A 71,417-nucleotide genomic window follows, 5' to 3' on the forward strand; every position below is an offset into this window, starting at 1 on the left:
ACAGACATGGACTACATGCCCCACACAACAACTCAATGTCCACTATGTGAAGCAGCCAAACACATGTCTTCTCCTCTCGTTAACAAAGATAAACTGCTGGCATATTGGTTTTACATCTATACTGTCCAGTCTCTCCTGGTGGACATGGCAACACGTTATTCATGGTTACATACAATTTTAGACTGATGTGGGCCAAAGCCTGGCACATACTTGCCAACCTTGAGACCTCAGAATTAGGGAGACATTCAAACACACACACACAAAACTTGAATTTTACAATGTTTATTTATCGGATAAAATAAGTTAAATGTCACTGTTATTATTGGCCGGGGCCAGAAACAGGCTGGGGGTGTCCAAATTCAGAGGCTGCGTCCACCTGAGAACCAGGTGTTGTGTTGTGATTGCCTGCCAAAAACTGATTGCTTGTATTTAAACTGCTATAAATAACTTGTTGGTCTATAATATGTGAAACATATGTCAAATGTATCCCTCGTGAATGATATCAAGTCATCTTGAGCAACAAACAACATTCCTGTAACAAGGTAGAACCTTCAGTCAGTTTTTGGCAGTGACTTTTATGTATCCTTTATTTAAGCAGTTAAAAAAATTCTTGTTTACTTTAAAAATGTCTCTCTTAAGAGTAATCTGGCCAAGAGGACAGCTGAAATTGCAACAAATGCAAAAATAGTTCTGTAAACATATTTTAAGTGGACAAAAGGAAGCTGATTGATTATAATGTAGGTACAATAACACGGTTACAAATATACTTGAGGAACAGGTAATTTTTTAATTTTATATATAACCCCTTTGTAATACCTGTTCACAGAAGTCTATTTAACATCATATAATATTACACATAAAAAACACACGGAAACATTGGAAATCAGTTTTTGGCACAACGCCGGCTCAGATATTTGAAGTTTACACAGCTACATTCTCGCCTGATAATATGTTAAAAGTTTATTTTGCGACCCAGAAAGAATAATAAGAGTGATATTAAAGCCATGTAGCTGCAGTAGTAGTAGCCATTGTTGGAAACTGGAATTGGCTGGGCCAATCTGGAATATGGTTTTTCAATTTTGTTGTCCGGGTGGAAAAGCGGGAGAAATTCGGGAGAATGGTGGCTCCGGGAGACTTTCGGGAGGGGCACTGAAATTCGGGATTCTCCCGGAAAAATCGGGAGTGTTAGCATGTATGGCCTAGCATAGCCTGTAACGTTATTATGACGGACGCATTTTATGAGTGAACTTGGCTTTAACTGACTCACAGGTTTATTTGAAAATTACTTTTTTTATATCCAGGTTCTTCCTCTTTGCTGCCGTCCTCCTCTCCTCCTCGCAGCGCAGGCTTGCCGCTGCTGAAACTAAACAGAGCTCCCTGAAAGGCTCAGCCAATCACATTGGCCATATTTGTCACATGGGTAGGACTCCAGTAGAGAGCGTAATTTAACTCTTTCTGCTCCGCTGGGTGAATGAGACGCTGACAGATCGTTTTTTTCTTTCTATCGGGTTTGTTTTTCTTTACTCGAAGAGATCAAATTACTGGTGGGGACAATTCAATAATTGCTGGATATTGGTGGGGACACGTCCCTTCCGTCCATGCCAAATCTACGCCCTTGTTATGACCACATTTTGAGCCCATATAATCGGCCTTAAAATGCAGCCTTTAAGGCTGCAGACCCTGAATTGGGATACAGCCAGGGTTTCAGGTGAACCCACTGTGAATCCTAGCCCCACCCTATCATGTGATTTCCTGAGGTTAGATGGCCCATGAGGTGAGTGGGCGTTAAGGCGTCTGGGAAGGCTCTCAAACTGGATTACAGATGGCAGACTTGTGTAGCAGCATGAGACGCTGCAGACGTGACCCGCGTGTGTGTGATGAGCCATTACAGCCCCTCCACAGCACACACTCACCTGCATCTTGCACAGGAGTGCCATGGTAACACTTCCTGTCAGGATTTAGACCTCAGAATGCCTGATGATTAAGGCCTGTGTCTTTAATTCAATTCAATTCAATTCAATTCAATTTTATTTATATAGCGCCAAATCACAACAAAAGTCGCCTCAAGGCGCTTCATAGATACAGAGAAAAACCCAACAATCATATGACCCCCTATGAGCAAGCACTTTGGCGACAGTGGGAAGGAAAAACTCCCTTTTAACAGGAAGAAACCTCCGGCAGAACCAGGCTCAGGGAGGGGCGGGGCCATCTGCTGCGACCGGTTGGGGTGAGAGAAGGAAGACAGGATAAAAGACATGCTGTGGAAGAGAGACAGAGGTTAATAACAGATATGATTCAATGCAGAGAGGTCTGTTAACACGTAGTGAGTGAGAAAGGTGACTGGAAAGGAAAAACTCAATGCATCATGGGAATCCCCCGGCAGCCTACGTCTATTGCAGCATAACTAAGGGAGGATTCAGGGTCACCTGGTCCAGCCCTAACTATATGCTTTAGCAAAAAGGAAAGTTTGAAGCCTAATCTTAAAAGTAGAGATAGTTTCTGTCTCCCGAATCCAAACTGGAAGCTGGTTCCACAGAAGAGGGGCCTGAAAACTGAAGGCTCTGCCTCCCATTCTACTTTTAAATACTCTAGGAACAACAAGTAGGCCTGCAGAGCGAGAGCGAAGTGCTCTGATAGGGTGATATGGTACTACAAGGTCATTAAGATAAGATGGGGCCTGATTATTTAAGACCTTGTATGTGAGGAGCAGGATTTTGAATTCAATTCTGGACTTAACAGGAAGCCAATGAAGGGAAGCCAAAACAGGAGAAATATGCTCTCTCTTTCTAGTCCCTGTCAGGACTCTTGCTGCAGCATAGTACTCTTTAACACACACACACACACACACACACACACACACACACACAAACACACTGGTAGTTATTTTTGTGACCTGAATGCTGTCACATGTGGGGCGGCAGCCTGCGACATGATACTAAACAACAAACTGACGTCATCAGCAGGCGACTCCCACCTGACAGCGCTATAGCGCTCGGAGCGCCCAGGAGGCCGACGCCGAGCCTGTGCATGTCTTCGGCCACACATCAGTGCGCGGATCTCCTGACGCCCGTGCACCGCAGCGTCTGCCGCGCGCATCTGTCCGTGCACTCCGACAGCGCGGGCCACGATGGCGGACTGCGTCGGCTTCCAAGCGCAGATCGCCTCCATCATAGAGATGCTGGCCAACTCGGCGGTGGCCGAAATTTGCAAACTGGTGGACGACGGTTACGCGGCGCTGCGCTCTCAGATGGAGCAGGAGCGGGAGAAGAGCGAGAAGGAGAACCGAGCCCTGCGGCAGAGGCTGCGAGACATGGACGTGAAGATGCGGAGCTGTGAGAGGAGGATGAGGAGACGGAGTCAGCGCGAGGAGCATCACACGGCTCATTTTAGGCCGCCCAAAGGTAGGGGAGCGGGACACCCTGCACATCCATCCATCCGTCCACCCATCCAGCTGTGAGCTCAGTAATGATTATACTGCTGCATCCAGCCCCGTGTGCTAGTCTGAGAAATTCGTCCAGTCTCCCACGAAGAGCATGGTAAAAGATGGCTCGCATGTTTTGTCCCAGCAAACCTGATTCAGGTGTCCTCAAATGCTGGTTGGTGTAACATGCACCTGCTGATCTGCTGGGCTCTTCCTGCACAGCCACCTGTGGAGTTCAGCAAAAGGCAGAATATCCCGTGAGTTCTCCGGGTGAAAAGGTGTAGTTGATGTTAGAGCAAATCAGAGCTCGTTACAACCGAGGTATGCAGAAGAGCGGGGCTGAGCGCACAGCACATCGAACAGATGTGCTACAGCAGCAGAAGAACAGGAAGCCACTGCTCACACAGGCTCGGCAAAACTGGAGAAGAGTGGAAACACTGCCAGGTGTGACGAGTTTCTGCTGCCACACGGTACAGCTCACCATGCGTCACATATGACGGCATATCATAGACATCAGATATGGGGATGTGTGGCGTGTCTGTCTGATAATGTGGCTGCGTGACACACAGCTGAAACACGTGGGGGAGCACATGTTCAATGTCCTGTGTTATTTTTCAGGACCTGATGACCATCAGCCCCTGGCACCCCCTCCTCTGGCTCTTTCTGAAGGCAAACCCTTTCATCCAGTTTCAAAGGTAAAGATGAATCGTGCACTAGGCTGCTACGTTATATAACCTCAGCTCTCTGCACTTTGTGAACCTCTAATCCAAAGATCAATCTTTTTTTGTTAATACAAGAATCCAACATTATTTTCGTCAGTGTTGATCTGTGACCGTGTGACAAAGAGAAAAGGTCCACATCCTAAGGTTAGACTCAGATATGTCTGAGTCCACCCTCTAACATATGTTTCAGATATGTTTCATATGTTATTCACTCTAAAAACATTACTTTGTTAGGTTCAGGATCTTTAAAGGGTTCTATTGGTTTAGGCCCTAAAAAAGGAACAGTTGGAGTTAGGAATACAACATAAACTGAATTAGAAAAAGTTCATGTTTGGGTTCAAATTCAGCTTTATTTATACAGCTCCAAATCACAGCAACAGTCACCTCAAGGTGCTTTATACTGTGAGGTCGACTCTACAATGATACAGAGAAATCACAACAATGAGCAAGCACTTTGGCGACAGTGGGAAGGAAAAACTCCCCTTTAACAGGCTCAGGGTGGAGCCGCCACCTGAGACCAGTTAGGGGTGAGGGGAGGAAGACAGGATAAAGACATGCTGTGGAAGAGAGACAGAGATGGATAACAACTAAGGATTCAGTGCAGAGAGGTCTATTAACACATAGTGAGTGAAGAAACACCCAATGCATCATGGGAATCCTCGACAGCCTACGTCTATTGCAGCATCACTAAGGGAGGATTCAGGGTCACCTGGTCCAGCCCTAACTATATGCTTTAGCAAAAAGGAAAGTTTGAAGCCTAATCTTGAAAGTAGAGATAGTGTCTGTCTCCTGAATCCAAACTGGAAGCTGGTTCCACTCACATTGTTGTTCTTGGTTGCTATGACAACCTATCCCCACTGTGTGCACCACAGACACAAAATCTGTTTCTACTGAAACACATTACTCCTGCTGCTGATGTCATAATTGATGTCTGCTCCACATTTTGCAGTGAGACCGTCTCTGCATCTGTGCCTGGGAGCCAGTGACACCCGAGTGTCACAGTGTGCACACGTGCAGTTATTTCTATTTTGGATGCAAAAAGTCTTGAATGTCTTCCTTCAGCGTCCGCAGCGTCTCGGCTGCTGTGTGGGACAGAAATGATTGATGCAGTAGCTGAAACTGTAGGGCTCGTTTGTCTTTTCTCAGCAGGAGGAAGCCAAGATGTTGACACTGGTGAAGCAGGAAAAAGAGGAGAGAGATGACTGCAACTTGGACCTGAAGGTGGAGGTTAACATAAGGGCGGAGTGTGGCCTCTCTGCAGGTGAGTGTGGTCCCCACACAGTTACATCAGTGTTTTGTTGGCTGCTCACATGGTTTCAATGTTACTGTCTGTCCTTCTACAGCTTTGGAGCCCAGCGAGGAAAGCCCCCCTGCTGACACTGTTCTCGACACCAGCGTCAGCAGCCTCACATCCTCCACATCACAGCTGTCCTCCTCTCCTGCTGATGCCACGATGGACCTGACCTGCAGGCCTCGAGCAAAACGTAAGGCTGCTAAGCCCGTAGGCAACACCGAGGGGGTCCTGGCCTCCGAAGCGGCTCGCAGGGACCCTTCGGGGAGCCTACCTGATATGGCTCTGAAGCCAGAGGTCCAGACAGATGAGCTCACAGAAGATGACCTTCATCCCTCTCAGCTGTCGGCCACTATAGCCTCTGATGAGTCGAGCTGCGACCGCCTCAACAGCCTGGGCCTGGATCTGGCCTGGATGCAGGAGCGTGTCAGCCATCTGGGAGCAGCCTATGCAGTAGCACAGCTGGGTTTGGGGAACACAGACAGCGGGCACCCTTCTGCCTCCTTCCCCTCACAGGGAGGTGGAGAAAGTCTCGACGGCCCCCCGACTATGCTCTTTACAGGCGGCGCTCACGAGATGGCTGCTTTTGCTGCCTCCTTCGACATGGCTGCTGCCGCCGCCGCCGTAGTAGCTGCACCCCCTCCACCTCCGCCCCCTCCCCCTCCTCCGACAGCTCCCACTGGCACTGCCAGCAGCCAGAGGCGGCCTTACAGGAGCAGCGCCGCCGCCGCAAAAGAGCCGGTGGCGTGCGCTGTGTGCGGACGTGTGTTCCCCAGCACGGCCGGCCTGGAGTTGCACCAGCGGGTGCACACCGGGGAAAGACCTTACACTTGCCCTCACTGTGGGAAGGGTTTTGCCCAGCCCAACAACCTGCGGGTTCACCTCCTCATCCACACCGGTGAGAGGCGTTATCGATGCACACTGTGCGGGAAGAGTTTCATCTCATCGAGCCATCTGAAGAGGCACCGTACGGTTCACACGCAGGAGAAACCCTACAGCTGCTCGCGCTGCGGCCAGTCCTTCAGCCAGATGTGTAGCGTCCGCAGACACCGGCAACAGTCTCAGTGTGGCCTGTAGCATGACTGCTGTAGCAGCATCTGATACACTCTGGACTCTGAATGGTGAACATTTAAAGATGGTAGCTTGAGCGTAGATGAGGTGATGTCATGATGACGTTCAGAGTAAATGTTTGTAAATGTTTGTCCTAAATCAGTTCTACGGTTGGTCTACCCCACACTGTCTTCATATTGGTGGTTTGACAGTGAGACACGGTCACACAGGTGAGTTTGTGATAGACTCTGAGACTAAACTCTGAGACTAAACTCTGAGTCTAAACTCTGAGACTAAACTCTGAGACTAAACTCTGAGTCTAAACTCTGAGTCTAAACTCTGAGACTAAACTCTGAGTCTAAACTCTGAGTCTAAACTCTGAGACTACACTCTGAGTCTAAACTCTGAGACTACACTCTGAGACTAAACTCTGAGTCTAAACTCTGAGACTACACTCTGAGACTAAACTCTGAGTCTAAACTCTGAGTCTAAACTCTGAGACTACACTCTGAGTCTAAACTCTGAGACTACACTCTGAGACTAAACTCTGAGTCTAAACTCTGAGTCTAAACTCTGAGACTACACTCTGAGTCTAAACTCTGAGACTACACTCTGAGACTAAACTCTGAGACTACACTCTGAGACTAAACTCTGAGACTAAACTCTGAGTCTAAACTCTGAGACTAAACTCTGAGACTAAACTCTGAGACTAAACTCTGAGACTAAACTCTGAGTCTAAACTCTGAGACTAAACTCTGAGTCTAAACTCTGAGTCTAAACTCTGAGACTAAACTCTGAGACTAAACTCTGAGACTAAACTCTGAGTCTAAACTCTGAGTCTAAACTCTGAGACTAAACTCTGAGTCTAAACTCTGAGACTAAACTCTGAGTCTAAACTCTGAGACTAAACTCTGAGTCTAAACTCTGAGACTAAACTCTGAGTCTAAACTCTGAGACTAAACTCTGAGACTAAACTCTGAGTCTAAACTCTGAGTCTAAACTCTGAGACTAAACTCTGAGTCTAAACTCTGAGACTAAACTCTGAGTCTAAACTCTGAGACTAAACTCTGAGACTAAACTCTGAGTCTAACAATAAACTCTGAGAACTCGTTCGAGTGAGCTGTGACGAAAACCCCTCGTTAATAAAACCGCGATGTCGAGAGCAAATAAAAGGGCAGAACCTCTATTTTAATCTCGTGGCCCAAGGAGCATGAATGTGTACCAGTGTGGCTCATGCTTTTATCAAACATCGGTGTTCATGACTAGATGAAGCTGGAAGCTGACAGTGCAGTGTAGTGGCAGCGACACAGCTGCTGATTCCAGCATGTTGTATTTCATGCTGTCAGCAGCTGTAAGTAGCAATGACAACAGAAAGTCTGACTTTTGCTGCGCAGACTCTCCACCTAACTGTTGTTACCTGGTGCTATGTACATAAAGTAGTGATGGCAAACAGCATCTGCACATCTCTTGAAGGTGATCACTCTATTTAGTAGAGTGGACTTTATTCCATCTATTAAATATTGGTTGATAAAGTTTAGGGACCTGGTTTGCAAACACAGAGCACTTTCTTTAGTCTAACATCAGAACATCGGTCATTAATGGGACTCTAAATATGCCAAATTCACGTTTGAATGTATTATTAACATAATGAACATTAGTAAATCCTCCACACAGAGAGTGTGTGCTACATGTGGCACAGTAACAGTACCTTAGTTACGTCTCAAGAACCAAGAAGAGAAATCCCAGAACGTTGTCTGTGTTTGTGTGGATGCTGCGCTTTGTTTGGGAGAAACGTTTCACGGCCCATCCAGGTCAGGCTGCAGCTTTCCCGCCGTGCACACGGTACAGCTGACACGAGCACCACTAGCTCCGTTTCATAAACATTCATATGCAAATTGTCATGAACGTTGATCGCTGACCACGAGTGCGATTCACAGAGTTGGGACTGGCAGCATTCACAGCGCTGACTCTCGTCTCGTGGATGTCCTGGAGCTTTCCTCAGGCCTGTTGGGATAATCGCGTCGATCTCTTTGACGGTCCTTTTCTGGGCTCTGCTTTCCAAAGTCGAGAGTTCCAATCAGAGGTCTTTATGGCCCGGATAAGGTGAACAGTCGAAAGGAAAAGTGGACATAGAAGGCACGTTGTAGCGGGACAGTGGGTTTCATCTTATTTTAGCTGATATGAAGAAGACGCGTGTCCTGGTTTGATGGGAGGAGCTGCGAGGGGCGGGCTGCTGCAGGAAGGCTAGGATACCACAGCTGTGCAGCGGCTAGGAGTCCATGTTGCTGCACGATCACAAAAGCTATAACAAACTGAGTAATGTTATTGTAAAAAAATTCCAGACTCTTCCGTTGAAGCACTTTAAAGGTTCCCCTTTGTTAGAAGGGAAAAACTGGAGCCGCAGTTTGATTCCATGCTCTCTGTATCAGCGTCATCGTGACAGTATCGTGGACGAGTGGCCTTCTCAGACCTGTGCAGTGACTCTGAAGTGTTGGCACTTTGTTGACGCGCATCTTGTTGCCCAAGCTCGCACCTCCTCGTTGTGCTGACTACATTTATGTGTGTGCACTCCACATTCATATTGAATTGATGGAAATGTAATAAGCTGTTGTGAAGAGAGTTCGCCTCGTGATTTGTTTCCCAGAGAGGGCATTACATTTGGATTATTGTTATTATTATTTTTGGATGCAGAGCCTGACTGGAGAAGCTTTTTCCAGGTCCAGGCCTGAAGATGAATCTTTTAATGTCAGACATTCATTGTCCACATTTCAACACATCACAGGACTGTAAAAAGATGTAAAGAAACATATATATCAGAGTCGTGTTAGTGTGTGTTGGTGTCTGGGTGTAATCGGCTGTAGCAGCTAAAACAAATACTTTGCCTTCGAGTATTCTTTCATGACATGTTTCAGTGTTGATGTCATTAAATATGTAGGAGGTTTGCAGTGAACCTCGCTATGCTGTGCTCATCATTTCTGCTGTGTGCTGTCACTTTGTCGTTTGTATGTTCCAGAGCTGTCACTTCAGAGGTGGCTACACTGACTTGACCCGAACCACTGTTTACCTGCACATCCTCTCTGTGGAGACATTCTGTTTTATGTACGAGACGACAGCAGTTAGATCTTTGTGCGTGTCTCAGTGCTCACAATTGTAATTATTACATTTGCATACACACCCAGTTCTCATTATTTTTTATAATTTAATAGATAAAAACATGACAGCAGTAGGTGTGGCTGTAGCTCAGGAGGCAGAGATCACTTACTAACAGGAAGGTTGGTGGTTTGATTCCTTGAGCAAGAAATTGAACCCCAAGTTGCTGCTGTATCTTTATGGCGTGGCTGGACAAGTTGTTTTTAAAACTATCAGCACAGCCAGATGAAATGAACTTGTGTCATACAGTACACTCATAACTGAGATTATAAAAGATATTGAGATATTGTTATCCAGCCACAGTCTGATGTTTCTCTGTTATTTTAGCCGCTGTTACAGAATTAGACAGATTCAGAGTCGTAGCTAAATCAGGTGATCTGGTGACAAACATACATCTGAACAATCTCCTCAACTCGGATTTCCAATTCAGAAAGTTGGAGCTTTAGTGCCACCGAGCTACGAGCAGCATTACATCCTCCGGAACAAAGGGTGGCGCTGTTACGGCAAACCGGCTGTGAGCCGCCGTCAAACAGGAGATGGACTTTAGCGGTGAGAGGTGCTACTGTTTACCTGCTAGCTGTGCTGCAATGGTGTGAACGACCTCCAGTAGTTTCTTAGTCCTACTCGAGAAGTGAAAGAGCAAAGACAGAGCAGCCAGCCAGCGGCTAACAGCCATGTCCAACCGCCTGGCCTTCCAGACCCAGCTGGCCTCCATCATGGAGGTCCTAGCAAACGCAGCGGTGGCGGAAATCTGTAAGCTGGTGGACGACGACTACGCGGTGGTGAGGTTGCAGATGTCTCAGTGCCAGAGAGAGAACAAGGCCCTGAAGAGGAAACTACACCTGCTGGAGCTGAAGATGGCCCGGGGAAATGCCGAGAGGAGGCTCCGGGAGAGTGCCCTGAACAGCAGCCGGCCGAGGGTGCAGATAAACGGCAGCGACAGGCTCCGAGAGCCCTCCACCCCCGCCGGTACGGTCAGCACGAATAATGCGAGCAGTAAGAAGAGTCCAGTCTGAAACCACATCAGGCTTTCTTCACTCACACGTTTATGTCATTATGTTGTAAAAGGTCTGGAACCTGGATAGAGCCGGGGCTACAGTGTGCCTAGCTCGTTTTTCCGGTGTGCAGGGAGGACACACAAAGTGGAGACACGAGCATCTCTGTTGTTCATTCATGCAAACTGTCAGAAATCTCTTCATCGAGACTCATTCGACTGTTTTTAAATGAACATCTCCGCCCATCAGCTGTTATATTGGTACATTACAGAGCACATGTAGAACCCTCCTACATTAAATCTGTATTTAAATATAATCCCATCTTCTTTTCTGATTGGCTGTTTGTGACAATGAGCCTCCCATTCTTGGCTTTGGGACAAACGCGATCTTGGTTCATGTTTGTCACCCTGCACTGTTATTTTAGACACACGTCACAGGGCTCTAGACTAAGGTTTCCCACGGTTGCACTGGTTTTCTTAGGTGCACCAGGACAAAAGATAGCTGCACCCACATTTTTCAACTGCATCACTTAACACCGCAGTTTTACATGTTGACTTAAAAAAAAATTGCTGTCCATACAGACAATATTGATTTGTAAATGATTAACGAACAATCTTGTCAACACAAAGTTCTTTATTTGGAGCTCAGTTCTACAAGAAACACAAGTTACTGACAAAGTGCTTAAAGCGCTTTACTGAGCTGAAATTTAACCTTAAAACATCTCAAGACATTCAATGAAAAGAAAATCTAAAAGGACCTCAAAGTGTCTCACGGGCTTCAAACTGAACATCTCGGTATCGGCACAGCTTGATATCTTATGGACTATCCTCCGTTGCAGTCACATGGCCCTCAGATGGCCAACTCCTGTAATTTGGCCTTTTTCTTCTTTTCATCTTTTCTCATTACCCACAGCTACATCTGCTGCTGTCAGGCCGAGGCTGCTCACCTCTCTGTATCCGCCTGCACTTTCAAACGTACACACACACATAGGCCTACAGGAATATCTGGACCATGGCCAATCAGAGAGGTCCCGCCCCTGACTATCTTTGATTGGTTAGACCATGATATGGGCATAACGTGTGTCTGTTGTTGACCACATGGAGACTTTCAGTGTTGTGGGGACTGGCTGGTCTCACCTGTGTGACCTAGGATTTTTTGTTTGAGAAATTTGGTCGCACTCTAGAGCCCTGAATCAGTTGAAAAAGAGGTGCAGGTGGGAAGAGACTAAAAACAGCAGAGGAGACGAGAAGATGGTCACACAGACGGTCATTTGGCCAGCCCTCGTTACATGGATATGACAGCAGAGGACTCTAGTGTCCCCCTGAAGTGCCTGGCATAGATGTGTGTTGTAATCTGTTGGTGCTACACAGAGCTTTGGTCCCAAGTGACACCAACACGAACCTCTGTCCTAGTGAGGACACACATGTGATCTTTGTCTTAGTGTTTAGGTCTGAGCACAGAGCAAAGATGGAAACCAGCACAGAGACTTCAAAGTGATCGTCCCAGTGATTCAGGTAGAAACGGAGGCTGACCGCTCCGATTCTACCTGGGTTGCTTGCTGTTTTGATCATGTAAACGATGTATATCTCTGCCCCCGTCCTGATCCAGTTTGAAATCGATGTGGAAGAAGTGCAAACTGAATCCCAGCCCTTCTCCATGAGCTATCAGTTAGTCAGATTTCTTTGCTCTATAAAATGACTGCTCAACATAAACCAACCATGATGTAACCGTTTTAAGCTTTCTAACCAGCTGTTTAAAGTCTCTGGTTTCCACCATTTGAATCAAATACTTGGCAAAACACTTCAGTAACCACGTCGCTCGAGTGACGCTCGGTGGGGTCATTTATTTACATTTGGGTGGCACATTAGTGGCTGCTAGTATCTCCAGCTTCATAGCCTGCACTCCACGCTGTCTTTTTGCCTCAGGTGGTTAAACAGGGCTTTGTTGTTTCCACGGTTGTGCGTGTCATGCGAAGTGCCGTCAGGAGAACGTTGACGTAGATCCTTTGAAATAAATCTGCCTCTGAGGCTGACGCATTTGTGTCATCGTTCTGTGCATTAGAGAATGTAAATGCCATTGCTACAGCAGTGATGTCACAATGTGACACTTTATTAATCACATAGTGTTGGCCGTGCTGCAGGTTAGCATCTGAAAGTGTGTTTGAGATGGAGAGGAACAGCTCAACACTTTCACTTGGATCAGGAAGTGTACGAAGTTTAAATGGCAGGAATAATCAAACACATGATTTATGCAGAACGCCAGCTGATGTTTGAGTGTGAATGCCTGGCACGTGCACAAAAATCCCCAGCAATGTACACATCACACTTTAGACAAAGTCAAACTGAAACAAATGTTTAGCAAAAAAACATAGTATTACATAATAAGACTCTTTTTTTTGTTTGTTTTTTTTCTAATTCAGTTTTATTTACACAGCGCCAAATCACAACAACAGTCGCCTCAAGGTGCTTTATATTATACAGTAGATACAGAGAAAAACCCAACAATCATGTGACCCCCTATGAGCAAGCACTTTGGCGACAGTGGGAAGGAAAAACTCCCTTTTAACAGGAAGAAACCTCCGGCAGAACCAGGCTGAGGGAGGGGCGGGGCCATCTGCTGTGATTGGTTGGGGTGAGAGAAGGAAGACAGGATAAAGACATGCTGTGGAAGAGAGACAGAGATTAATAACAGGGATGATGGGGAAACAGGAAGATGAATATTATGAATGCATGTTCTCAAAATACTTGGTTTCAACTGTAACATTGAAATATTGAATAAAATAAAGTTTCTCTGGTAAAATGCTGATGCAGCTGAACACAGTAAAATAAGTAACTTCTGCCTGTCAAACACACCGTCAGACCCACATCATGGTTAAAATAAACAGGTGGGCTCTGCCATTACTGCCCTATAGAGACGGAGGGGCGGGATCTATTTACACTGACACAGAGCCGTGTTAGCGTTCACTTACAATAGTGTAATATGTGAGCCAAACATGAGAATAACATGCATCGGCATTTGAAGACAGCTGTTTTTCTGTCGTGTAGGTGACGTGTTTGACCAGCAGAGGGAGGTGCTTCTGTGGCCCAGCGGAGACGCAACCAGTGAACTCATCCTGTCTGAAAGCATGCACAGTAAGGTAGGCACATCATCACAGGTTAGCGTATGTGCACGCTGCTGTGTGAAGCTGCTGTTGGCTGACTGAGAGATGATTCCCTGTTGCTGTGCAGTCTCCAGATGTGGAGCTGGTGGAGCCGGAGGTAGTGCTGGTGAAAGAGGAGAAGGTGCAGGCAGCCACGTCTCGAGATGAAGAAGCGGAGCAAAGTACGTCACTTATAGGAGATGATGGTGAGTACAGACAGAAACACTAAGGCTGCTGAGTGGACGAGTACTGACACTGGGACATTTCCACGCAACATGCCGTGCTACAGTTTAAAAATCTTAACACCTTCGATCAAATCGGTCGTAGTTTAAACCGCACATGCACGTGGTTGGAGGCGTCGCCTCAGAGGAACAAGGGTCGGCTTTTTTCTGTGGGTTTGCTCCTCCCACAGTCCACACACACGCATGTTAGGTTAGTTGGTAATTCTGAAGTTGACCGTGGACATAAAGCATGTGTGGTTAATGCTGTGAGTGGTCCCAACACAGACACACAGCTGAGCGTGTGGGGATTCCCACTGGGAGAGCACTCAGAGTGACTGTGATCAGATAATAACAATACTAACCGATCCAAAGAGACAACACACAGCTCTGTCATGGTGAACAAATCATCACTGTCATTTAACTGTATACAACATCTGTACAACATCTGTACAACTGAACCCTTTTATGTGTCATATTAAAATGATACTTTTTAAAGAAAACGTCCTAAATGAGTAAATAAGTGTGTTAGTGAGTGACAGAGGTGACCTGTAGGTTTAGACGCTGGTGTGCACAGACAGATCAAGTATTCAGGTTAGGATGTAGGTGTCAGTAAAATAGTTTCTTGGTGACATTTGTGTTTGGATTGAAGCACTCGAGTCCTCAGAAGGCAAAGCTTTACATTTGTAGAGTAGTTAGGCTCACATCGTACACATTTGTAACTCTGACTGTACTCGTACAGCCTAAACTCAGACATGAAGACGTTACTCTGTCCTCCTGGAGGATTTTTACATGAAGAGGAGGAACAAAGAGCGGCGACAGAGTCAGATCTGCTGCATCAGATCAGAGTGTGTGTGTGTGTGTGTGTTAGCCTCACAGAGCGAGCGTGTGGCTGCTCTCAGGTTTGCTGTGCGGTTGCGTGTTGTTGCACGCTTCTACAGCAGGTCTGCTTTTAGGCACAAATGTAAACTGGAGCTCTAAGCAGCATGCTTACAAGCTGCGCTCTGCATTAAATGCATCCAAGCAAAAACAATGCATTGAGGAGTTTTTATAATTTCTACAACAGAGAGGTTCACATATTTGAAGACATGAGTGCTGGAGGTAGAACAGAGCACAGCAGGGTTTCATATTCTCTAAAGCTGTTTGTTTGTATACGAAACATGTTTGACCATGAAAAGAGTTAAAACATTGTAGAACAGCTCATATATTAAAAACATTAAAACAATGCAAAGCCAAACAGGACACGCTGTTACAGCCATGTTGCTTCATAACAGCTGTGACTCCTCCCACACCGAGTGTGATGATGAGCAGGGCCAAGTAAAGTTCACGTGAGAGTCGGTGAACATTTCCTTGCATATTTTTCTGGATCTGCTTAGACCGTCGTGGTAAAAAAGTCCTCTCTTATTTCTGAGATTTGATGTGTCAGTGTTGTGAAACTGCAGAGAGGCTGTAAGCTCAGATGTCGATGTGGTCTTCAGGACCAGTTCTCCAGGCTCCTCTGTCAGGTTTGAGCCCACGCTGCTTCAGTAACGATGGGCGGTGTGACCGCCCAACAATCAATATGCTGCCAGTCAGACTCTGTGCAGAGCTGCTAAAATATTTTCATACAAGAATCTATTTAACATATTAGAGACCTCAGAGGAGGTTTCACAGTGTGGTGGTTAATGGAGTCACTCACAAAGTGAATGATTGCTGGTTCTTGGAGACGCAAATCAACTTTCTTTGGCCCGGTGAGGAAGGCCATCCGACAGAAAGCTTCCGTGGGACTCCTCTGTGACGGGAGCAGCCAGCAGTAGCTGTTAGAGACTTTGGAGAAACGTTGTTGTGCCTCGTTCTACATCTGTGACTCTGAAAGTCGTCTCCCTGTTTTCCCTGAGAGTGTGCAGAGCTGCGTATCCACACGTGTTACAGCCAGTACTTAAATAGCAGTTAGCATTATCGAATAGTGCTCTATTAATTGAGTGTAATGGTAAACTGTGTTTTAATTCTGTGTTTGAAGGGCTGATGGAGTGTGTCCCTCATGGAGCTGAAGGTCAGATGCCTGGCCCCGAGGACCAGGACGCCCAGTCCGTGTCTACTCGATCCCAGTCGCAGAGCCAGGCGTGCAGGACGAAGCTTACCGGCAGCAGAGGAGTGGAGGTCAGTGGCTCCTCTCCTCTTAAGTGTGAACTCACTGCTTCTGTTGAAGGCAGAGACTCGCTGCAGGAAGTGGCGATCCCACACCGGTATATCGACGATGGCAGCAGCGACTCAAAGTTTGACGTCTTGTGTGACATCGATAAAACTGGTCACTCGTTGGTCGGGGAGTTTTTTGACGAGCCCTCAAATGTTGACGTGGAAGGAACGAGTCCGTCGTGTTCGTACTCGATGGCGGCCGTCGATTTGCCATCAACTTCTTCTGGTGTTAATGGCTGGAGTCGCTATGACAACGTGTTTTCCTTGCCCCGGCCCTTCACTGACAGCAGCAAAGCGTTCCCGCGAACTGGCAGGGAAAGACTGTTTGCCTGCAGCTACTGCGGCAAAGCTTTTAACCGGCCCAAGAAAGTGGAGATCCACCAGCGTGTCCACACAGGCGAGAAGCCTTTCAGCTGCTCCACATGCGGGAAGATGTTCTCAGAGGCCGGGAACCTGAGAAAACACCAGAGAGTCCACACTGGGGAGAAACCGTACACCTGTGGGGTGTGTGGCAGGGGATTTGCCTGGATAAGAAACCTGAAAACACACCAACAAAAGAGCCACGCTGACATTTACAACGAAGAGACCTGGGAGTGTAAATGAGCTGCATTTGTGTGTGAAAGGTGCAGTGATCCAGGAGAGACACTGGAAGGCCGCTTTGCTGGACAGAATGGAAAGTAAATCTGTGGCGACTACAGTCTTTGTTTTTACACGAGTGAAATTTACACTCCTCCCACATGATACTCAACATTGGAATCAGGGCAGTGTGTCAGCTAGCCGTTACAGCAGATCTGTAAAGCAGAGTGAAGCTCTGTTTGCTTCCACATCTGTGTGTGTTTCTGTAAAAGCAGGTAGCCAGGCCACTCTCGCCTGGCCTCCTCTGATTGGTCAGGTCCAGTGTCCTACTTCTCGCTCTGCTGGTTTTGTGTATGCCCCCGTGCAGGCGTCGTCTGTAAGCCAGACGCTGTGATGTTATAGATGTATGATTTGTAAAAAAACACGTCAACATAGCATTTTGTTTCATGGCGTCTAAAATAATAACTTTATAATAAAACAAATCGTAGTTTACAAAAAGATGCTTGAAATATTTTCAGGAGGCTGAATTGAAAAGGTGGAAGTTACATCTCCAGCCGTAGAACCAAAATAAGCACCCAGGTAGGGCTGTAAGATAGGACGCTATATCTCTGATGGCGATATAAAAACGTCTGTCGTTTCATTTCACGCTATCGTTTGTTTCATGGTGTCACAAAATAAACTGTTTACAGCAACATCATGGTTCTGATGGTCACTGTAGTGGCTACATTCATTTCTTAAAGTTCTCTGTTTCTCTTATACTTAAAATAACCACACTACGGACGGACAAGCGCCTGTTTTTACATGTTGTCGTTAGCAACAACGACGGTAAACCCAGCATGAGGCTCCGCCGTCCACTTGTTTATTTTCCACATGAACCTTTCACAATAAAGCTTAAGATCCTGTTGAGATTTTTCAAAATAAACTGAAATGATGACAAACAGAAGGACCAGTCCAAACTAATCGAGGACCTTATTCGTAACCGAGGGGCTACCTCTGTAGCACGGACATGGTTTGGTTATGAAAAGTCTGACACGGACCAGAAAAATTATGGTGCAAACTGGTCTCAGACTCAAACATGACAAACCTCTTCTACCACCTACTGTTACGCCCCTGTCGAGGGGTACAGGAACGTAGCATAAGCTGAAAGAAGAGCGACCCCGCCCTGGTCCCCAAAACCATACCACAGCCGATTTAGATGTGAAAGTGGTTTATTGTGCTACCTGTGGGGTGCTACCTGAACCCTACGTGATAAAAAGAACAAACCAAAGACAAATGCTACCCCTAACTGAATAAACAGGAGAAAATAATACAGAAAATAAGAAGGCAGCTCACCCTTCGGCTTCAGTGACTGTTTACACGTGACTCTAAACTACACACTACATACAGAAGCTCAGCAATCCTCAGGAGCACACACGCGAGTAACACAGGGTTTGGAGGCCAAGGATGGGTCTGCTGCTGCTGTCACTTGCTGCCCGGGACAGCTGCTGGTGACAGATTTTCAAAGCAGCCACATGATCAGGGGGCCAATCAGCAGCCGTCAGCTTCTCCAATCAGGGACCTGCAGAGACTCTTAAAGACACGGACAGGCAGAACAAAAAACAGCCACCAAGACACATTATGGCCATTATGGCCAGGGCCGTAACACCTACACAAGAATCCCCTGACAGAGTACGGAGAGAGTTTACGGACGAGAAGCAAAAGGAGCCGTCAGGTGCTCCAAATAAACCTTAGACTCTCTACACTCTGCGTGCCGCGGGCTGTTTAATGCATCGGTCAAAACACTCGACTGCAGGTACACGACGCCCAGCTGAAAACACTTCACACAGGTCGAGTTGGCCGAGATTCACAGAATTTACAGAAAATTCACTATTTTGTGATATATATGGTTGTGATATGGGATTTTGGTCATATCGCACAGCCCCACATGTTGTTCCTGTTCAAAGGCTCAGCACTGTGCTACCTTTACCTGTGCTGCTGTGGATGAATCTGCATTAGTTTGATCAGTGAGATGTTCAGACAGCAGATTAATGTGTGTATCACTACTGTACCAGGGGACAAACTGCAGTGCGCTCTCGGTAGTGAACCAGCGTGTCAGCCAGTGCAACAACGTGACTCGACCTCACTGCGGCACAGAGGAATACGATGTGTGACGAGACCTGAAACAAACCGTGCTGCCGTCAGTACACGTAGTGACCTGCTGTCAAAGGTTTGTGGCCCACAAAAGCACATTGTTTACATCAGCTGTTACATTAAAATGTGTACAGTCACATTTACAGACTGGCTGTTTTAACCTTTGGGAGGGAGACTGTGCTAAGCATGAACACTGCTAACCTAGCACTTAGTAACAGTGATGTTTGTTACACGCTGTTGGGTTGGAATTGATTAGAAATGGCTTTGTTTGAATTGCAAAGTATTTTAGTTACCGAGTCTACGTTTATTTGTAGCTCATGTTAGCGTCAGAGCATTGCTCATTTTGGTAGGTTTATAGCTGAATATTCCACATTCTGCATGCATCATTTCATTAAGGAATAAAATGTTGTCCTTTACCTCAAATGCGTGGGTTGTTTGTTTTCAGACCCTGCAGAAACATTACAGCTGATAAATGATAAATAAAGCATCAGATGTAACCGTTGACACCTGCATGAAGGCGTCCTCGTCTGTTGTACTGCATACTAGGGCTGGGTATCGTCACTGATTTCTAGAATCGATTCGGTCCACGATTCGATTCGATTCGATTTGAATCGGGGAAATTTTGCCTCAGACAGTCAGAAATATTATAATTCAGATCATGCATCACTACATTACCATATTTTTATATCTATAAAAAGGAAGCTGACACTTGTGAGACTTTATCAAAGGTGTGAGCGTCACAGCAGATGCCTTTGTGTCAAAGTAACTGAGGATAAAACACAGAAAAACATGAAGGTGATTTTCCTGGCCTGGATTTTATACAAATATTCTGCAGTAGATCAAAAACGAAAGAAGACCATGAATCAACACATGAACATTACCTGATGCTGCTGAAGTGAAACAGCAAAGTTACAGCGGTTTTAGAGACACAGCTGAGTGTTTTGCCTTTTGCATAATTTTAAAAAGTTTAAATTTGTTCAGTATTGAACGGCAGAAATTAGGTTTTCTTTGCGGAAGTAAGTAAAAGGAAAAAAACAGCGTCCGACAGCCTGTAAACAACGTAGACTTGTGCGTAACAAGCAAGCGAATAATGCAGAAAACAGATTTTTAGACGTGTTTACATCTCTGTGCAGAATCCGTGTTCCTGCTCTCATTTACTGTTTTAGCTGTTTGGTGGTTGTTGAAATTTTGTGAGGTTTAACCTGAGATTCTGGCTTTTCGGGCAAAATAAATTTACATTTAAAAATCGATTCAGGATTTTAATGAATCGATATCAAGTTATCCAAGCCAGGATCGATTTTAATTGATAAATCGATAACCAAAACCCACCCCTACTGCAGAGGTTACTTCAGTGATAATAACACAGAAATCACATTTGTCCATTGATCCCTTTTCTAACAACTCGTGGGGGTGGCAGTCAAGCAGAAAACCCAGATCTCCTGCTGCCTGGCCATCCAGGTAGGGGCAGAGAGGTGTTCCCAAGCCACCTGAGAGAGGTTGCAGGAAGTCACAGCTCTACGCTAGTGCTTCTCTACGCTGAGCACTCAAAGATTTTTACACAGCGTCCATTCATTCAAGCATTTTTACTATACTTAAGTGCTTTGTATCTAACAATTACACTGAAGAGCAAGTTAGTATCCTGCCCAAGGATACTAACTTGGGCAGGATACCCAAGTTAGTATATTTTGTTTTGTTTTATCATGGTTCTGTATTGCTATTAATTGTTTTTGAGTGATTGTACAGTACTTTGTGACTTTGATGTCTAAATAAACTTCACTATACTTGAGTTCGTATTCTTTTTTCACAGTTTTCACTGGTATTGTGTTGTGTATTGCATCAGACAGTTCCTATGTTTTCTTTGTGTGGGCAGAAGGATGAGGAGCCAGATGTGGTGCTGGTGAAGGTGGAGGAGGTGGAGCCGATGACGAGACCTCGGAACCGGCCGTGCCTCAGCATACAGGAGGGTGAGCAGACCCGTTCACTGTGAACTGTAGATCAGTTTAGGAAGTGTTCTGACTCCGACTACAGCAGACTGATGACATCAAACGTGTCCCCTCGAGGGCAACTGTTGCTGTCATTTGGTGCTATATAAATAAAACAGAACTGAGTCGTCAGTCATCATATTGCATCATCTGATGTTTGCCCTACATCAAGGATTCTCGCTCCAGAAAACCCTGTGAGAATGTTGAGTCCATTTAACCCTACCTGGGTGAGAACATGACTCTGAATCTGTCTGTGTCCAGGGTTGGTGGAGTCCAGTACAGACGACTACAGAGGAGTGCTGTCCTTTGATGAAACCACACAGATGTCCACCAATCGGCTGTCCGACCTGCAGGACTCTGGGCGGGGCTTCTCAGAGGTCAGCTGTGGCCATTCTTCGCTGTGGACTAATAGGGGGGGCGGTTACAGTGAGAGCCTTCCAGGGCTGTCCTCGCACTTCGCTCCACTCTCATACTTGCCTGGCACACTCACTGGAGGAGAGCCTGGCAGCTCTGGGAGGGGATCGGCTGCTGAGAACGCAACAGAGAGGGGATCAGCCGCTGAGAATTCTAGAAAGTTGCCCACTTATCCCTTTGAGCAGAAGCTTCCTGTTATTGATCTGTCAGATGAGTCCAGCCAAAGTCAGGTGTCAAGTCAGACGCAAGCAGGACACCTGTCAGTCCAGGGGTCTCAACAGTATCTGCACCCAGGTCCAAGTCAGGGCCCAAAAAATCCCACGAAGAGGGATTGTGTCTGTAGTTTCTGTGGGAAAAGGTTTCCTGCTCCAGCAAATTTGGAATCTCATATGAGAACCCATACTGGAGAAAAGCCATATGGCTGCACCATCTGTGGTAAAAAATTCTCCCAGTTGTGGAATTTGAAGATCCACAGGAACATCCACACAGGGGAGCGACCGTACCAGTGCTCGCTCTGCCCCGAAAAGTTCTCTGACCCCAGCAACCTGAAAAAACACCTAAAGAGACACCATCCGCAAAACATGGGCATACAGTCAGGAACATCTTAGATGAAAGGGCTAACACACTGTTAATGAGTACTGTATTTTTCAGACCATTAGGCGCAGTGGATTATATTAATTATATACTCATTCTTCTTGCTTCCTCCACTTCTGTACCATTGATTCATTAATGCTGAATCCTCTCACAGCTGCCCTATTCCCATGTCGTTGCAGTATATTAATGACTAACCTCGTATTGTAAATGGACCGGTTCTTATATAGCGCTTTTTTACACAACTTGTGCATTCACCCATTCGCACATTTTTCTAAGTGCTTTATAGCTAACATTCACACACACTCATACTCCGATGGATGCATCGGAGAGCAATTTGGGGTTAGTATCTTGCCCAAGGATATTTGGCATGCAGACTAGGGGAAGCCAGGAATCGAACCACCAACCTTCCAATCAGTAGATGACCTGCTCCACCACCTGAGCTACAGCCACCGTATTGTGGCTGAATGATCTCAGTTGTTCTCCTGACTGAAGTTTGGTCCGTGTACAGCATCCTGCCATGCGATTGCATTTGTCTCTAACCATCAGGAACCTTCACGTTAACTTTTATCGAGTGGAAAAAAGTTAGCGTTCATCCTCCAGCTTCACTGTGTTTATGCTAACATAGCTGTGTCGCTAGCGATCACGTAGCACATCATTATATACCAGCTAGCCCAACTTCAGTAACCCTACAAACGTCACTGCTGTTTAGTTTTCTGTCTTCATTTATGTTGGAAATGATAGCAAAACTGTACATTTTAATTAGTTTCAGAAATCTCTCAGTCAGAACATGCTATGTCATGTTTAGGTGGAAGCTAGCGAGCTAACTTCCTGCTAACTTCTAACTTTATTAAATTTTAACAAATCCTGTTTTCATGGATGCCAGGATGTTAAACTTAATTGTTACACCTGGTAAAGCAGCAACACTGATGATTTTATTACAGATGAAAGAATATGGACAGTTTTTAACTCTCAGTGATGCCGCAGCTTACCAACGTCATACTAAAACATTTTTGACAGATTTTCCAGCGCCGTGTACCACATAAAGTCGGATCAGGTCAGTAAGCACAACCAGAATTCATACATAAGGCGCACCAGATTATAAGTCGCGCTGTCGAGTTTTGAGAAAATTAAAGGATTTTAAGTGTGCCTTATAGTGCGGAAAATACGGTAGCCTTATTTTACAAATCGTGTCCTGGTGTGATTAGTGGGGATAGGTTAATTGATTAATGTAAATTGCCCATAGGTGTGAATCTGTGCGTGAATGTGAGTGCAAATGGTTGTCTGTCTCTGTGTGTTGGCCCTGCGACAGACTGGCGACCTGTCCAGGGTGTACCCCGCCTCTCGCCCTATGACAGCTGGGATAGGCTCCAGCACGCACCGCGACCCTGGAAAGGATAAGTGGAAGTGGATGGATGGTGCCCTGGGGTTAAAATAGGCTTCAGGAAATGTAGCGTGTACCCTGGCTGTTAGTGGTGTAAATTGACTCGTTCTTAGGTAGTGATTCTCTATTCAAAGCACTTCTACAAAATGCTTTTTCTATGCTTAAGTGCTTTCTGTCAAACATTCACTCCAAGGGATGCATCAGAGAGCAAGTTGGGTTAGTCCTGTCCAAAGCACGTAGACTGGAGCAGCCTTCACATGATTGTGTCCCGCTCTGCCTCCTGAGCTACAGACATCCTAAATAGAATTGATTTGATAATATTGCATTTAAGTGAGACACTCAGTACAGGGCATTTGTTGGGGGTTTAGAGTTGCTTTGCGTGGTTTGGTCTGTGGTCTCCAAAGGCAGACGTTTACCTTGAGTATATTAGCTTCACACAACACTTGTTTTGTTTCAGCTTTAGCATGCTAGCAGATCCAGTTTTTTATGTAACTCATGTTGTGTAAAGTCATGCTAAGTGTTGCTGTGTGTGCCCAAGGGCAGTTCCAGTCAAATCAATTCCATACTGTTGACAGGAAGTGAAAGCAGTAAGCGTTCATTCTCACAGCTCTAACGCTCACCATGAAAACATTTGACTGAACGTTTTTGATTCATTTTTTAACTGAAGTCTTTTGGTCATTAGAAAATGTGTGTGCTTTAGACCGGAGTGATAAGTGAGCCACTGTTCAACATTTACAATTTCAAAATAAAAGTAGAAATCTTTATTTTATGTATGTGTGTTTTATCCATGTAGTAGATTGTTAGCCCATTCTGGTGTCATGAATACAAACTCTTAGGAAGCCCTTGTGAGTATTTCTTGAAGATTGGCACATGTTTACTGGGACTGGTGGTCAGAGGTCAAGGTCACTGTGATCTGACAACACAGATTTTTGCAAGCACAAAAATTTATACACTAATTCTGTCAAATGTGTATCTTGTGTTTAAAAGTAATAACTGAACTTTTCTGGCTGTTCGTCTGCATCATAATCCTATTTCACATTTGGTCTTATATTAAATTGTTGACCTTAATCTTTCTGCCACTTGGAGGTGACTGTTGTTGTCATTTGACACCATTTAAATAAAATAAAATTGAACCTCTTAAATTCATTTAGTCTTTACTTTTACAAAAGTCTGGACAAACATGGACACAAACTGCAGCCTTACTGGTTTCCAGTGGTGTACAATAACCTGGCAGTTCTCCCGTTTCTACTGCTCTCTGCTTAGAAAACATTAAACTTTGAGCTATAACGTTGCACATACCCATTAATTTATGTTAGATTACACCCGTCGTAGTTTTATAGGTGTCGCGGTCGGTGGTTAACATGAAGAGGACCAGATGATGGAAAAAACAACCACAACAGACTCGAGTCGTTTTCCAGAGCTCTGAATATATTTCTCTTACAGATACAAAGGTTCAAAACCAGCAGCACATCTTAACATGAACACCCCAGCTCTGCTCCCCACCACACACACACACACTCCAGCTACAAATAGCATATACAGTGAAATGCTGCACTCATGTTAACACACCACACATACATCTGACTGAAGGAACAATGGGCTGGGAGGTCAGTTCCTTCATTAATATGCAAATTGTCATGACCATTGATCAACAACCACTGATCAATAACCATGAGTACCATCCACAGAGAGTTGGGGAATGGCTGCAATCACAGCATTGTAAGATGGTGACAGATGGACCCTTAGGCCCCTCCTCGATTCAGAGATGGTCTTTCCCTTATCATGATGTAAATGGCCTTGTACTGATGTATAGCAACTTGAAATACTCCTAAAAATGGCACTACAGCATGTAAAAATATAAAGATAAGCTCTGGCTCTTGGTTCTATGATGGCGCTTAAAGGGCTAACTCATTGGTGTGTGTTATCTGGCTTCATGGACAGATAGAGCTGGGTGTCATCTGCATAGCAGTGAAAATGTATGCTGTGTCTTCTAATGATGCTGCCTAAGGGAAGCATGTATAATGTAAACAGAATTGGTCCTAGCACTGAACCCTGTGGAACTCCATAATTAACCTCAGTGTGTGAAGAGGACTCTCCATTTACATGAACAAACTGGAGTCTATTAGATAGATATGATACAAACCACTGCAGCACAGTACCTGTAATACCTACAGCATGTTCTAATCGCTCTAATAGGATATTATGGTCGACAGTATCGAACGCTGCACTGAGGTCTAGCAGCACAGAGATGAGTCCACTGTCAGAGGCCATAAGAAGATCATTTGTAACCTTCACTAAAGCTGTTTCTGTGCTGTGATGAGCTCTGAAACCTGACTGAAACTCTTCAAATAAACCATTCCTCTGCAGATGATCTGTTAGCTGTTTGACAACTACTCTTTCAAGGATGTTTGATATGAAAGGAAGGTTGGAGATTGGCCTATAATTAGCTAAGACTGCTGGGTCTAGAGATGCTTTTTGAGTAAAGGTTTAACTACAGCCAGCTTGAAGGCCTGTGGTACATAGCTGATTATTAGAGATAGGTTGATCATATTTAAGATTGAAGCATTAATTAATGGCAGGACTTCTTTGAGCAGTTTTGTAGGAATGGGGTCTAAAAGACACGTTGATGGTTTGGAGGAAGTAATTATTGAAGTTAACTCAGAAAGATCAATTGGAGAAAAAGAGTCTAACTTAACATCAATGGTACTAAGAGTAGCTGTAGATAATATTACATCTGTGGGATGATTACTGGTAATTTTTTCTCTAATGATTAAAATTTTATTCAATTCAATTTTATTTATATAGTGGCAAATGACAACAACAGTCGCCTCAAGGCGCTTTATATTGTAAGGTAGACCCTACAGTAACACATACAGAGAAAAACCCAACAGTCATATGACCCCCTATGAGCAAGCACTTTGGCGACAGTGGGAAGGAAAAACTCCCTTTTAACAGGAAGAAACATCCGGCAGAACCAGGCTCAGGGAGGGGCGGGGCCATCTGCTGTGATTGGTTGGGTGAGAGAAGGAAGACAGGATAAAGACATGCTGTGGAAGAGAGACAGAGATTAATAACAGATATGATTCAATGCAGAGAGGTCTGTTAACACGTAGTGAGTGAGAAAGGTGACTGGAAAGGAAAAACTCAATGCATCATGGGAATCCCCCGGCAGCCTACGTCTATTGCAGCATAACTAAGGGAGGATTCAGGGTCACCTGGTCCAGCCCTAACTATATGCTTTAGCAAAAAGGAAAGTTTGAAGCCTAATCTTAAAAGTAGAGATAGTGTCTGTCTCCTGAATCCAAACTGGAAGCTGGTTCCACAGAAGAGGGGCCTGAAAACTGAAGGCTCTGCCTCCCATTCTACTTTTAAATACTCTAGGAAGAAGTTCTTGTGGACTTCTTCCTAGACTTTTATTTGTGAAGAAGTTCATGAAGTCATTACTAGTTAACGTTAAAGGGATGGTTGGCTCAACAGAGCTCTGACTGTTTGTCAGCCTGGCTACAGAGCTGAAGAGAAACCTGGGGTTGTTCTTATTTTCTGGTTTACAGATGTTCTGGCTTTGCGGAGGGCTTTCTTATAAATCTCTGTTGGAGTAGCGTTCAGATAGCTGCTCTGCTCTGTGTTGGTACAGGGCATTGAAGATGATAACAGTGGGTGGATTATATTCTTAAACTTAGTTACAGCGCTTTCATAAAAACATCTACTGTGATAAAATCTACTCTCCACTGCTGTGTAATCAATTATTGTAAATGTAAATGTTATCAGGAAATGATCAGACAGGAGAGGGTTTTCAGGAAACACTGTTAAATGTTCAGTTTCTATGCCATATGTTAAAACAAGATCTAGAGTGTGATTAAAGTGGTGGGTGGGTTCTTTTACATTTTGAGAGAAGCCGATTGAGTCTAATAAATATTTTCACTCAGACAGTCAGAAATATTATAACTCTGATCATTTATCAGTACATGTCCACATTTTTGTATCTATGTATACAAACAAAGCTGACGCTGTGAGACTTCAGAGGTGTGAACATCACAGCAGATGTCTTTGTGTCAAAGTAACTGAGGATAAAACATGAAGGAGATTTTCCTGGCCTGGCTTTTATAGCAGATAACCTTAAAAATATTCTGCAGTAGATCAAAAACTAAAGAAAACCATCAATCAACATATAAACATCACCTGATGCTGCTGAAGTGAAGCAGAGCAAAGTTATAGAGGTTTGATTTCAGACACAGCTGAGCGTAAAGTTTCTATTTCTTCGATCTTAAACTGCAGAAATGAGGTTTTGATGTCATAGGTCATTTTTGAGAAAAAAACAGGGGCCAACAGCACTGAATAGAACGGTAGACTGATGCCTAATAAGCAGAGAGTAATGCAGAAAACAGATTTGAGACGGGAAACTGTTCTTGAAGTACAGAGAGAGAGAGAGAGCTGTGCAGGAAGTGTGACTTTATCGTGGTGGAAGCAAAACAGCAAAGTCAGAGATGACGATGCTTATCAAACATGAAGTGTAGTTTGGATCTTCTTTTGCTGCTGGTTCAGTCAGTTTTAGTCGGAGTTACTCAACCTGCAGCATCTGTGAAATTTTCAGCCCTGACAGCTTGTCCGTGTACGTGCTGCCGGGTGAACGATCCACGGTGTATGAAATCCATGTACCTGCTCTCATTTCCTGTTTTAGCTGTTCGGCGGTTGTTCAAATAGTTTTGTGAGCTTTAAGCTGAGATTCTGGCATTTCTGGAAAAATACATTTATATTTAAAAATCGGTTCAGGATGTATTGAATTGATGTCGCTTTATTCAAACTAAAATCGATTTTTTAACCCACCCCTACTAATCACAGATTGAATGCCATGTTGAGGCTGTCATTTTTAGCATCTACATGGATGTTAAAATCACCCACAATAATTATTTTATCTGAGCTGAGCACTAAATCAGATAAAAACTTTGAAAAATCAGACAGAAACTCTGTGAGGCCCAGGTTGTCACGTCTGAAGGTGAAGCAGACGCCGTGGAGTGACACCCAAAAACAGATGATGGAGGCAGAGTGAGGTGATGAACGAAAAACAAGCCGTTATTTGGCTGAGCAAAAGTACAAACAAAAACAAAGGACGACCGAGAGAAACTAACAAACACCTAAACTGGGGTAAGCTAAACATTACACACTACCTGAAACATCGAACTAGAACCTGGGATTCTGAGATTTGATTTTCACCCAGGTGTCATCCACATACCTGAACCAAGGACTTGGTGGTGTTCCACAATAACATCTGATGGGAAAACACTGTGAGTCAGGCCTTCATAGTGGAAGTGCTTCAAGGAAACCAGTACTGATGGTGAGAAATGGAGAGAACATCGTACTGGACAAGTTGAAATCGATAATTAGGAATGATGACTCCAAATGTGATCTTTGTGTCTTTGTGAGGCAGAAATAAGGTGGACACACAAAATCTCCCCTGTGGAGTTCTAAGCATGGAGCAGAGGCTGTAATGGTTCTTGGGGATTGGCACTGTTGCCCAGTTAATTATAGTCCCAGTAACCACCCTCTGCAAACACATCGCTGATGTCTGCTCAGTGGCAGCATTTCCACTTTCAGCTGCTCCCTTTAGGAGTCTCCACAGCATCATCAGCCTCACCCTATCCCAGCATCGCCCTGCATCTCCTCCTTCACTACATCCATGAACCTCCTCTGAGGTCTTCCTCTTTCCCCTCCTGCTTGGCCGCTCCATCTTCATCATCCTATGTCCAGTACATCCACCCTCCCTGCTCTGCACATGTGCGAACCATCCCAGCCTCTCGTCCTGTCCATCCCGCTCACTCGCAGTGAACACCTGAGCATCTTCAGCTCTGCGTCCTGTCTTTGTGTCAGTGCCACCGTCTCCACATCATACATCACAGCAGCTCTCACTGCCATCTTCTAAAACAGCGGTCTCCAACCTTTTTTGCGCCACGGACCGGTTTATGCCTGACAATATTTTCACGGACCGGCCTTTAAGGTGTCGCGGATAAATACAACAAAATAAAACTAGTACCGGTACCGAAAAAAAGATTTATTCATAACACACGTGAAAAGACCCAGGAAAACCGAGTAAACGATAAAAACGATAACAAAATAACGCTGAAAACCGAGAAAAACCCTGAAAACCAGACATTTCACACCTGACCCTCAACTCTCGCGGCCCGGTACCAAACGACTCACGGACCGGTACCGGTCCGAGGCCCGGGGGTTGGGGACCGCTGTTCTAAAACCTTCCCTTTCACTCTCGCAGTTATCCTTCTGACACTCTTCTCCACCCACTCCACCCTGCCTGCAGCTCTCTCTGGATGGTCCCAGGTATTTAAACTCATCCTCCTTCACTGTCTCTGCTCCTTACATGTTCACCTTTCCTCTGGTCTCATTCACACACATGTATTCTGTCTTGTTTCTGCTGACTTTCATTGCTCTACTCTCCAGGCTCTCCTCCACCCGCTCCCTCATCCGCAAACATCACAGTCCACAGAGACTCCTGCCTGACCTCATCAGCCTGTCCATCAGCGCTGCAGGTCCCTGATGTAATCCCACCCCCAGCTCAAGCCCACCTGTAGCTCCTCCCACACACAGTACCACAGTTCAGGCCGTCTCTCCCTTTATACTCACAGACCTCACACCTCCACACTCCTGCTGTTCCCTCTGACTTGCTGCCTGTCTGCACACTTTCATCTCCGTCTTCATGTTTGATGTGGTGAAGGTTTTAAGCTGGATGACCTTCCTGACACAACCCTTCTCATTTGTTCAGGCTTCGGAGTGCCTCCACCCACACGTATCAATGATTTACACTGTAAATCAGTAAAGAAAATCTAAAAACTGTGGTTTTTGTTATCAACCATATCTTGACTTGTTTGTGTTTGGACACAGACAGAAATATCACCCTCACCATAAACCTTCAGCCCCTGTTCTGTGTGCTGTAGTTGGTTCAGATGGTTTACAGTGACCTACAGTCAAACAAACAGAACTGCATGCAAACATACTAGTTTACTCAAAACACTGCAATACTCTGAACTCCAAAAGTAAATGGATTTTGCAGTTTTCAGTCATTTTTGGTCCTGTCCTGTACAGGACAGCTTTCATCTGTGTTTGTTATGCGACTGAACTCTGACCTGTGAATCATTCAGGCATGAACCAGGGTTACATCTACCGTATTTCCCGGACTACAAAGCGCACCCGAATATTAGCCGCACAAGCTAAAATCAGGGGAAAGTCCTGTTTTGTACATACATTAGCCGCACCTGACTAAAAGCCGCAGGTGTTTCAATGTTGACCTATCATATGTAAGAGAATATGCACAAAGCGAATTGTCAGGAAAGAGATGGCTGTTTGGAGACACACCCCTTTATTAATATTTTGAAAAACAAGTTACGGGTACATATTTGCATAACTTTTTAGGTATATGTACAAGTAGCGGTAATTACAAGTACGAAACATGTACTGTGCTTCATAAATGAGTAACAAATGTAGTACATAACAATAACCTACAGCACACCAGAAAAATAGATTCGGCCTACCTTTTAGGCTCAGGTGCAGCGACACGGCTTTAACAAGAAGAAAAGTCAGTCATTCACCGCCATCTTTCTCTTCTTCCTGCGCACTAAAACCACCAAAGTCCTCTTCTCCAGTGTCGGATACGAACAGGCTCAGGATGGCTTCGTCATCCACTCTCAGCTTCTCTCCTTCGTTGTCACTTTCAAAACCAAAGAAATCCTCGTTGTCCGTGTCAGAGTCGAACACCCTCAGAAGGGCCGTGGCGGTGTCCTCCTCTCCATCAGGCAGCAGTCCAGCCCTTTGAAATCCGTTGGTGATCGTGGATGTTTTCACACTTTTCCACGCTGTCAGAATCCACTGGTGGAGTTGGGCATAACTTGCTTTTCGCAAGTTTATCGCCGCTCATCATCCACGCCTCCCGCTGAACGCGTAGCGCTACTTTGAAGTTTGTTTTTCGCGCTACTTCGTACGGCACTACGTTGCCTGGCGGACGGACATGTGACCAACATACCACTCTTGAACCCCGATCCTTCCGCCAGGCAACGTAGTGCCGTACAACAGCGGAACAAACAAAACAAATCCTCTTACGATATCACAAAAATCATGGACAATCCATAGAAAAGCCGCACCTGACTAAAAGCCGCAGGGTTCAAAGCTTGTGCAAAAAGTAGCGGCTTATAGCCCGACAATTACGGTACACACAATAGTCAACCAATTGTAAAGTGAGGCTGTCACTAAAACCAAACAAATGTCAAAGATGACAGTTTCACAGGCATAATATATTTTTGTTGTGTCAAGAAAATTCTCAAAGATCTTTTAGCCAGTAATTTTGCAAAGTGTGGATGACGAGAGAGGAAGTTCCAAACCTAAAAAACTGCAGCAGATCAACAGTATCTGAAAGCCATGTCAGTAAGACACGGGACCTGAGAGATGCATCTGGACCTGCAGCTGACCAATGACTGGTCACTAAAGCCTCACCAGAAAAGGTTTCAGTGGCTGTAAAGAAGCCAGAGAAAAGGATAAAGTGTGAACATTAAACAGGAACTGGACTGAAAATCAGTCAAACAGGTCTGATGAAGTGAAGACTTTTATATGCTACTTAAACCTTTAAGATCAAATGGATGTCACTATGGAGCAGGTCAGGACAGAGGTACAACAGTGAGTGTCTACAGCCATCTGTAAAACACGGTAGGGCTTCTGGCGTGGTGTGGCTACATTTCAACCACTGGTGTTGGGATCTTGTCAAATTGGTGTAATTATAAAGACAGAAAAGTACCATAAAATTCAGACCAACCATGCAGTTGCATCTGAAGAGCATCTGATGGACAGTAGCTTCATTTTTCAGCATGGCAATGATCCCAAATACCGTGAAGTAAAAGCATATCTGGATAGAAAAACACAACGCTGTCAGTCGTGGATGGACCTCCCCATAGCCCAGACCTCAACATCACTGAGGCAGTTTGGGATAATCTTTTACAGAACAAAAGGCAGAAACATCCAAAGAAGAGCTGTGGATGTCCTTCAAGAAGCCTGGAGAACTTTTCCTGAAGACTACTTATAGAAATGACAGAAAAAGAGGAACATAAATGTGCTCATACCAAATATTGTACTAAATATTTCAGCATCATCAGACTTGTACAAACTGTGCTAAACTGGGAAATGGAAATAGGTGCAGCAATTTTCAATAAATTTAGCACTGTTAAAGTGCTGAACTAGTGCCATGTTATCGTATCAGTAAACACAAGTTAAATTGAATTGAACTGAATTTTGCAGTATTTTCTAGATATTTCCCACCAGGACCTGTAATGGAAAGTTTCCAGGACTCATTGTAATCAAATGGCAAAACCCCCTGACTCCTTTTAAAAGGAAGAAGCAGCTACATTTTCCTGAAGTCTATGTCTGAGAATCTCCCTTTGTCTGAGGAAGAAACGTCTGCCAGGTCCTTGGTTCCAACCTGGACCAGGGCAGGGCTCCCTATGCTCTGGGTGCTCCAACATCTCCCCCCATCAGAAACATTCCAGCTTAATCCTGTGGTCAGTGTACCATTGACCACAGAGCTGGCTGATAGCTGGACTCCGCTGTACTCTGTAGGCCCTGGTTGTTGTCACTGCGTTATGGTTTATGATATAGATATAGAAATGAATTTTCCTATAGGGATCTTCATGACCTCATCTTTTTTTCTCTAATCAAAGCAGTCCAGTGTAACACTGAGTGAAAAATAAAAGTGTTGTGCTGTCTGTGGCATCATCATCATACACAGACGGCCCTTTCGCTCTAATTAGAGGACATGCGACTCAGCCTATACCTTCTGATTACTAAAGTAACCACACTGTGACTGTTGTGGCAGCTCTTCTGTCAGTGGAGCACGTACACAGATTAGTTTGTGGCTTCTGTTACATTTTCTGTTACATTTGTACAGAAACTATAATTCTCTGTACATTCTCTTTAAGAAAAGGATGAGCAAACTTCTGTTAGTTTCAAACTTTCAACCCAGTCCTATAAGCCTGTGTCACGAAGCTTGGTCCTTCTTCTGCTCTCCTTCTTCCAGGTTGCAGTACCTCAAATGACCCCTGCAGAATCAGAAGATATCAGCAGCATTGTGGCGGTCCAGCAGAAGGTACCAGACACCAACATGCCAGCCAACCCAACCAAGCAGCAGCAGCAGCGATGCAGCAACAACCCCACGAGCTGTGACTACTCTCTCTTTGAACTGGAAACCTTCTTCACCCGCTGGGCCCCTGATAGTGACCCTGTGGCAGCTCCTGGCGGCTCTTCATGTGCATTTGTTCCTAACAAGTCAACTGAACGTGACCAGGATAGAGTTGTTATCATAGACACTCGTCGACAGCCTTGGCAAGTGCTCGATCCACCACAGACCTCGACGTCCTCGGCGTTGAAGCCGAGCGGAGGGCAGAGTTTCTCCTCTGCAGGCCGTCCGTCTGCATCACAGGGTAACACTTTGTCTGCTTTCCTCAGTACGCCTCTTAATGCTGTTGTTTTGCCCTGCCTGTGTACACCTTCAGATATTTGGATCACTTTATTGATGTTTCATCAACGTACTTAAAACCAGTAGTGTGTGCTGTCAAAGCTTCCATTGGTGCCACGTCGGAGTGGTCATCAAAGTGATAGCAGACAGGTCGACAGCAGACGGGTGATTGTGTGCTGGACTCATTCTTGAGCCGCACAACTCCACTCACATTTAACCAATAATAATCTGTATGAACAGTTCCAGTCCCGCAGCACTGAAACAGCACTTATAAAAATAACCAATGATCTTCTTATGGCAGCTGACTCCGGTTTACTCTCCATCCTTATTCTCCTCGATCTGAGTGCTGCCTTCGACACTATTTTTCACTCCGTTCTCCTCAGCAGGCTAGCCTCCATCGGTCTCTCCCATACTCCACTAGCCTGGTTTAAATCATACCTGTCTGATCGTACTCAGTTTATTCAACTCAAATCTTTTACTTCTCAGCCCTTTCCTCTGACCACTGGTGTGCCCCAGGGATCTGTCCTGGGCCCCCTTCTTTTCATTATCTACCTTCTTCCACTTGGACATAAATATAATATCCAGTTTCACTGTTATGCCGATGACACCCAGCTGTATCTGTCCACTAAACCTGATTCTGCTCTTCCCCCATCCTCCCTCACCCTCTGCTTAGCTGAACTAAATTCATGGTTCTCTTCTTATTTTCTTAAACTCAACAGTAACAAATCCGAGCTCCTCTTGGTCAGCTCTAAATCTACATTATCCAGAACCAACAGTTTCTCTGTTACTATCAATAACTCGCCGGTCTTCGTTTCTTCCTCTGTGAAAAGTTTGGGTGTCATCCTCCACAGTACTTTTCGATTCACACATTAATAATGTCACTCGGTCTGCATATTTTCAATTGCGCAACATTAATCGTCTCCGTCCTTTTCTCACCCCACATGCCGCTGCCATTCTTGTCCACAGCCTTGTTACTTCCTGGATCGATTACTGTAATTCACTTCTTTATGGTCTTACTCAAAAATCCATCCACAAGCTCCAACACGTCCAGAACTGCTGCCCGTTTCATCACCAGGACCCCTTCTGTCCACCACATCACTCCTGTCCTGCAGCAGCTTCATTGGCTCCTGGTCAAATATCGCATCAATTTCAAAATACTCTTGTACACATTTAAGACTATTCATCATCTCTCCTCCATATCTCTCTGATCTGGTTCAGATCACCGCCCCATCTCGGTGTCTCAGATCTTCTTCTTCTCTTTCTCTCTCCGTCCCCTCCCCCCGTTTTGCCACCATGAGGAGCAGGGCTTTCAGCTGCTCGACTCTGGAATTCCTGACCTCCTGATTTAAGAATCACCTCCTTCTCTCTCTTTAGGTCCCAACTCAAAACTCGTTCAAAACAGCTTATCCCACATAACCTCTCCACTCTGCTATTTTAAATTTGTTTATGTCTTATGCTTTTATGGTTGTGTAAACTGCTGGCTTTTATGTTGCTTTTATTATTCTGCTGTGTACAGTGTCCTTCAGGGTTCTGAAAGGCGCTTTCAAATAAAATGTATTATTATTATTATTATTAGTTAAGCTTTCCTTTACACACTGAGGTCATTGTGGCAGCTGTTATTGCTGAAGCCTGACAAAAAGATACTGGTGATGAAAAGTCTCTATTGTACTGTTGCATGCTTTAGGGTCTGAAGATGCTAATGTCACAGTCTGTGGACCAGCAGAGTGAGTGCAGTGAGTAGGACGCTGAGTTTAACAAATCAGAATCAGAAAGGGTTTTATTGCCAAATGTTGAGCAGGTTGACAACATTAGGAAATTGCTGCGGTACTTAGTGCAAACATACTGTCAGATAACGCTTAAATAAACAGTAGATAGATATATACATGATATATACATGAGTGCAGGTGGTGATCAGTGCAAACATGGAATGATGCAGTGAACACAGCGTAGGGTCATGTGTTAGTGGTGCCAACAGTCATACGGTTATTGTTCATGAGTCCAACAGCAGAGGGGAAGAAACTGTTCTTATGGCGAGAGGTTCTGGTGCGAATGGACCGGAGCCTCCTGCCTGAGGGGAGCAGGTCAAACAGACCAGGGTGAGAAGGGTCAGCTGCGATCTGAGCTGCACGCCCCAGTGTCCTGGAGGTGCACAGGTCCTGCAGAGATGGGAGTCTGCAGCCAATCACCTTCTCAGCAGAGCGCACCACACGCTGCAGTCTCTGTTTGTCCCTGATAGTGGCTGCAGCGTACCACACGGTGATGGAGGAGGTGAGGATGGACAGCCGTTTAGTCGGAACATAAAGTTCAAACTGAGGGATCGACAACCTTTGAGTGTGTGCGTGCGCACGCTTGTTTTAGCTGCTCTCGTTGTTGATTTGCGTGTTTCTGCTGTATGAATTTGTTGTTTTTCCTTGTATGTTTTTACTGGTGCAGCTATTGGTGCTTTTATTTTTAATATATATTTATATTTACTTGTATTACACAGAAATACCACTAAGAGAAATGAATAAATACACGAACAAGACGAGCCTATAGAGAATTAATAGAGCTCATCTTGGAAAAGCAACCATCACATATAACTGCCTGGCTCCGAGTTTAGTGACAGCGTGCTGATTCCTTGTTTTCTCTGGTTCCTCAGGGACTTCTGCACCCACGTCTTTCAGAATGCAGGATCCAGGATCTTCCCAGCCTTCCTGGAGGAGAACATCAGCACAGGCTCAAGTGCAGCAGCTTCAAAATGGCAACACTTACTCTCAACAGGAAAGCACCGTTCCTCCCTCACGAATCACACCGTCCTCCAGCACAGGTGCTGTCAGTAAAACAGGTAAAACCAAGACAGCTGGGGCTCCACAGTCCTCTCTATCAGACCGGGGAGCCATAGCACCGCTGGCCAGCACTGAGGTGGCCATCGCCCCACAGCATCGGACAACTCTCCTCACTAACCTTAATAAAAATCGTGCTGCATGCACTTTGCCCACAGAGCGCCGCAGGAAGAGTTACGTATGTGGAGCCTGCGGAAAAGCTTTCTCTGGCCTGTCCAATCTAGAGGTCCACAAGAGAGTGCACACAGGCGAGAAGCCTTTCCGCTGTGACACTTGTGGGAAGCACTTCTCTGAGGCTGGAAACCTGAAAAAACACCAAAGGGTTCACACGGGGGAGAAACCCTTCAGCTGCAACCAGTGTGGGAAGAGGTTTGCTTGGATCTGCAACTTGAGGACACACCAGCAGTCTGCCACAGGCTGCGGAGCACAAGCCGGGGGAGGGCTGTAACTGCTGATGCTGTTATTATTAATTCAAAGGGTAGTATAACTCTGCCCAGTGACAGTTTTTTGTGTCCCTGGTTATAGTTGACCCAGTTTAGCTCTTTCTCTGTGTTCCTGTGGATGTTTTGACTTTTCCTTTGTCTCCTGGGTCCTCAGAGAGCCTCTCCATGGATGCATGGCACAACCTAAAGAGAGTGCCAGCTCTCCAGGACGTATACACTTAAAGAAACGAAGAGAAACTGAAAGAGCTTCACTGAACAGAGGGGGTGGCTCACGACAACAGCTATCAGTGGCCTAAAATGCAGGGATTTCAACCCCCAGTCATACCCTGGCTCCTGTGACTGTAATAATGCCTTGGCTCATGACCATTAATGACACACATGATTACAGTAAAAGGCTCTCAGGACCACCGCTGAGGTGACAACCTTGCTCATGGTTAAAAATGTCTGTTTTACATCTTTAACATCATCTTTACCAACCAAAGATTTCCACTTTCCAAGCCTGCGGGACATTTCACTAAATATTGTATTTTTGAGCCTATATATAAACATGTGACCCTGTGAGTGTTACAGGAAATCCAAACTGAACTCAAACTCTCGTTTTTCACTCACTAAAGGTGTATGCTGGACAATTATTTCACCTCAAAAAAGAAAAGTACACAGAGTCGATTACATGACATTCATCACCATGATGAGTAGTTGGAAACGTTTGACCACGATGTGTATTTGACCACAGTGGGAACATAATCAGACTGAATTTAAGAGCATATAAAGTCTCCTGTGACCAACCTCATCAGATCTAATGTGGTGCTTTCAGCTCTTTTCATTCTTTCCTGTGTGATAGTTGCCCTCTCTCTCTCTCTCTCTTATTCTGTGGTGAAATCTTCCACTTTCACAGAGTTAATAAATAAATTGGAGGTGTAGGCAGAATTCATCTAGAGGGGTGCCGCGTTAAACTCTTCATCCACGGAAGCCTGAAGTCTGTGCTACAGCTGACCTGTAGGCTGTAAAGAAGAACACAAAACATTATTTATCAGTGCTAGAACACACACCAATGAGTTAAACTGCAGGAATGGCTTAAAGACATAAAGACCTGGATGGCCGCTAACTTTCTGCTTCTTAATTCAGATCAAACTGAGGTTATTGTACTCGGCCCTGAAAATCTTAGAAATATGGTATCTAAGCAGATTCTTACTCTGGATGGCATTACCTTGGCCTCCAGTAACGCTGTGAGGAACCTTGGAGTCATTTTTGACCAGGACATGTCCTTCAACGCACATATTAAACAAATATGTAAGACTGCTTTCTTCCATTTGTGCAACATCTCTAAAGTTAGAAATATCCTGTCTCAGAGTGACGCTGAAAAACTAGTTCATGCATTTATTACTTCCAGGCTGGACGACTGTAATTCATTATTACCAGGATGTCCAAAAAACTCACTGAAAAGCCTTCAGCTAATCCAAAATGCTGCAGCAAGAGTCCTGACAGGGACTAGAAGGAGAGAGCAGGTTTCTCCTGTATTGGTACCATATCACCCTATTAGAGCACTTCGCTCTCGCTCTGCAGGCCTACTTGTTGTTCCTAGAGTATTTAAAAGTAGAATGGGAGGCAGAGCCTTCAGTTTTCAGGCCCCTCTTCTGTGGAACCAGCTTCCAGTTTGGATTCGGGAGACAGAAACTATCTCTACTTTTAAGATTAGGCTTAAAACTTTCCTTTTTGCTAAAGCATATAGTTAGGGCTGGACCAGGTGACCCTGAATCCTCCCTTAGTTATGCTGCAATAGACGTAGGCTGCCGGGGGATTCCCATGATGCATTGAGTTTTTCCTTTCCAGTCACCTTTCTCACTCACTACGTGTTAACAGACCTCTCTGCATTGAATCATATCTGTTATTAACCTCTGTCTCTCTTCCACAGCATGTCTTTATCCTGTCTTCCTTCTCTCACCCCAATCAATCACAGCAGATGGCCCCGCCCCTCCCTGAGCCTGGTTCTGCCGGAGGTTTCTTCCTGTTAAAAGGGAGTTTTTCCTTCCCACTGTCGCCAAAGTGCTTGCTCATAGGGGGTCATATGATTGTTGGATTATTCTCTGTATCTATGAAGCGCCTTGAGGCGACTTTTGTTGTGATTTGGCGCTATATAAATAAAATTGAATTGAATTGAATCCTAACTCATCCGCATATTGAAGTTCCACAGTAACTGCATTATTTGTTTTTTGTCTTAGTGTATTGCATTGCTAGATATTTGTTAAAGACAATACTATATATTGTACGATCCAGGCATGAGTCTCATTAACTGTTGTTTTGAGAGATCCTTCCACGCTGTGGATCACCGACACTACCTCACTGATTTTGGTGATTTGTGGTGTTGCAGAGCTGTGTCACTGCACTTGTGCTCATTATGGACCAATTTCTAGGTTTTGACTAAAAATCTTAAACACTGAAAATCTGTCAGTTCACTTTAAAACTATCTTGCCTGCAAGCGTCTCATCCTACAAACACATATTTCAAACATATTAACTGCAAAAGTAATTGTATCCATGTGTCACGGTGAGGACTCAAAGATAAGACTCTGAGCTAAAGTCAGTTAAATAAGTTTTATTGGAGAAAGAACTTCAACGCTGACGGGATCACAGGAGCTCTGAGAGGGAGAGAGGGAGTGACTTGTGATGGCGGGTGAGTGTGTGTGTGTGTGGGGGGGGGGGGGGGGGGGGGGGGTCCAGACTGTTGGCAGGTGGAGGAGGTAGTGAGTGGACAGGTGGGAGCTGCTGCGGTCACATGGGAGGCTTGCTGATTTACTGAAGCAGTTCACAGAGTGCCGGTAAGTGTTCTTCCCAACAGGAAAGGTCCAAAGTGGCCTCGAGGTGGGATAACTGCTGGGACGCACAGATGGCAACGTCAACAATGTTCCCTCTAATGTTTCATGTGTCTGAGCGAACACACAAACTCCCTGAGCGTCCCTTGGACCACTGTGAGCGACAGCAGACGTGTGCGCTGTGGTCACGCCAGCATCCAATCCATCCAAGTTACATGGTTATTAAAATAATCAAATTACAGCATTTACATTTATGTTAGACGACTTTTAATTAACTGCTTTAGCCCACTTACAATGAAAATTTAAAAAAAAATCTTGTTCATGACCTGTGCAGCATGTTAACACTATTGGAAGTAAAAATAACTTGAACTTTCTTTTTTTTTAATAAAGCTCTGACTTGTATTATGAGTCTGTGGTCTGGGAGAGAGTCTGTAACTCTGTCTGCAAAATACAGCATATAATGACCAATGTTGGGCAATTAATTATACAGTTACTTCTTCAAAAAAGTAACTGAGTTATGCAAACAACAAAGGTTTTTGCAGCTGTTTACCTAAAAATGCAGCCAAGGCATTTTTAAATAAACATTTCAAACTATTTACAGAACAATCAGCTGTTCTGCATCAAATCTGATGCCACACAAATTATTTGTGCCGCTCCAAAAAATAATTTCTGTCCACTATGAGATGAAGGAGAACAACAGCCTGATACCTGCAGGCCTGACAGCAGCAGATGTATCACTGCTGTAACACCTGTAACACTCAGCAGTCGCCTCATTGACACACACAACAAAACTATTGACTACACTACACACTGACTACACAAGATTTGCGCTAAACGTCGCAAATCTCTCACATCTCAAACACGCCGTCTCTTCTAAAACTTCCCCCTCCCTAAACAACTAAAGGCCATGTTGCCATATCATTCTTTGATTGGTCCACATGGTACATTTGCTTACAGGCTTTCAAGCGTTTTCCTTATAAAATGCTGTTTTTCTTCCCGCAGTAAATATAAACAACGACAGTATTCAGGAAAAAACCAAACATTGCAGATATTTTATCATAACTCTGGTTTTACGTGGCCGATCAACACAATTTAAAAACTGGTATAAAGTCCACACTTTTCCCGTCAGTTGTTCCGTCTGTCCTGCTCACATCTCCAATGGTTGTACACGTTGTCATTAACGTGGCTTCACTCCACATCAGCCACTTTGCTAAAACACCGGTGTCGGCACATAAGGACGCTGTCATAGCCTGTCAGCGACGCTGATTAGCTGCGTATATACGAATGTGAATCGCATCATTGGCTGGACTTTGGGATAAGGTGGCATCGTTCTGATCCCATACGGGAGCAGCCAGTCACTGACTAACACTGCAAAACAGAATTGTTAACGTATTAATTTTCATTTCAATTCAGGTTAGATTTTTTTTTCTGTGCGCAGAGACCGTGCTAGCAATTGCGCACAGCTTAGAGGGAACATTGCACGTCAACACCGACATTTTCAAGACAAGGAAGTGGTGACCTTTCACCGTGGTGAATGTCTGACACCAGCTGTTCTTGACGCCAGCACTTGGCAGCTGAAGCAGTGAGAAGAGACCCCACCAGAAAAAGAAAACCCTCTGTTGGCGTTAAAAGAGGGATTTAACGCAGAGGCACAGCTTCAGCTTTGTGACTAAAGGTGTGGGCGCATCAGGTGTTTTAGTGGCCTTATTGCTTATGAATTTGTAAGAGCTTCCCTTTCACAGCACAGAGTCTTGGGTGGACAATATTTAAATGACTACAAATGTGAGGCTTAGTGGTCAAATAATGCTTAAGAACACGTGATATTGTGGTTGTGGGATATATGATAGCTGGAGTGTTCATTCATTTGGAATGAGTGGGATGGTCCTGGGTCTCAGAGCCAGAGGTTTCCTGAGAGACAGCGAGAGAAAACAGGGAGGACCATTTGGGGACCAGAACTGAACTGAGTTTCAGGTTTTGTAGCTGCATGCACAGAGATCACTACTACTCTCAGCAGTGCACATGCAGTGTGTCATGGTCCTGGGTCATCTGACCCAATGTTTTGTGTTTATTATGATTATGATCGTGTGTTCTAGTGTATTGGGGTTTAGACTTTTTAGTTATTAGGGTTTGGGTTCTGTGCTCCCTCTGTTCTCTCTGTGTACCGTGTCTCTGAGTCCAGTCTGTGCATTTCCTGTTTTACTTTGAAGGTGTCTGATGTCAGTGTGTTCAGTTTTGCGCTCCCCCTGTTTTGTCATGTTGATTAGGTTCAGTCTCCCTCCTGTGTGTATATCTATTGTGTGGTTACCATCTGTGCATTATACCCGTTAGTCATTCCCTGTGTGTCGTCTGCCACGTTCCTGGTTTTCAGGTTTTGTTCCCTGTGTTATTGTTTGTAGCTTCGCCAAGTTTAGGTTTGGTTTACTTCTGTCCGTTTCGCTGCGTTTTTGGTCCTGTGGGATTTCATCAGCCAAAATAAAGGCTCGTTCCATGTTAATCCTTCTCCTGCATCTGAGTCTATGTTTTGGGTCCTCACACACTCACACAGTGATTCTGAGTCACACACAGGATTTTAAAATGTCCATCAAACTGCAAACTGAATCTTTAAATATGTAAAAATACTTTAAGAAGTTCCCATCAATAACATTTGGTTTATTAACACACAGAGGTCTTGGGATCTGCAGTGCACCATCGTACTAATTTTCTCTGTGCCTTTCAGTCATAAGAACTACTCTATTAGTGGTGCATGCCATTACTAATCTGGCTGTGAACATCATGATTACAGTTTAGGCCAATAGGGTCTCACAGCTGAGGAAGGGACTGGAGTGATGGACCCAGGGCTTTCAAACTGTGTGATATTGTGTAGCAGCCAATCATCAGTAGACACCTTGACAGAAAAGTCCATGAGTCAATGTATTCAGGAGGAGACCTGCAGAGGGTAGTGAAGTACACAAGAAAACAGAAACAGAAAATAAACTGGGTCCAGTAAGTCCAGGAACAAAGCACAGTGACCATGATTACTTTCAGCGTGTCTTTCATACAGCGGTAAGAAAAAGCCTTTGCCCCTTAAAACTGGCTGTGTCACCCTAAGCAGCAAGAACTGCAATCAAGCATTTGCAATTACAGTGACAATGAGTCTTTACAGCACCGAGGAGGAACTTTGACCCACTAAACTTTGAAGTGTTGTAACCCAGCCACATTGGAGGGTTTTTGAGCACAAACCACCTTTAAAGGTCGTGCCACAGCATCTCAATTGGTCGTGTCAGGACTTTGACTAGGCCACTCCAAAGTCTTTATTTTGGTTTTCAGCAAAACAGCCCCAGACCATCACACTAACACCAACATATGTTACTGTGGTATGATGTTCCTCTTCTGAAATGCTGTGTTGCTTTTACAACAGAGTGTTTTTCCAAAAGTCTTGGAGATCATCAAGATGTTTTCTGGTAAAACCGAGACGAGCCTTCGTGTTCCTTTTGCTCCGCAGTGGTTTCCATCTTTGAAGCATGTAGGCCATTGTTGCCCAGTGTCTTTCTTATGGCAGGGTCATGGACACATTCTTTATCAGCTCACTGTAATGATTAACAGTCAGTTAAAGGACCAATACACTGGTCTGAAAGCTTTAGCTAATAATAACATCAATATTCCAACTCATCACTTTTTTTGAATAAACTATTTTCTGAGAACCAGGGAGAAGAAAGAGCGAACCACCCCACAAATGCCAATGGTTGAAGTGTCGGGGCCAGCTGGGCCCATTTTGGTACACAGACCGTGGACAGCTTCAGATGTGTCTCCTGCCAGACCCGACTGTTTCCGGTGCAAAGTTTGGAGAGCAGTTGCTCATTTTCTGCCAGGAGTACAGACCTACGGGCTCGGAGGTTCGCAGGGCAGTTGCGGTAAATATGAAGCCCGCGGACGCATTTTCAAAGGACTGAGACCTGACGTAGAAGCCGAGGTCAAGCGATCCTATGTGGGGGGAGAGGATGAGCCGAGGTGGTCGAATTACGCCATCATGCCCGTGACGGGCATGATAGTGAAGAAAACAGCTAAGGAAGAGAAGCAAAGCACTGACCTGCACAATGCAGCACTAACACTGCTGTAGCAAGTGGGGGTGCAGGCCAGCAGGGGAATGGAGAAAGAAGGAGGCGCAGAGGAGGATGTGGAGAGATGGCCGCGACCGTGACCGCTGCTACTTTTGTGGGGGAGCTTTTGGCTGAGAGGGGGGGTGTTTGTGCCATGGCGGATCCTCTGTGTTTTACTTTTATACCTAATAACACGGCTCAGGATGGCTCTGTAACCAGGGCACTGGAAGGGTTGAGAACGCTGTCCACCCAAATACAGATGATTATGGCATAAATAATCCCTTGGATGATTGGTTCAGTAATCATTTTGGTAAATATAAAGCCATAGTGGTGTCTTTGTTGATGTCCATAGCCACATTTGTTGCCATACTTACATGCTGTGGCTGTTGTTTCATACCGTGCCTTCGCACCCTAGTGAACAGGTTGATCATGACTGCACTGACCAGAGAAGATGAGTCTCCTAAATTTCAGTTACGCCTGTTGCAGACTGAAAATAGGGACAGTGATGAGTGAGAGTGAGGATGAAAATTAAGATATGGAATTGTCTGAGACTGACACTGTAGAATGATGCACATTGTAAAATCTCTTCTGAGTGTGCAATGATGTTGATGTTACATACAGCAGTTAGGAACGAAATTTCCATGTTTGTTTTAATGTGATTTAATGGGGTTGCTATCACAAAGGGTGGGCATTGTACTGGAAATTTCTTTATTTTATGTATTGATCACATATTTTAATCATATCACTTTAGTATAGCAAAATCACTCCTGACACCTCTTTGTATACATACATGTGGAATGTTCTCACAAGTGGGCCTCAGGTTTTATTACACCTCACAGAGGGTGCATTGTAAACTTGAAGATCTCCAGAACATCCTGCTCTTAGGGAGGTGACGGGTGGTCATAACTTTTCTTAGAGTGGGAGAGGGGCAAGGATGAGCTGGACTGAAGGTATAGAGATATATGATGTGCTGTGGAATGTTCTTTGTTTGTGTTCTGGGAAGGTATAAAATGGTTCAGGGCGGTGTCCTTCTTCAGAAATTGTTTGCTGTTTGACCTGTGTCAGGTTTGTATAATGGATTGTCATTTATGCTTAGAAATATCTACTCATATATGCTTAGAGTTTTATAAAAGATTGCATAATGATAGAGGTTTGATCCTTAGCAGACCGTAAAGACTCTGTGTGCCTTCCAGAGTGCTCTGGCATGCACACACACACCTTAAGGTCATGAGAGAGGTTATATCTCCACTTACTGATTCATGGTATAGGAGGCCACCTACTCTGTATCTGGTTAAGTATACGAGCCTTTTGCTTAGATGGACCGCTAGACTCCTGGCACCAGCTTTGGGGAGTCTTCACAGGGTCACATCTTGACCCCCCCCCACACACACACAGATAAGGTATTCTTTGTCCGCATGTATACCTATGTGAAACGTCATATGTTAATGAACCTATGCATATTCATGTAACTACAATAAAAGGAGTGCTACAGGGAACCTGGCTGAGAGTCCGACGGAGGTCAAGTGGGCGGAACGACATCTGGCTCCGGTCTCGCTCATGCATGAGTAACACAAAGGACTTTGCCTACTTGGTGTTCAATGCTTTTACTGTGTAGTTAAATTGTCTCGTTCCAGCGGTGGGCCTGTGCTAGACAGACCCATCAACCTGAACATTTTCTCCACTGCAGTGTTTTTCTTTTCTTTTTTAATAAACCTCACTTCCAAAGACACGCTCGCCTGGTGGTTGCACTTTTATTCAAGATTTTCCTTAACAACTTGTTGATAATTCAGGGTACTGCTAAAGTCAAGGAGACTGGGAAATTGGTGCTCGTAATAGTTGGGCAGCACAGCAGTAAAGTGGTTAGCACCAGGAGTGGGTTTTGATTATCGATTTATCGATTAAAATCGATTCTAGCTTGGATAACGTGATATCGATTCATTAAAATCCTGAATCGATTTTTCAATGTACATTTATTTTGCCCGAAAACCCAGAATCTCAGGTTAAACCTCACAAAATTTCAACAACCACCAAACAGCTAAAACAGTAAATGAGAGCAGGAACACGGATTCTGCACAAAGACGTAAACACAAAGCGCAACCCGCCGACGGATCAGAATCAGTGAGATGTGACTTTCTCACCGACGGCACGGACACGGTCGGGGCTGAAAGCCGACAGCTCGCTGAGCAGAGTGAAGCTGACCCCCCACCCACTTAAAAAGTAAAGGCAAATAGGCGGAGCGGTTAGTGCTACGTTTGTGCAGATTTGTGCAGGTAAAATTAGCGTTTGTGCTGCTACGGTTTCTGAGATATTAAACTTTATTATATAGGTCGTTCAAAGGTCACCGTTCTCCCAGACTGCTCCAAAACAGACCAAAATGGTCGACTTTTTTAGTGCTGCGTTTGTGCAGGTAAAATTAGCGTTTGTGCTGCTACGGTTTCTGAGATATTCTGTTATGGTGTTACAGCTGAAAAATGTCTTTTTCAAATGACTTGTCGGTTTGTGTGTTCATTTGTTCAATAAAGTTCTGTTAAAAAAATCTTCTTATTGTATGTAATCAGCTAAATTTGTAATGAGTGTAGTTTGGGTTTTTTTTACTTCAATTTCTTTACTTCAATCACTTTTCGTTCATAAAACTACGATGCAAATGCTTGAGGATTTATTTTTTTTAGAGTGGATTAAAAAAACTTTATTGAAAACTACATTTGAACATTTTACACTCCCATGAACACTTTTTGAGAAAAGAACAAGCTAGCAGTCTTTTGCATCAAATACACATTTTTTGGCAGAAAAAAGTATTATTTGGCATTACTGTGTCTGAAGGATTCTGATTTCTGAACAAGGTAAGCTTAGATTTAAAATACTGAGGTTTTAGTTACTGAGTTAATACATGACATAGCTAACTGTCTGGATCAAAGGGATTTTTTTTTCAATTCAATTAAATTCAATTCAATTTTATTTATATAGCGCCAAATCACAACAAAAGTCGCCTCAAGGCGCTTCATAGATACAGAGAAAAAACCAACAATCATATGACCCCCTATGAGCAAGCACTTTGGCGACAGTGGGAAGGAAAAACTCCCTTTTAACAGGAAGAAACCTCCGGCAGAACCAGGCTCAGGGAGGGGCGGCCATCTGCTGCGACCGGTTGGGGTGAGAGAAGGAAGACGGGATAAAAGACATGCTGTGGAAGAGAGACAGAGGTTAATAACAGATATGATTCAATGCAGAGAGGTCTATTAATACATAGTGAGTGAGAAAGGTGACTGGAAAGGAAAAACTCAATGCATCATGGGAATCCCCCGGCAGCCTACGTCTATTGCAGCATAACTAAGGGAGGATTCAGGGTCACCTGGTCCAGCCCTAACTATATGCTTTAGCAAAAAGGAAAGTTTTAAGCCTAATCTTAAAAGTAGAGATAGTTTCTGTCTCCTGAATCCAAACTGGAAGCTGGTTCCACAGAAGAGGGGCCTGAAAACTGAAGGCTCTGCCTCCCATTCTACTTTTAAATACTCTAGGAACAACAAGTAGGCCTGCAGAGCGAGAGCGAAGTGCTCTAATAGGGTGATATGGTACTACAAGGTCATTAAGATAAGATGGGGCCTGATTATTTAAGACCTTGTATGTGAGGAGCAGGATTTTGAATTCAATTCTGGACTTAACAGGAAGCCAATGAAGGGAAGCCAATACAGGAGAAACCTGCTCTCTCCTTCTAGTCCCTGTCAGGACTCTTGCTGCAGCATTTTGGATTAGCTGAAGGCTTTTCAGTGAGTTTTTTGGACATCCTGATAATAATGAATTACAGTCGTCCAGCATGGAAGTAATAAATGCATGAACTAGTTTTTCAGCGTCACTCTGAGACAGGATATTTCTAATTTTAGAGATGTTGCGCAAATGGAAGAAAGCAGTCTTACATATTTGTTTAATATGTGCGTTGAAGGACATGTCCTGGTCAAAAATGACTCCAAGGTTCCTCACAGCGTTACTGGAGGCCAAGGTAATGCCATCCAGAGTATGAATCTGGTTAGATACCATATTTCTACGATTTTCAGGGCCGAGTACAATAACCTCAGTTTGATCTGAATTAAGAAGCAGAAAGTTAGCGGCCATCCAGGTCTTTATGTCTTTAAGACATTCCTGCAGTTTAACTCATTGGTGTGTGTTATCTGGCTTCATGGACAGATAGAGCTGGGTGTCATCTGCATAGCAGTGTAAATGTATGCTATGTCTTCTAATGATGCTGCCTAAGGGAAGCATGTATAATGTAAACAGAATTGGTCCTAGCACTGAACCCTGTGGAACTCCATAATTAACCTCAGTGTGTGAAGAGGACTCTCCATTTACATGCACAAACTGGAGTCTATTAGATAGATATGATCCAAACCACTGCAGCGCAGTACCTGTAATACCTACAGCATGTTCTAATCGCTCTAATAGGATATTATGGTCGACAGTATCGAACGCTGCACTGAGGTCTAGCAGGACAAGCACAGAGATGAGTCCACTGTCAGAGGCCATAAGAAGATCATTTGTAACCTTCACTAAAGCTGTTTCTGTGCTGTGATGAGCTCTGAAACCTGACTGAAACTCTTCAAATAAACCATTCCTCTGCAGATGATCTGTTAGCTGTTTGACAACTACTCTTTCAAGGATGTTTAATGTGAAAGGAAGGTTGGAGATTGGCCTATAATTAGCTAAGACTGCTGGGTCTAGAGATGCTTTTTGAGTAAAGGTTTAACTACAGCCAGCTTGAAGGCCTGTGGTACATAGCTGATTATTAGAGATAGGTTGATCATATTTAAGATCGAAGCATTAATTAATGGCAGGACTTCTTTGAGCAGTTTTGTAGGAATGGGGTTTAAAAGACACGTTGATGGTTTGGAGGAAGTAATTATTGAAGTTAACTCAGAAAGATCAATTGGAGAAAAAGAGTCTAACTTAACATCAATGGTACTAAGAGTAGCTGTAGATAATATTACATCTGTGGGATGATTACTGGTAATTTTTTCTCTAATGATAAAAATTTTATTTGTGAAGAAGTTCATGAAGTCATTACTAGTTAACGTTAAAGGGATGGTTGGCTCAACAGAGCTCTGACTGTTTGTCAGCCTGGCTACAGAGCTGAAGAGAAACCTGGGGTTGTTCTTATTTTCTTCAATCAGTGATGAATAGTAAGATGTTCTGGCTTTGCGGAGGGCTTTCTTATAAAGCAGCAAACTATTTCTCCAGGCTAAATGATGATCCTCTAAATTTGTGACACGCCATTTCCTCTCCAGATTACGAGTCATCTGCTTTAGGCTACGTTTTCAATGTTAAACATTTTCAAAAATACAATTGCAAATTTGCAAATCCAAGAAAACTTAAAAAAATGTTTCTAAAGCACTTTAAAAACATTCAGTACACTGGACTAAAGTGCTGTACAGTACATGTTAATGGGTTAAACCCTCAGACTCAAGTCAATAAAACTGACAAATTCAATAGCTCCATCTTAAAAGCAAGAATTCAACAAAATATGAAAGTGTAGATTGGTGGAGAACTTGGGGGAGGGGTTGCTCCTGGCTGAATATATAGGTCAGAAATCATGTTTTGCTCCATCATAATCATAGTGTTTTTTTTTTTTATTTAGATGCCTCGAAAGCCATCTGTAGACAAGGTTTCCATTTTTGCAATTCTTTGCAATTCAAAAGAGGCCATAGTCCACGATGGCAAAATAGCCCCTCCAGCTGCACCAGTCTGGAAAGAGCTGAGTCAGCAGCTAGAAGACATGATGTCAGCAAAGGCCCTGTACACTTTTGTGAAGCTAAATAGACACAACATCTGGTCAGCTTTGGAAATCAGTGATCAGGAAAGTAATCTGGAAAGTAATAGTGAAGGAGAATTAGATTCACATTGCATTTCTCCTGGACAAGAAAACTGTCAAGCTTTTGAACTAGAAGTCCCCTTTCAGGACTGGGTTAAATTTATTCCTGAAAAGGTTGAATACAATGACAAGTTTTCTCCTTCTCAAAAAAGGGAATACACAATTTTGAAGCCTGGCACTTGGACTCATATCATCAACGATCTTATATGGAAGAAGATCAAAAATACATGTACACTTGTGTTCCGAAGAGCAAAGGTCCAAGGTCAATTCTCTGGACATTGGAGGCGACTGTAAGGAGTGTCGTGGCCAGTTAGAAATGTCATGTGACAGACAGCAATTAATAGTCCAATGGTGCCCCAGTGTTTCATGAGAAATACAGATCTCTCCCTGCACACTGGCCACTCCAAGCGGTTCATGTCTGGAAACCTGCGTGAACAGATTGCTAAAGAGCTGCGTGAGGGCAGAATGGGACCGGCTGTATGGAGCTCAGCGAAGCCAGCAGATTTGATGGAGATCCTGAGCCAAGCCACCTTCCAAATTTGGCCACTCTGCAAAAAGCCAAACGAGAGAAAAGACTTGGAATTAGGAGATAAGGACCCCATTGCATCTCTGCCAGTGTTGGGTAAGTTACTTTAAAATAGTAACTTAGTTACATTACTAGTTACTAGTTATATTTCCACGAGAGAAATCCCACGCCTGGACCGTCGTTGACCGACTCCATGATTCTAGCCTACGTCACAGCGTCATGTGCGCTTTTTACATCCAACACAAAAACTGCAGTCGTGGTGCTTTTGATTGCACTCAGAACTCGGAAATTCTGCCTTCCAAACAGGAAGATGTAGGAAACACCAGACTGCAGATGAGCTGCATACAGGGCTGGACTGGGACAAAAAAATCGGCCCAGGCGTTTTGACTGACCGGCCCACCATTATAGGAAAAATCATAAAGCCTTTGAATGAAAACAAACGCTGTTGTGACAGTGATGTACACTGTTCTGATGGTATATATGCATCAGTCTATCAATCGTTTGTTGTAAGATTCAGATAATTATTTATTAAAAGCGAGACATTTTCAATGAGAGTAAGAAAGAAAAGTATTTCCTTGTGCCCCCCTCTCCCTGTTAATGCCCTACCTGCCCCCCTGGCAACACTTTGCTAGACCCGCCCCTGCACAGTTACCAGCTGTCAGCTACTTAGAAAAGGATCCTGGTGTTATTTGTCTCTCAGAAACAGTTCATAACTTCAACTCATTCATGTCACCTAAAAGGTAAACCTGTTTCTCCATCACCTGTTCAGCTCTGATGATTCAGTAAGGACATCTCCTGGTTTCATCTTCATGTTTCCCTCTCACCACATATCCAAACCGACATCATGACCAGCAGCTTTACAGCTGTGGCTCCAGCAAACATCAGCTGATACTAGAAATTAATATTAAATAAATGCTAACAACAGCTGATCAAACTTAAAAGTGCTGCTGTTGTTTAGCACGACATCCGCTGGTTTCCTCTTTCTGGCACAAAGTGGGAGATAAACAAACAAGAGAGAAAAGCCGATCAGCTGATCATTGATCAGTTTCATGATTGAAGTAGAAACAGGAGAGGGAGGGGAGAGAATGAGAGGAGAAGAGGCAGCTGCTGCGTAAAGACGCAGAATAAATCCAGCTTTGTGTCTTTTTCATTCTAGCTGAAGTCAAACTGTGTTCCTTTTCACCTCAATACGAAACGAAAATATTACGAAACGCGTAATATTTTCTCTGAATACGGAACGATTCCGTTTTTTTACGGGACGGTTGGCAACTCTACTAACTAACCTTATGAACAAAATAAAGTTCACTATCAGTAACATCACAGCACCCACCCAGCTGTATAGAAACTCCGTCATGCTAGCTAGTAGCAGTACGAGTTATTGTAACTGACAGTAAAAAGTCAGCACAACGAAAATAAACTCCACCTAAACTTGGTTTATATCTGACCCAGACAGACTGCAGGTCATAACTTCTTACTTGAAGTTCAGTTCACCTGACACTTGGACCGGCGGCCGCCTCGGGTCTCTCCTCCTCTGCCTCCCCTTTCCCTCATCCACCTGCTGGCCTCCATCACTTGCTAATGTTACTGAATCTGTGGAAGCTCAGCCGTAAGAAGTAACGAATAACGAGCCTATCTAAATCCCAGTAACAATGAACGTGTTCCTGATTTTGGCATAATAACTAGTTACCGTGCTCGTTACCACAATAATAACGTAGTTACTGTAACGCATTACTTAATAACGCCTTAGTCCCAACACTGATCTCTGCAATTGTTAAAATATAGTGTTCCTCACAGTGGTAGCATCCGAGATATTGGACCGGACAGGTTTTTCTGTCACTACTGGAGTCAAACTGAGATGTTTACAAGAAATTGTCAAAAATATCTCCCCCAACTGTGTGTTTTGATGCAACCGGTTCAGTTGTGAAAAAACTGCTGAGACCAAATGGCAAATCTGGCCATATCTTCCTTTATCAAGGTATTGTGACAGAAAACAATTGCCCCAGTGTCCCAGTGGTGCAAATGCTGTCAGAGAAACATGATGTTAATGCCATCGCAAACTGGTTGACACAATGGATTCGTGCAGGTGCACCTGTGCCAAAGGAAGCTGTGAGTGACTTTTCTCTGGCAATTCTGGGAGCTCTGGTCAAGGCTTTCACTCCTCATCCTGATCTGAAGTCCTACCTCAATGAATGCTTTCATGTCCTTCTTCCATTGTTTTATCAGGGTTGATGTTGCGCGCTGCATCAAGATGATATGCCAGTGGGACTGCCTGAAGAAGAAAACACATCGTGTTAAAGATTTCTTTGTCAGGTCATTAGCAAAACTTCAGTCTCAATGTTTGGACCATGCAAAACAGCTCCTACATGCTATCACTGTTGTGGCACTCAGTGAGGCAGAAGGTGATGACAGTTCTGGAGCCCCTCTTCCTTCAGAAAGGTGCAAGAAATACCTGAAAGCCCGAATTGCTCAAGACTCCATCATCATTCCAGATGAACAGACAGAGGAAAGTGAGAGAGTGGATTCAGTGGATGAGATCCAGACTGACCTACGACACTGGGTAACAGAAATATGTGAGGAGAGCAGGTCACCTGCAGCAGCAAACGGGGATAGAGATAACATTCACTTTCTCCCTGAGGTTATTCCTCATATAATAAGACTTGCCACTCTGGACAGGAATAATGGTCCCTCTCTTCCAAAGCACCAGCATCACAGCAAGTTCAGCCACTGTTGAAGCTGAGTTCAAAAACATAAAACATGGCCTTTTCAAACACGAAAACTGTTTGAGTCGATCGCTTCATTGCTCGTCATCTTTCCTTCATCGAGGGAAATATGCGGATTTGTTCTGAGAAAGAAAAGATCAAAGATGAGGCAACAGTGGGATCACTGAAAGTCACAGATGCCAATTCTGGCTCCATGACGACTCGCAGTGCAGAAGACAAAATAAAAATGGATGCTCACCCGTTTGTGGGATCTGATGCTGCCACAAACATTCTCCAGGCTGATGGGGATGCAGTTGAGAACTGGAGGGGCCTGGCTGTTCCACCCAAAAAAGGAAGAGGACTTCCTACCTCTCTCCATGGACCGAATGGCTCCATGCAGATGAATCTTTTGGGGCCAAAAGAGTGAATGTGGGATTATTAAAAAATGGAAACCTTCATCAGCCTATTAGATTAGGGGAATCAACAATCTCTGTGCTCAATACCTGTGCATTTGATGCATTTTTTCAGTGCTTATGTTGAGCCTTCTGTGACAGCTCCACATTTCAAATTGCTGTTCTGAAGGACAGTGAAAACCCAGTCCTGCAGCTGGTGAAAGCCATTGCCACAGATGGTGTGACCCAACAAACCTACAGGAGGAGAGCAGAGCTGCTTAGTGTAATGTTTGAACCTGTCTCGTTGAGGTCTGCTGCGATCCAAACCGATACTCAGTGCAATATCTCCGCTGTAATTGCTAAGACAATGAGGAACATCTCAAGTGTTTATTTTACCAAACACTGCTCTTCACAGCACTGCTACCTCAGCAAAGGGATGACAAGGGAAGTGCCATTTGTTTCTCCTGCCATCTCTGTCCTCAAAGAGTCTGCTATGGCTCATCCTGGCACTGCTGTGGAAGCAGGACTTGGCCTACCTGAGTCTACCTGCCTCAGGCCACTCTCCAATCCAGCTCTGTGTCCATCAGAAGTCCAAACAGAAGACAGCACCACAGGAAATGAGCTCTGTGCAGGGACAGTTACTCACAGCTACAACATTGGAGATATCGTGTGGATTGATACTGACCTTGCAAACCAAACAGAATTGCCACTGAATGAATTTCCCTCCAACCTGGTTCTCCAAGGAAAGTCGTTCACTTTGAGGGCATTAATTGCTTTCCATGGAAAGGTGGTGGTTTGGGGCATTACACTGCATACTGCAGGAGAGCTCCATGTGTGTGGGAGTGCTATGATGACCTGGGAAATGGAGTGACAGGAGCATCTGAAAAGAAAAAAATGCAACCCCATGCTGTGTTATACACCGTATAATGAGTGCTGCCTGCATTTTTCTGTTTTATTTGGTTCATTACAGTTACATGTGTTCAACATGGCTACTGTGTGTTATCAGTAAGTTCAGTTTTGCACATAAAGTTAAAGTTCTAAATTAAAAATCTTTTAACACTCTTTTCTTTGTCAGTCTGATGCATATTTGCTTTTACACACCCATTCACCTTCACCTGTAGCCTTGAAAGTAACCGTTCCATTTTTCTGTCAATAATTTTTCTGTATTTGTTTTGTGTTGACCTCGTGGCTTAAGTCAGGGGTCAGCAGTTTTCAGTTCAAAGGGCCCCTTTTCCCCTGCTGCTACAAAACCTGTCTGGAGCCTAAAAAAAGATTTTATAAGAAAATGAATCATCAAACCTTTATAACAGAAAAAAGTATTTGTTAAAATGAAGCCAGCTAAGTGACTAATTCCATAAAAATTGAAAATTAGGAAAGATGGGCAACCAACTTGAAAATTACAGCAAACAGATTTGAAGCTAAGAAACATTAAATCACTTTTAAAAGTCTTGTACATTCAGTGAATAGTCAATGCAGATATTTCATAAAAAAAACAAACTGTTAACAGAACCCTTTCTTTTTGTCTTTATAATAAAACACAACTTACTTAGTCTTATAAGAGCCACAGTGGACGGGCCGGAGAGCCACATGTGGCTTTAGAGCCGCAGGTTGAACATCGCTGGCCTTGGTGCTGTGGGAAAGTCAGTTTTCTACACGTAGGTATCAACCTATGAAAGCAAACACTTTACTTTTTCTGAGACAGCTACATTAATAATAATGAACTAGTGATGGTAAATTTGATTCTTTTTACTGAATCGAGTTTTAATGAGTCACTCACCAAAGTGAATCGGGTTTTTTGAGTCATTTGATTCACTGAGTCAGTCGACCAGAGAGTGCAAAACATGTACATTTTCACTCAAACTTAATTTGTTTCTCTTTTCATGTAAATCCTACTGCTAAGATGAGTGATTCTAAAAGAAAACAACTACTTTATAGAGCAAAAAAGAGCAAAAACATTTCGAAAATTAAGCAATTTCCTATCAAAATTGCTTAATAAACATTTATTTTATTTTATTTTATTTTATTTTCCTTAAATGTGTTAAATATATATTTTCTCATCTAAATGTCCACTGAAATGTGAGCCAGGGGGCGGTAATGCGCCTTAACATTGGTTGCCAACCAAGAAGAAGAAGAAGCTGTGAGCCAGGAGGGAGGGGGTGAGTGAGTGAGTGATTCATTCGCTCTATGATTCAGCACAGGAGGGAGGGGGTGAGCGAGTCCTGAGTGATTCGCTTACGATTCAGCACAGGAAGGGAGGGGGTGAGTAGCTCAAATGTGCTGTTAGCATGTTAGCAGAGCGATGCTACTGTGAACCGAGGAGCTATTTTCTTGATGTGAGCTTCTACTCAGGGTTTTTTCTTCCAGTTCAGAGCAGAAATTTTTTTGTTACGATACTGGATGTTGTGTTTTTCTCCACAATTTTAATTATAAGCTAGATACATTGCTGCTAACAGCAACAGGGATGAGTCAGTGAGTCAGTTGGGCTTGTGAATCATGATTCATGAGTCAGTAAAGTGATTCCCGAGTATTGAACGATTCATTCATGATTCGCGCATCACTATAATGAACATATATAATTCAAAACAAAATCATAGAGGCAAACTGGGTATGTAAAAAATAATAATAATTTAGGTATCACGTGAATCACTTCACATGAAACTCAGTTTTCCACAGAAAAAAAATACGTTTCTGCACTGGTAACAAAAAAAATATCAACCTTTCCGCTGACTAAATTGTGTTACTAAAGTGTAAACTACTAAAACTTAATATGCAGCAAGTCTAAGAAAAGTGGACAGTCTTCTATAAAAGTGCAAAACTCCACAGCTGCTGAAACTCACTGCCACAGACACTGGTGTTAAACAGGCCGTAAGAATTAAAATCGTTATATCTCAGCAATCGTAGCAGCACAAACGCTAATTTTACCAGCACAAATCAGCACAAACGTAGCACTAACCGCTCCGCCTATTTGCCTTTACGTTTCAAGTGGGTGGGGGGTCAGCTTCACTCTGCTAGCTCGCTGATTCTGATGTTTCGGCGTGTCCTCGCTTTGTGTTTACGTCCTTTTTGTGCTGATTCTGAAGCTGCAGGTTTTTATCTCTCTCCAAACAATATTGACCGAACCAGCAGCAAAAGAAGATCCAAACTACGCTTCACATAAACATGTTTTCTGCATTATTCGCGTGCTTGTTACGCACAAGTCTACCGTTGTTTACAGGCTGTCGGCCGCTGTTTTTTTCCCTTTTACTTACTTCCGAAAAGAAAACCTAATTTCTGCCGTTCAATAAAAATGTAAACTTTTTAAAATTATGCAAAATTGCAAAATGCTCAGCTGTGTCTCTAAAACCTCTGTAACTTTGCTCTGCTTCACTTCAGCAGCATCAGGTAATGTTCAGATGTTGATTAATGACTTTCTTTTGTTTTCGATCTACTGCAGAATATTTTTAAGGTCATCTGCTATAAAATCCCAGGCCAGGAAAATCTCCTTCTTGTTTCTGTGTTTTATCTTCAGTTACTTTGACACAAAGGCATCTGCTGTGATGCTCACACTTTTGATAAAGTCTCGCAAGTGTCAGCTTTCTTTTTATAGATATAAAAAGTGGAAATGTAGTGATACGTGATCAGAATTATAATATTTCTGACTTTCCCCGATACAAATTGAATCGAATCGTGGATCGAATCAATTCGGGACCTTGTGAATCGAAATCGAATCGATTGTAGAAATCAGTGACGATACCCAGCCCTAGTTAGCACTGTTGCCCCTTTTTACAGTGTGAGAATGAACACACACACACACACACACACACACACACACACACACACACACACACACACACTCTTTATATCCAACAGCCAGTCAACATCACAGAAGCCAGAGAATTTCAGTGTTTTAATGAATCATATTTCACAAGTTGTGAAATGTCTACAGACTTTTAGGAGAGGAAAACAAATAGCCGAGGATGGTTACAAGTCCAGGAAACTTGCACTGCACCACTCTGCTCCACAATGAGTCCGGACAAATGGTTTAGTCAAATTCTGGCTCACTCAGCAGCTCCATGCTCATGACCTGTATTGTTATGGTTTGAGTTGATGGACTGGCATCCTACTCAGGGTGCACTGTGACCTCCAAACTGGATAAGTGGTTGAGAAATCTAACAGATGGTCTCCATGCAAAGATTAATGAAAAAGCAATACCCATGTTTTTTTCTTTTTAACCTCTGAAACAAGTATTGCAAGACTCCACAACACACAGTGTTTACTTACTGAGCTCTCAAATCCACTGCAGACACTTGAACAAACATGCTATGCTCCAGCAGCAAGTGCACTCTCCATCATCCTGTGGCTCCTGTCTGAACTTCTGACTCATCATGGTGCTTTTTCAGTGGCCTTTAAGGCTACGTCCACACGTCCACTGGGATTTTTGAAAACAGCCTTTTGGGTCACTGAAAACAGAGATTTTTAAAACTCCTGCCAGGGTGGATATTTTCGAAAACTCAGTTTTTGTGTTTTTTACGTGTGGAGATTTAGTCTCGCAACACCAAAGGTGTGCGCTGTTTTTCACATCACGCTGTGCGCCATGTTATTGTTTACACGAGATACATTTCTACAATGGCGGATTGAGACAAGATACTGCTGCTGTTAATCTGACTGTCTGCAGTTTGTACACACTTGCATGCCCACTCAGTTAGTGTCCCTCCATTTACAAAGACAGATGCGTCAGACGGCACTTTGGACGTGGCTTCTACATTCAACACAGACGCTGTCACAACCTAAATCCAGACGTCAGTGTTGAATCAATTACATTCATGTATGCTGTATGCATTTGTTCATTCCTGAGTTGTGAGTCTACACAACAATGAAAATACTGTCTTTAGTTATTAACATTTGAAACGATGAAGGCACTTGAAAACTAGAACAAAATTAGCTGCCTTTACAGAAAGTACTTCAGCTTTTATGAGGGCACAAAACCCTGTTTAGTCCCTCCCAGGCTCCTGGACTTCTGATTGGCCAACATTTCATTTTTAACGTTTACTTGTGGACGGAGATATTTTTCCAAAACTGCAGGTGTGGACGGGATTTGAAAAACAAAACCAAAAACGGAAAACCTCTGTTTTCAAAAATACCTGTGTGCGTGTGGACGTAGCCTAAGTCACTGATCATTACACCCAAGTCCAACTCCAGTAGACTCTGAGCTGCAGAGGTAAACGGCTCCAGTTCAGATAACGTTTCTCAGTACCACTCAGTACGAGGAGTGCTTTGAAAAGCAAAAAGACTCTTAAAACAAACTTTATTTTAGACACGACAATGAAACCATAACTAACGACTGACAAAAATGACAGCACTACGTTTAGCATTAAACGTGTCATTTGTTTTAATAGAAAGTCATTATTCTGCCTGTTTCACACAATGGCTGCCTTTTAAAGATCTGGCCTACTAAGATCAAACCTAATGTCTCCAAAATGTGCCTACAACAGGGGAAAGGGGATTAACAATAAGAAGTGGTTCTACAAAGCTAAATTATACACACTTAGATACATTTTGAAAAGCTGCTTTGCTCACCTACCTTACTCAGATATCATGTGCACTTAAAGGTTAAAGGGGTCAGGGTAGGGGGACAAAAGTCATGTAGATGAGCATCAACCTGTTGGTTGGTGAAATTAGAAGAAATTAAAAATCAAGTTGTTTTTCTCAAATTAAAGCTCAGCTCATGCTCAAACTGGTTGAATTAAACTTTTAAAGTGTTTGAATAGAACAGTTTGAGTTTTAGTTCATTACATCCTGATATGAGTCTAGCAAAGAGAAGGTGTCAGTATCAGCTGCAAATTATCTCTACTTTAAAACTCTCTCCATTGTTCTCTGTTTAGCTCTATGTTCTTCATCTTCTATGTCTTCCAGTCCTTGGCCTTTTCCCTTTCCATCTCCTCTCCATCTTCCGTCGCACCTGCCTCCAGTTCTCCTTCCATTCTCTCTTTTGTCCTCCTCGACCTGTGTCGCAGGGTGGAGGGCAGACAGTTAGCCAGAAAGAGGACAGCAAAGAGGCAGAGCAGAGAGAGGACAGCACCCACGCCAAGTTCCAACTCATGAGTTCCCTGCTTGTCTTCCTCTGCTCCTCCTTTATCCTGGCTCGGAAAGAAGTACACCTTGCCCTCGTCCAGGCTCGGCATCAGCACTGCTCTTTCTAGAGTGTTTCGACTGACCATGCCTCCTTTGTCCACCTCATTCCACCTTCTGTTAGTCATGGTCTGACTTACTTTCTCATAGTAGTTACTGCTGGTGCTCACGTTCCAACTTTCATCTTTGTTTGATGAGTAAATGTCACCGTGTGATTCAACCAGTGTGTCTGAAATGTCAAACTCAAACTCCACACCATCCTCGCTCTTCTTGGCTACTGGCTGCATGAAGTCTAGGTCTAAGTTGACCCTTATCCAGCCTGATCCCCTCGCCAGCCTGCGGGTCCCTTCTCGTCCTGTAGAAGCCTGCCGCTCCTCGTTCTCTTCATCAAAAGAGTTTGAGACAATCAGCTGATCGGCACACGTAGAAACCAGAAGCTCTGCTCGCAGTAAAGGCCCACCTCCGTCACCCTGAGCAAAGACGCGTTGATTGGAACTGGGTGTCACCATAATAACACTCTCAGCCAATGAGGAGAGACGCAGGGAGAAGGGAAGGTCACTGAAAGAGGAGAGGAGGGAGGCTGTGTCGTCACTGAACTGCAGCCAGACACTGACGGAGGCCTCCTGCAGGGAAAACAGGGCAAATTTATCTCAGCTTCAGTGGATTAATGAGACTTCAGGAAGTGGAATGAAAAGAGTGTTTGTCACCTGGTGATAGTGGTACATGGTGTTGTAGGCTGTCACTGTTGCTGTGATGATGGAGGGGTGGGCAGGGCTGGACTTCACTGACATTCCCAGGCCACTGACCGCTTGTACAGACAGATCGCCAGCGCTGACAGTGTCAGAGGACACAGTGATGTCACATGTGCCCAACATGCCATCCCACTGCTCCGAGATAACCTAAGGATGAAGGTGACAGTGAGAGGAGATGCTCAAGAAGTGAAACAATAGCAGTTAACTCATGCACAACTGTCGCCTACATGCAGTGATGTCTTTCCAGGTCTTAATCCTATCACGATGTTTTGGGGCCTGAGGGAAGCCACTCGGGGGTCTTCTACTCTCAGCCAGTTACTGACCAGCTCAGTCACATCTACAAACCAATCTGAGGAACCCAGGTGGTGTGTGGTTCTGCTGTGGGAGTCCTGAGCTGTGAACTGGGTCAGAACCTGGACTGGGGAGCGCTGATACACCGGCACACACCTGAGCAAGAAGAAAACACACGAGGGATTAAAGATCCTGACGTATCTGTGTCTGCATGTTGGAGAAATGTGCGTGCAAGTTTACTCTGAAAGAAAGAGAGAACCATGTTTTCCATCCAAATGTTGCTGATGACAACACTGATATTTTAATGGCAACACATTCTCCTTCTCAAATTACGTCTCGTCAGGAGCTCTGAGGCACAATAATGTAGTCCATCTTTTCTTTTGGTGGGGGGGATTTATTAAAAGCCCCAAATTACATTAACATTCATGCTCCCACAGAACTTATTATTGTTTTTTGTATATTGTTTTTAATTATACAACAATTAAAACAATAATAACAACAACCTTGGTTAGCAGCACCTCAGATGAGAGCCCAGATCAATGCCACACAGAGTTCCTGTCGCAGACACATCTCTGCATCAACTGTTCAGAGCAGACTGTGTGAATCAGGCCTTTATGGTCAAACAGCTGCTAAGAAACTACAACTAAGGAAAAGCAACAAGAAGAGATTTGTTTGGACCCAGAAACACAAAGAGTGGACATTAGACCAGTGGAAATCTGTGCTTTGGTCTGGTGAGTCCAGATCTGAGATCTTTGGTTCCACCTGCCATGTCTTGAACATAGAAGGTGAACGTATGGTCTCCACATGCATGGTTCCCACTGTGAAGCACGGAGGAGGAGGTGTGATGGTGACACTGTTGGGGATTTATTCAAAACTGAAGCCACACTGAACCATCATGGCTACCACAGCATCCTGCAGCAACACGCCAGGACAGCACAATGACCCCAAACACACTTCCAGGCTGTGTGAGGGCGAGTGATGGAGTGCTGCACCTGATGGCCTGGCCTCCACAGTCACCTGACCTAAACCCAATGGAGATGGTTTGGGATGGAGCGCAGAGTGAAGGCAAAAGGGCCAACAAGCGCTCAGCATCTCTGGGAATTCCTTCGAGACTGTTGGAAACCATTTCAGGAGACGACCTCATGAAGCTCATGGAGAGAAGGCCAAGAGTGTGCAAAGCAGTAATCAAAGCAAAGGGTGGATATTAGGAGGAATCTAGAATATAAAACATGTTTACTACATAACTCGATATATGTTCATTCATTATTTTGATTGCTTCAGTGAGAATCTAAAATGTAAATAGTCATGAAAATAAAGAAAAACCATTCCATGAGAAAGTGTGTACACACTACACTCTACACATGACTGTGTTAGTACCCACCCAGACAACGCAGTCATTAAGTTCACAGATGATACCATCGTGGTGGGGCTCATCTCAGGGGGAGACGAGGCAGCGTACAGAGCTGAGGTTCAGAGGCTGTCAGATTGGTGTTTGTTTTTGTTTTGTTTTTTTTGGGGGGGGGGTAACAACAGCAACAACAATAACAATAATGATATTTATGTTTATAACAAGATGCAATAATAACAATGTGCAATAAACATACACTTCTTCTTCTTTTTATTACTTTTATTACTTAAGTTACTGTGTCGTGTTGTGTTGTGTTTGCCGACATGGGACAGTTTTCCAATTTCATTGTACTATTGTACTATGTATAACTGTGACAATGACAATAAAGAGTTATCTTATCTTATCTTATCTTATCTTATCTTATCTCAGTATGTCCAGACTTTGACTGGCAGTGTAAATAAAGTCCATGTTTGTGCCTCATGATGAGTGTCTGTAAACCTCTGACCACTCACTCATATGCCTCCAAAAACTATTCATCTGCTGGATCTGAGGAAGACCTTGCTTGAAAGAAGAGAAATTCAGCTTTGACCTGAGTGTAAAATGATGGTTGTGTGGTGGTAATTATTGGATTACTGGCAGGTTGAAAAGATTTCAGTGCAATTTTTCTGCTTCTCCCACACTCTGCCTCTCTCTCATTGACCTGAATGAGGATTTTTTTAAAATGTACAAACTGTGAAACATATATTTTTCATAATCATCCCGTTGCATGACCCAGTTTTGGCCAAGCTTTAGCTGTTGGACAGATGGCTGAACCTTTGACTCAACAAGGCCAAATCATGCCCCCTCCCCCAGTGCTTGGCAGTTGTTGTGCAGTGTTGTGTTGATATGCTTTCTCCAAACATGCTGCTGTGCATTAAGGCCACACATTGTTCTGGTCTTCTAGTTTGTTCAGATGGAACTCTGCAAATCTGTGTCATCATGTTCAGTTCAGAGGAGGCAGAGAAGCCGTCTGAGATGTAGCTGTTGTTTTTTCTTTGTTTGTTTCTCTGAACACTGCATGCTTTGACCTTTGGGGTGACCTTTGGGTCCTAGAATTTGTACTCCTAGGAAGATTGTGGCAAGATTGTGCTTTCCTCCTACCTCGTCTCCTGCTCGTCCCTACTTTCCCTACATTCAGCATCCCTACTCTCATCTCCACACTCCCGCCTTCCCTCTCTTCTCTTCTTTTGTCTTTGGCCAACAGTTTCCACCAGGACCCTGTTGACAAATAGTACTGGAGGCGGTTGTTGTTACCCTGGGCCCCGACTGACTTTTTCTGGTGATCCGCGAAAATTTGACACCATGCTCTTCCTGATGCGACCCTTCCCATTCATCTGGGCTTACGAGCTCAAGTACGAAAGACGATGAAAGAAGAAGTCAGTTGCTGAATTTGCCTGTTTGCTAATGCTATAGGCCACATTATGCCTTAGATTAAAGATTGTGAAATCAGTACACTGTTTTATGATGCATTATACTGCTGAGTTATAAGAAATGCTGTTTGTGTAGAATCATGGCCCTCCTTTTCTGATTAGAAAGAACAAAACATACTGAACAGGAAGCCAAGGCCATAGCTTAGGCTCACTGAGAGAGAAAGAATGTGGATGTTTAGGTTTTATGACTTTGGAGGGGGGCTGAAGCTATAAGAATGTGAGAAACGGTCAGACACTTCGAGACGTGGCGGACACCCTCCTGTCCACATCTCCCGTCCGGACGTTTATGCTCAAAGTGTTGTATGAAATAATGAGAATTGTATGGAATAAAGAGATTGTTGATTGAGCATCAATTGCTGATTGTGTTGTTCTTCCTTCAGCCCAAAGATCAAAGAATTGGGATATTTAACACAGGCCACAGCAATGTGGTACTTTTTGGTAAGCAAACGTTTTTATACTCTTACTGTGTTTGATCATGTTTCTGGTAAAAAGCTTACAAGATTACTATGTATCACATTTTTCACTTTTGTCCATGCAGTATATGAATGTAGTATATTCTCATAGAACATGTTGTGAACCGTCTGCAGTTTGTCCCATGATAACAAACATTAAATACACTGGTTTTATACTGCGCAGTATTTCTGTCCGGTAAAATGATGCTAGACCGGATGATTGTGGGGTCATGATGAGTTAATTACATAAACCTTTTCAGTTTTCACACTCTGTTTTCATTTAGGTATTATGTAGTTTGAACCAAGCAGTAGAAGAGTCAGTGTAGTTCAACAGGCCTTTAAGGAAATGGTTACATCTCCAGAGGAGAGAGGAGATAAACACAGATACAATGAACTATAGTACAACAAGTTAAAACAGACTGAAGACACAGCGGGCCTAGTTTTTACCCTTCCTCTGTGACCAGGTTCCATCCATCAATGACATTGAGAGTAGGGTCTGCCAAGGAGACATGGAGGGGCACGGATGGAGCCCAAACCTCCAGACACACAGACCCACTGAGCATGCCCAGATGAAACTCCACCACTGCACAGGTCGACCCTAATCCTGATTCACTGCCATCAACGTAGAGGGTAGAGCAATCACTGGAAACCTGTATGGAAGAGACACATACAAAATATGCTATTTGTTTCATCTATACAGTTTAAAGTAATCGCACTGGTTTCCTTTTGGCATTAAAGTTCAATTAGCTGTCTCACATGCTTTTCAGTTTTGTGCTAAACCTCTCTAAACACAGTTTGGTAGATGGATGATAATGTTTGGTTTGTGATTTTTGAAAAGGCACATTACGCTCAGAGTGGAGTTGAATTCTGTTATATTCAGACATCTCTAAAGCCAACATTACAAACCTGGGAAAATATCACCGAAATGATAAAAATGGATAAACATGCATGTTTCATTTTGGGTGAGCTGTTTTTAATCAGTTGTGTACTCCACCTTGCCAAACAATAAAGCTTAGGCATAAATAAAAGTGCTGTGTGAATATGTGTGTGACTGGCTGAATGAGGCTTGAATTGCTCTGAGTGTTCAAATGAAGCAGAAAGGCCCTGTATACTGTAAGGTCCATTTACCCAGAGAGGTTTAGAAACACTGAAGTTTAGTCTTGACTTTGGACCTAGTCAACAGCACAAACTAAATTTAAGATGAACCAGGTGCAGGTCAAATTTGAATGTCAAGCGACAGCAATCGAGCCGTCTCTACGACAACCTGGCAAAACTGAGCCACTGAAAAAGACTCCAAGATGTTGTTTAACTGTTTTTGACTTTTACTTTAAGCACTGAGGTAGTGCAGTTGTTTTGGTTAACTAAAAATGGAATTTAAAATGAATTATATAAAACTTAAACAGTTGCCTCCGGGTGCGTTATATTGTAAGGTGACCCTACAAACTGAAATGAGCTGTGGGCCACTGCTGGCACTGTCGTCTCATTGGAGGACACTTTAGTGTTCAAGGAGTACAAAACAAACAAACAAGAAAACACAAACAAATAATACTGAAAATGTTTTGTTTGTTTGCGTTTTTTCAAATATTGTATAACAAGATAAAACGCAAACTCCCTCTTAACTAACTGAATCCTTTCATTGATCTACCAAACAAACACATTGGTCCTCTCTGTCTGCCCACATACGTGGCAGCACTTCTGCTGTCGTTATGTTCATATTTAACAAAATAAAATGCAGACATGAGCGTACACATTAGTTTGTGGCTCTCACTGAACTGACACAGTCCTCAGCATGTTTGTACTCTCTGCTCATATTGACATGTGGCCCCCGGGCCGCGAGCTTGAGACCCCTGCCCAACAATAATACAACACAGAAAACCCCAACAATCATATGACCAGCTCTGGGCAAGCGCTTTGGTGACAGTGTTGAGGAAAAACTCTCTTTTAACAGGAAGAAACCTCCAGCAGAACCAGACTGCTCATGAAATTGTGAAATGTGTGTTGTGAGACATGTTGTGAGACATGTTGTGAGACATGTTGTGAGACATGTTGTGAGACATGTTGCACCTTGATACTATTCTCATTGATGGAGTGACATGTGACTGCAGAGGTAACATCTGACACCTTCTCGTCATGGCTTACAGCCAGCACAATGACGGGCAGCAGCACGGGCTGGTTGTTCAGTATAGCTGTGTTGATCAACGTGTTACTCTGTGGACAGACCAACAGGAAACACACCTTCAGAGCAATCAGATGACATGTGATGGGCATCTGATGGACTTTAAAAGAATCACGTACCTCTGTTATAGGTGCAATGCCAAAGATGTGACGATCTGTGAATGAAAAGATGCTCACTGCTCCTACATGTGATGGCGGGACGGTAGTACGTCTGGAGTACTCCACCCACCAATTAGCAGGCACCATCATGGCAACACCGAAGCTGCGCCTCAAGCCGTCGACTGACAAACACGCTACCTGCTGGAGGAGAGTGGGACTGCAGGCAGACAAAGATCACATTCAAAGAAAGAAGAAATGAGCTTTATTAGTCACATACACAACCACACAGAGAAATGTGTTGTGTCCAAGCTGCGGACATAGCCGCGCCATTGCAGGGCTTGGTGTTTCGGCATGGGGGGGCCTAGCCAGGACCCTTACTGGATACTGGGAGGGAATTGAACTTGGGACTTCCATTCCAAAGGTGTGTAGTCGTTCCACTACACTATCCAGCTGCCGTTCTCTGTACTAGCCCTGCAACAGACTGGAAACCCCTCCAGGGTGCACCCCAACCTCACTTTATGGAAACTGCAGTAAAATCATTGCATACGTCTCCTTAAAGATGGCTGACTTTAATATTTTATTAACATGTTGGAAAAAGGTGTTGCTGAACTTACTCATGTGGCTGCTTTAGTGTTCTCTGTCTGTGGCAGAGGATAGACAACACATCGTGTTTGGAGGCTTGGGTTCTTTCCAGGGTCACTGTCCACATGTCAGAGGTCAAAGTTCTCTGGGCCACTATTGACACCAGGCCCTTCTTCACCTTCATCCTGAAGACACAAAGAGTGGCTATTGACAGCAGCTGTGGACATGAACGAAGAGCTGCACAAATGTTCTTTTTAATTACCTAATGGCTGCAAAATGACCACTGACATTAGCTCTCAGATTCACTGAGACTCTGATTGGCTGTCCTATTAGGACTGGGCCTCTGTGATAGCGAATCACCACATGGGAGTCCAGATTGAGCTCCTCCTCTTCTTGTCTGCTCGTACAGGGCTCGTTTTGTTTGGTGTTGCTCTGCTCTTTCCCCTTGTCCTCTGCCTCCTTCAGGGTCACTGCTTTGATATAGAAAAGTTGCCTCTGGGATTTCACATCTCTGTCCTCCACACATCTGCAAGGATGAGTTAGGACAAATGGACAGTTTAAAGTCAGAGGCCTGAAGCCTAAAATTTATTTCATCAGCATTTGGATTCAATTCAGTTCAATTCAATTTCATTTATGTAGCACCTACAATATTAGAGAGAAACCCCATCAGACGACGCCCATATGGACAGACTCGGGGGTCAGGGGAGGGAAAAGAAAGCAGAGGCAACTGGACAAAAAACACACACCAAGCCAAATTCTAAAATGTATAACTAATGATTAAATTCAATAGAGAGTGAAAAAGAGGTGAGTGGACAAGAAATGCAGCCTAAGACTGTTACAAGGTAACTGAGGGAGGATTCAAGTTCATCTGATCCAGCCTGAACTATATGCTCCATCAAAAAGGAAAGTTTGAAGCCTAATCTTAGAATTAAAGAGGGTGTCTATCTCCCAAACCCAAACTGGGAGCTGGTTCAACAGAAGAGGAGCCTGAAAACTGGAGGCTCTGCCTTTTAAATATCCTAAGAACCACCACAAATAAACCAGCAGTCTCAGAGCAAAGTGCTCTATTGGGATGATACAATACTATGACGTCATTAAGATAAGGTGGGGCCTGATTATTTAAGACCTTGTTTGTGAGAAGCAGGATTCTGATTGTAGATTTAACAGGGAGCCAATGAGGACAATGTCTATACAGTCGACCCAACCTACTTGTGGTGCAGTATTCACAGATTCACCGATTCCCTTCAAGAGAGACCTGTTTCAAGATGATAAAATGATATTAGAGTGTTTTCGATGGTGGTTTAATGTATGTTTGGTTTTTAACTATTAAAATAGGCAGATAAAAGTGTTTTTAGAGGGTGTCTCAAGTATTCATGGATTTCAGCTACTCGCGGGCGGTTGTGGTCCCTAACCCCGCAAATACCAGGGGTCGACTGTAGGGCAGAAACCTGCTCTCTCTTTCTAGTCCCTGTCAGGACTCTTGCTGCAGCATTTTGGATTAACTGAAGGCTTTTCAGGGAGTTTTTAGGACTTCCTGATAATAATGAATTACAGTCGTCCAGCCTGGAAGTAATAAATGCATGAACTAGTTTTTCAGCATCACTCTGAGACAGGATATTTCTAACTTTAGAGATGTTGCACAAATGGAAGAAAGCAGTCTTACATATTTGTTTAATATGTGCGTTGAAGGACATGTCCTGGTCAAAAATGACTCCAAGGTTCCTCACAGTGTTACTGGAGGCCAAGGTAATGCCATCCAGAGGAAGAATCTGCTTAGATACCATATTTCTAAGATTTTCAGGGCCGAGTACAATAACCTCAGTTTGATCTGAATTAAGAAGCAGAAAATTCATCAACTTCATCCAGACTTCTGTCTTAGGTTTCTATAATCTGGCTTCATGGATATAGAAAATTTGGTATCATCTGGAAAGCAGTGAAAATCTATGCTACTCTTCTTAACAATACTGCCTAAGGAAATTATGGAAATGCATAATGTTTATAGAAATGTTCCCAAACCTGTGAAACTCCATAAAAGGTAAACTTTCATATAAAAAGGTAAAGGGAAATATTCAAGGGAATGGGGAGAAGAAGTAGAAAATACAAGTAGAAGGATAGAACACAAATAGAACCTACTAAAAAACAAAAAACATACAGCACCTGAAATAGAAACATTTGTAAAAGTGCACACACACACACACACACATACACACACACAAACATGCACACACACACTGTGAGATTATTACACTATCCTATGCCACCTTATACTTCTAATCAAAGAATTGTTGAATCATTATACGGCTATAGGCCACATTATGCCTTAGATTAAAGATTGTGAAATCATTACACTGTTTTATGATGCATTATACTGCTGAGTTATAAGAAATGCTGTTTGTGTAGAATCATGGCCCTCCTTTTCTGATTAGAAAGAACAAAACATACTGAACAGGAAGCCAAGGCCATAGCTTAGGCTCACTGAGAGAGAAAGAATGTGGATGTTTAGGTTTTATGACTTTGGAGGGGGGCTGAAGCTATAAGAATGTGAGAAACGGTCAGACACTTCGAGACGTGGCGGACACCCTCCTGTCCACATCTCCCGTCCGGACGTTTATGCTCAAAGTGTTGTATGTCTTCCAGACATTACTCATGTCACAGAACCGATTTCCCTGACTCTTTCTGGCAATCATGTTGAAACCATACAGTTGTACGTCTTTAAAGCCCCACTCACACCACTAGTCTTGGGCTATCCCTGGCTATGTCAACATAACCCTGTGATTGATTGGAGGAAGGAAAGCATTTCGGGGTGGGGGGAGGAGTGTCACATGTCCTGTTTAAAAGCCGCCACCCCCCGCCGTGAGCCTACCACCCAATAAAACTATTTCAGAACCGCCTGATCTGTCCTCCATACCATCTGTTTATCACGACCTGGCGCAAGTGTTTTGTAAAGATAGGGCACGCTCCCTTCCCCCTCACCGGCCGTACAATTGTGGGATTGACCTCCTCCCAGGCGCGCCGCTCCCGACCAGTAGGTTGTATAGCCTGTCTCGACCGGAGCGTGAAAGCATGGAAAACTACATCAATGAGTCACTTGCCGCTGGTCTCATTCGCCCCTCGTCCTCACCTGTTGCCGCTGGTTTCTTTTTTGTCACCAAGAAAGATAAAAGTTTACGGCCCTGTATTGACTATCGCGGCCTCAACGCCATCACAGTTAAAAACAAGTATCCCCTCCCTCTGCTGAGTTCCGCGTTCGAGCTTCTCCAGGGTGCCACCATCTTCACAAAGTTGGACCTGCGCAACGCCTACCATCTGGTGAGGATTAGGGAGGGAGACGAGTGGAAGACGGCTTTCAATACTCACCTGGGCCATTTCGAATATCTTGTGATGCCTTTCGGTCTCACCAATGCTCCAGCTGTGTTTCAGGCTCTCGTGAACGACGTGCTCCGAGATTTCATCGACCATTTCGTTTTCATTTACTTGGATGACATCCTCATCTTCTCCCGATCTGTCGCCGACCACCAACGCCATGTCAGGCAAGTCCTTCAACGTCTCCTCGAAAATCGTCTCTTTGTTAAAGGGGAGAAGTGTGAGTTTCATGTCTCAACTGTTTCCTTCCTGGGCCACGTCATCGATCGGGGTAACCTCAAGACTGATCCCGCAAAAGTTCAAGCTGTTGTTGCCTGGCCGACCCCTTCCAACCGTAGACAGCTTCAAAGCTTTCTGGGGTTCGCGAACTTTTATCGGCGCTTTGTTCGCAACTACAGTAAACTTGCCCTGCCTCTGACCCGTCTTACTTCTCCCAAGGTTCCCTTCTGCTGGGATGAGCTGGCTCAACGAGCATTTGCCCATCTGAAGGACCGCTTTGCCTCGGGGCCCATTCTCGTCCAACCTGATCTCGACCGGCAGTTTATTGTGGAGGTGTTTTTTACTAGATTCCAGTTCACGATCACTTACAGACCCGGTTCCCGTAATGTCAAGCCAGACGCCCTCTCATGCCAATTCGCCGCCTCCGAAGACGCAACTCGGGACTCTCCCATTCTACCGCCCACCTGTGTAATCGGGGCCCTGACCTGGGAGATCGAGTCAGCTATTCGAGAGGCTCAGCGGACAGAACCGGACCCCGGAACGGGACCTCCAGGGTTGCTCTTCTTCCCCCCCTCAGTAAGGTCACAAGTGTTACATTGGGCTCATACTGCCAGATTCACCTGCCACCCGGGGGTCCACCGCACTATTACCTTCCTCCAACGTTTCGCCTGGTGGCCTTCCCTTGCCAAAGACGTCCGGGAGTATATTTCCGCATGCTCGACCTGCGCTCAAAACAAGAGCGTCCATCAACCACCCTCTGGCCTCCTTCAACCTCTGCCGACTCCGAGTCGCCCTTGGTCGCACATCGCTGTTGACTTCATCACTGGTCTGCCCGTCTCGTCAGGTAACTCTGTCATTCTCACCATTGTGGACCGTTTCTCCAAAGCTGCTCATTTTGTCGCCCTCCCTAAGCTCCCCACTGCTCTAGAGACCGCCCGGCTACTAACTAACCACGTGTTTCGCCTCCATGGAATCCCCACGGACATTGTGTCAGACAGAGGTCCGCAGTTCACGTCACGTGTCTGGAAGGAGTTCTGCAGTGCCCTCGGAGCTCAGGTCAGTCTCTCCTCTGGTTTCCACCCACAGACCAATGGCCAAACGGAGCGTGCCAACCAGGAGCTCGAAGCGGCTCTCCGGTGCCTGGTGTCCACTAACCAGTCAACTTGGAGCGAGCAACTGTCATGGATTGAGTATGC

At 44.2% G+C, this 71,417-nt stretch overlaps 3 protein-coding genes and 1 long non-coding RNA gene across 8 annotated transcripts in view; 2 read left to right on the forward strand and 2 right to left on the reverse strand.

The window, feature by feature from the left end:
• The first annotated feature begins 3,127 nt into the window (after window positions 1-3,127).
• On the forward strand, window positions 3,128-9,456 carry LOC146386298 (uncharacterized). Of its 2 annotated transcripts, none has more exons than XM_084932388.1 (4): window positions 3,128-3,401; window positions 4,040-4,116; window positions 5,290-5,404; window positions 5,487-9,456. In XM_084932388.1, exons 1-4 carry the CDS (start codon window positions 3,128-3,130, stop codon window positions 6,509-6,511), a joined length of 1,491 nt encoding a protein of 496 aa, XP_084788514.1. In that variant the 3' UTR covers window positions 6,512-9,456. The 2 variants fall into 2 exon arrangements, with proteins under 2 accessions (XP_084788514.1, XP_084788515.1); XM_084932389.1 differs by having other exon boundaries at window positions 5,293-5,404.
• Window positions 9,457-9,562: 106 nt separating this feature from the next.
• Window positions 9,563-39,163, forward strand: LOC146386299 (uncharacterized). Of its 2 annotated transcripts, none has more exons than XM_084932386.1 (8): window positions 9,563-10,603; window positions 13,674-13,765; window positions 13,857-13,974; window positions 15,986-16,125; window positions 20,738-20,831; window positions 21,111-21,226; window positions 33,302-33,704; window positions 36,378-39,163. In XM_084932386.1, the coding sequence occupies exons 1-8, from the start codon at window positions 10,309-10,311 to the stop codon at window positions 37,007-37,009; spliced, it is 1,890 nt and encodes a 629-aa protein (XP_084788512.1). In that variant the 5' UTR covers window positions 9,563-10,308; the 3' UTR covers window positions 37,010-39,163. The 2 variants fall into 2 exon arrangements, with proteins under 2 accessions (XP_084788512.1, XP_084788513.1); XM_084932387.1 differs by having other exon boundaries at window positions 20,741-20,831.
• Window positions 39,164-53,480: 14,317 nt separating this feature from the next.
• Window positions 53,481-54,252, reverse strand: LOC146386300 (uncharacterized). The gene is made up of 3 exons (XR_014800417.1): window positions 54,049-54,252; window positions 53,788-53,937; window positions 53,481-53,618 (listed from the first exon to the last, which is right to left on the reverse strand). It is a non-coding gene; the product is annotated as an uncharacterized LOC146386300 (long non-coding RNA).
• A 4,454-nt stretch (window positions 54,253-58,706) lies between these two features.
• tmem132a (transmembrane protein 132A) overlaps window positions 58,707-71,417 on the reverse strand; it is a 23,972-nt gene continuing 11,261 nt past the window's right edge. For 2 of the 3 annotated variants that reach the window (XM_084932393.1, XM_084932395.1), the window contains 8 exons: window positions 66,902-67,165; window positions 66,672-66,824; window positions 66,079-66,274; window positions 65,848-65,991; window positions 64,231-64,433; window positions 60,451-60,670; window positions 60,179-60,370; window positions 58,707-60,094 (listed from right to left, as the gene is read on the reverse strand). In XM_084932393.1, the coding sequence (XP_084788519.1) occupies window positions 59,243-60,094; window positions 60,179-60,370; window positions 60,451-60,670; window positions 64,231-64,433; window positions 65,848-65,991; window positions 66,079-66,274; window positions 66,672-66,824; window positions 66,902-67,165 (2,224 nt within the window). In that variant the 3' untranslated portion in view covers window positions 58,707-59,242. The remainder of the gene's footprint in view (window positions 60,095-60,178; window positions 60,371-60,450; window positions 60,671-64,230; window positions 64,434-65,847; window positions 65,992-66,078; window positions 66,275-66,671; window positions 66,825-66,901; window positions 67,166-71,417) is intronic. The other variant, XM_084932394.1, reaches the window with a different exon arrangement.

The sequence above is a fragment of the Perissodus microlepis genome, chromosome 6 (genome assembly GCF_051167445.1).
Source record: "Perissodus microlepis isolate ML-2025 ecotype Zambia chromosome 6, ASM5116744v1, whole genome shotgun sequence".
Classification (NCBI taxonomy): domain Eukaryota; kingdom Metazoa; phylum Chordata; class Actinopteri; order Cichliformes; family Cichlidae; genus Perissodus; species Perissodus microlepis.

Bases quoted from the DNA above. Each gene is read 5' to 3' on its own strand.
- LOC146386298 (XM_084932388.1), top strand. From the start codon at position 3,128: ATGGCGGACTGCGTCGGCTTCCAAGCGCAGATCGCCTCCATCATAGAG. The intron at 3,402-4,039 runs GTAGGGGAGCGG...GTTATTTTTCAG, and splicing joins TCATTTTAGGCCGCCCAAAG to GACCTGATGACCATCAGCCC. The intron at 5,405-5,486 runs GTGAGTGTGGTC...GTCCTTCTACAG, and splicing joins GGAGTGTGGCCTCTCTGCAG to CTTTGGAGCCCAGCGAGGAA.
- LOC146386299 (XM_084932386.1), top strand. From the start codon at position 10,309: ATGTCCAACCGCCTGGCCTTCCAGACCCAGCTGGCCTCCATCATGGAG. The intron at 10,604-13,673 runs GTACGGTCAGCA...TCTGTCGTGTAG, and splicing joins AGAGCCCTCCACCCCCGCCG to GTGACGTGTTTGACCAGCAG. The intron at 33,705-36,377 runs GTAACACTTTGT...CTGGTTCCTCAG, and splicing joins CCGTCCGTCTGCATCACAGG to GGACTTCTGCACCCACGTCT.